At 47.1% G+C, this 70,976-nt stretch overlaps 1 protein-coding gene, 1 long non-coding RNA gene and 1 pseudogene across 5 annotated transcripts; 1 reads left to right on the top strand and 2 right to left on the bottom strand.

Annotated features, from left to right (window-relative positions):
• Positions 1 to 16,886: 16,886 nt before the first annotated feature.
• Positions 16,887 to 18,020, top strand: LOC140614238 (uncharacterized). The gene is made up of 2 exons (XR_012015147.1): positions 16,887 to 17,283; positions 17,719 to 18,020. It is a non-coding gene; the product is annotated as an uncharacterized lncRNA (long non-coding RNA).
• Positions 18,021 to 19,613: 1,593 nt separating this feature from the next.
• Positions 19,614 to 29,397, bottom strand: XIRP1 (xin actin binding repeat containing 1). 4 transcript variants are annotated; one of them, XM_072793288.1, is made up of 3 exons: positions 29,239 to 29,397; positions 22,412 to 25,766; positions 19,614 to 22,008 (listed from the first exon to the last, which is right to left on the bottom strand). In XM_072793288.1, exons 2-3 carry the CDS (start codon positions 25,760 to 25,762, stop codon positions 22,000 to 22,002), a joined length of 3,360 nt encoding a protein of 1,119 aa, XP_072649389.1. In that variant the 5' UTR covers positions 25,763 to 25,766; positions 29,239 to 29,397; the 3' UTR covers positions 19,614 to 21,999. The 4 variants fall into 4 exon arrangements, with proteins under 4 accessions (XP_072649389.1, XP_072649390.1, XP_072649387.1 ...); XM_072793289.1 differs by having other exon boundaries at positions 22,412 to 25,763; positions 29,239 to 29,395; XM_072793286.1 differs by having other exon boundaries at positions 19,614 to 25,766.
• Positions 28,044 to 53,555, bottom strand: LOC140613733 (syntaxin-6-like; annotated as a pseudogene).
• Between the last annotated feature and the right edge of the window lie 17,421 nt (positions 53,556 to 70,976).

Genomic DNA, 70,976 nt, shown 5'->3' with positions numbered 1-70,976 from the left:
CAGGTGGCCACCCACCCACCACAACCCCCTCAGACACTCAGCCCTGTCCTCCTCGTGGCTTCTGCTGGCTGCAGACCTTTTTGGTTCCAAGGAATCCTTTATTTTCTTCTGCTGCTGCCTCCTTCCTGCCTCTAAATCCTCTGATCAGGTCCCCAGGAGAAAGGGGTTTCTATGACCTACAGTGGAGTGAAGTTCTAGTCCTCTCTATCTCTCTGGACTTCAGTCTTCCAACTTGTAATATGGAGGCATTGGACCAGAGAACCCCACCAGCTTCAACATTCCTTGAGTTACTTTCTAGAAGATGCTGCCTGCTGATCATCTGGGCAGAGCTGAGCTGAGCCCTGGAGTTAATGGGGAGTCTCAGGCTGCCCAGGTTTGCATCCTGCTGGGCAGTGTATCGGAGAAACTGGACAAGACAGAGACCAGGGCAGGGAGTTGGCAAGGGCTGGAGTGGGGGCTTAGAGCAGGGAGACCAATGGGTCATAGGGTTTGAGGGGCAGGAAGGGAAGGACAGAATAAGAAAATATAGGAGAAAAAAAATAATCAAATAAGTGATGTGTTTTCTCCAGTAAAGTGTCTCCCTGTCCTGGGATGGGCTCACCAGATGTTCCCCAGATGTTGTTGGTGATGGGAAACATCTCCCTCTGGGATCCCAACTAAGCTCTTCCTGTTCATGGGGAAATGAAGGGTCTGTTCCAAGGCAAGGAGGGTGGGGTCTGGAGCAACATCCATTTGTGACTGTGGCACATACATAGGCAGGAACACACCCACACATCCTCAGGGAATTTCTGAATACTTACAAGAGTGCAGAAAATTTCTCAAACATTCAGCATCCCTGGACCACCCATTTTAGGTAAATAAAACAATTATTACTAGTTTTAAATAAATATTTTTCAAACTTAAAAAGGAATGATCCCATCAGAAAAACTAAAATTAAAGAGGATAATGTCAAATGTGGGAAAACTGAGAATTAACCAAATCTGTCATGCATTTTCCGTTGATGAATTGATGTAATCACTTTGGAATCACGTGGCTGTGCTTAGTAAGGCTGAATATAGGTAAGCTCTATGATCATCTACTTCTATTTCTCCGTGCTTTCCCAAGAGGGAAACAAAGTGCTTGCGCCCACCAGAAGCCACTTACAAAAATTGTATAGCATCTTTATCCCTGATAACTTAGAATTGGAAACAACTCAGATGTCCAACAGATGAATGGAAACAAACTGATTTATCTTGCGGTGGAATGTTACATAACAATAAAAAAGAACAAATGCTTGCCCCATGCCACCACAGGGTGAATCTTTAAAACATTATATTGACTAAAAGAGGGCGAGCTCAAAAGAGCAGTAACTGTAATTCCATTTATTTATATGAAGTTTAAGCAGTGGAACTAAACAGTGAGAGAGAGCATTACCTTTGGGGGATTTGACGGGGAAAGGCATAACAGAGCCTTCTGGGATGCTGGAGATGTTCTCTATATGGATCGGGGCAGTGGTTAGACAGATACACACATATGTAAAAATTCAAGTTCTACGCTTCAGATTTGTATACCTTGCTGTAAGTTTCACGTTGATAAAAGGAGGAGAGAGGGAGGGAGTGGCAATCAGGGAACAAGGATGCCGTTGTTCTCTGCCTTCCACCAGGAAGTCAGCCTGACCAGTGAGGGATACCTGGTGCTCACAGGTCATGTACAACTATTTAGATTCCTTAGATGGGTAAGAATTTTATTCCAACCCTGATCCTTAAGTGCAGGGAGCCTCATGTTATTTTGCACCTGCGAGTTTTACAGTTTTCGGTCTTGTGTTCAGGTCGTCAATCTGTTTAGAGTTAGTTTTTATATATGGTGTCAGGTCAGAGTCTAACTTCACCCTTTTGCTTGTGAATATCCAGTTTTCTCAGCACCATATTTTGAAAGATGTTATTTTTCAACATCAAATCAAAGCAGCTGAGTCCACCAGAGAACTTCTACCTCACTCGTTGGGGATGCTCTCCAGTATGCTACCCCAATCCCACCAACTCCGAGGCTTGACTGAGGAATGGGGGCACCTCAGGGATGGCCTGGCTCTCTGATTTTCAGTCCATGTTGTCTGCTCGTGGCTAATGTGCTCCTCGCCAAAGCCCATGGATTCACAGAGAGTAGCTGCTATCTCAGAAACAGCTGAGTTGGGGTGGGGGTGGAAGGAGTCTTTAGCGAGGCTGGGAATGGGAATTAAGCTGCCCAAAGGTCCCTCTCTGAGCAGCCCTCTCCACCACCTCCTCCTCTCCCCAGTCCTGGGCTGGGGAGTCCTGCTCAACTCCACCTTGCCTCATCCTCCTCCTCTCAAAGGAACTCACCCCTTTAGGCCCCAATCCTGCCACCCACTCTAGCCCCCACAACAAACTAAAGGGATGGCTCTCAGACCAGCAGCCTCAGCATTACCGGAGAACTTGTTAGAAATGCAGATTCTTGGGTCTCCCCAGACCCACTAAGTTAGGAACTCTGGCAGTGGGGCCAAGCAACCTGTCTTTCACCAGCCCTCGAGTGGATTTGGATTCACAAAGGGGCTTGGGACGCACGGAGCTAAGGTCTTGGGAAGCAAAACCCAAGAAAGGGGACTGTCTTCAAGTACAAGTCTTGAACACTCTTGTTTGTCCAAACTGGAAGACTTTTGAATGGAGATCTGTGGATTAAAAATCTGAGCAGTGAGTTCTGGGTCAAAGGATTTTGACAGATATTGCCAAATTACCCTCCCCAGAAGCTGCCCCAATTTCACTCTCCAGGGTATCCCAATGAGCCTCTTTCCCAACACTCTCCTTGGTGCTGGGTGTGATCAAACATACTAATCTCTGCCCTTCTGATACGAAACGGAGAAGATGCCTTAGTTTTTTCACTGGCATTTCTCTAGGTATGAGTAAAGTGGAGACTTTTATTTATTTATTTATTTATTTATTTATTTATTTATTTTTTAAGTGGAGACTTTTACAAGCCACTTACATTTCTCTCTAAATTGCTGGTTTATATTCTTTCATATTTCATATAGGGTTAAATCTTTGAGGATTAAGGAGATGAGCCCTTCTCTCTGTCACTCATGATGCATTCATTCTGGCTTTGTTTTCTACCTTGGTTTATAGTATGTTTTACCATATAGAAGTTTTAAATTTTTACATAGTCAAATTTCTTAAGTATTTAGGGACCCTGGGTTTTATGTGCTCCATCCCCTATCATAATGTTATAAGTTCATCTATTCTTTTCTCCAGAGTTTTATGGTCTATTTTTAATATGTAAATCCTTTATCCATTTGGAATTTATTTTGACTTCAGGAATGGAATAGCATTCCCACTTTATTTTTTACCAAAATGATTAATTTTTCAGCCACTTTTTTCTTCTAATTTAAACGTCACCTTACTTAAACAGATAAAATATCTGGTTTTCTATTCTGGTCCACTGGCTTCTCTATTTCATCACTGGGTACCAAATTGCTTTACAAATTATAATTTCATAATGTGTTCTGATACGTCTAGCCCCACCGTGTTACTCTTCTCTTGCAGGACATTACTGGCTCATATTTATTTGCCCTTTTGAGCTTCATTTCACTTTTTTTGGACAAGTTCCCCACCTGACAAACAAACAAAGAAACAAACAAACAAACAAAACTACAGTGAATATTTTAATTAAAATCAAATTGACCAAAAAAAAATCATATTGAATTAATAAATTAATGAAGCACTGACATTTTTACAATATTGTGTTCTTTCTATTCAAAAGCACAGGATAGAAGTTTCCCTAATTTTAGTATTAACTATGTAAAGACCCCAGATGTCTTTAAAATATCTTATCTTTGTTATTGTAATTGCAATTTCTTCCTATTATATTTTCTGATAAGTTGTATTTTTTTATGTAAAGGATGTTTTGCATATTAATCTTGGAAACTGCCATTATCCCGAATTCTCTTCTCGTCTCTAATAGTTGTACAATTTTCAATCATACATAATTTTGCTAGTCTGTTACAGTTTTGTTTGTTTTAATAAAGGATGGAGATGGGATATTTGTCAAATGTCTTCTCGGCATCTATTGAGATATAGTTCTCCTTTGATCTATTAATATGTTCTATTAGAGATTTTCTAATATTTTTTTAAATTTTATTTATTTATTCATGAGAGACACAGAGAGAGAGAGAGGCAGAGACACAGGCAGAGGGAGAAGCAGGCTCCATGCAGGGGGCCCAATGTGGAACTCCATCCCTGGACTCCAGGATCACACCCTGGGCTGAAAGCGACGCTAAACCACTGAGCCACCGGGGCTGCCTGAGATTTTCTAATATTACTGAACCATTTGCTTTACTGGGATGAACTTACTTGGATATGATGGATGATTCTTTTGAGATATTGTTATTTGTATTTGCTAGTATTTTGAAGTTTTTTTGTTTGTTTGGGGTTTTTTGGCCTCTCAAGTTCAATCACATTTAATTACTATTCAGATTCTCCACATTCCTTCTTACCATTTGTTTTCTTGATAAGTCATGAGCTGATAATGTCGATTAAACTGTCTTCTTGTGCTCGATCCAGTTTCTACCTGTATTATCTGTATATTGTTATTCTGAACTGTCATATCTTATTCTTGATTTTGAAGCATAGAGATTTTTTAAAAAGATTTCACTTATTTATTCATGAGAGACACAGAGAGAGGCAGAGACACAGGCAGAGGGAGAAGCAGGCTCCCTGCAGAAAGCCCGATGCAGGAATCGATCCCGGAACCCTGGGATCAGGACCTGAGCCAAAGGCAGATGTTCAACCACTGAGCCACCCAGGCATCCCTGAAGCTATTATAAAAGTGCATAGTGGTATCTAAAAACTAGATTCTTTTTTTTTTTTTAAGATTTTATTTTATTTATTCATAGAGACAGAGACACAGGCAGAGGGAGAAGCAGGCACCATACAGAGAGCCTTACGTGGGACTCGATCCCCAGTCTCCAGGATCACCCCCTGGGCCGCAGGCAGCGCTAAACCGCTGTGCCACCAGGGCTGCCCTAAAAACTAGATTCTTAATGTGGGTCCTGCTCTCTCTCCTGTTCAGCTTCCTTGTGTCTCATTTAACATTTTCATTTTCCATTTAACCCTGACTGATGGTATTTTCTTGTATAACTTGGTTTACATTATCTTCTTAAGTTTTCTAAGTTATTTTGGTAAAGATACATCTCTTCCATACAACATACAATAGGAGATTGTTTTACAATTCAATGTGAGAGTCTTTTTTTCTGTCGTAAGGATGGGTTTATCCTATTTACATTTGTTGATATAACTAATAGATTAGTCTTAATTCTGTCATCTTATCTCTGCTATGTTTTCCATTTTAATGCTTCCTCTGTTTTCTGTTTTACCATGTGTATTTCTCGGTCTTCTTTGATATGCATGTATGTGCGCACATGTGTTTGTATTTTTGTCTGATGATTTGAAAGTTTATAGTCTGTTTCTAATTTTTCTAGTGGTTGCCTTTGTATTGATTGATTTCTCTGCCAAGAGAAGAAAATTCTTCAAATGTAGGGAAGGAGTCATCTTCTCAAAGGCTGAGCCTTTGCCAGCCCAGTTCTGTCTTCAAATCCTTGATACCTTAGCCTCAACATGAAAAATGGCTCTAGTCCCACCCTGAAGCCAAAGGTTCAGAGCAATCAAGATATTGAACCTGCTGCTCAAACTAGCCATGGATAGCCAAGAGCTGCCAGTGCCACAAAAGGATGCTGTATGTCGTGTCTTATTTCAGAGCCTCATGTGAATCTCTCCCCACTAGCCAGCATGCTTAGTTCAACAGTGTCTTGTACTCGCTGTCCATTTCTCTGCACAGTATTTGAAGAGACACAGTCAGAGAGGCCATGAATTGAGTGCATTGACTCTTCTTGCTGCTTGTTTTCACACATATCGAGATCAGGAGCCAGATTGTTGCCTGACAGCTGGTCTTTGTGAATACCGTGGTGTGTGGTTTGTACTCTGATGCAAGTTGTGTGCGCGTGTTTTCTTTTAAAGCTATGGATGGATGCTGGTAGGTCAGTCAGCATACCAACAGATAAAGGCACACTCAGAGTAGTATGATTTGGGGAAGGCTTGTTTACAAGGACTATTTACAAACATGTAGGTGTAGGAGCACCTCGGGGGATGTTGCAATAGCTGGACGGTACCACAGAGCTGTTAGCATCAACAGGCCTGAAGGGAAAGGGCATGGTCACCAGAAAGAAGAGAACTGAGCACAGGAGGCTGGCTACCTTGGGAGGCCCAGCAGGCCCCACTGAAGAACTCATCCAACGCAGGGTGATTCACAGGCAGGGAACCAAGGGCCTGAATGCCCATTTTCACGCTTTTCTATCTCCTTTTCCTGCTAGGGTCCCCATAGCTAACCCCACCTGGAAGCCAGAAGCTCATTCATCTGATCTTGCAAGGGAATTTCATGATAAATAGAACAGAGTCATCAGGTACATTTCCCTCATGTTTTTCTGAAAATATGTGGAGAGCTGACACATCTGGGGTACACCCATTAGGAATGCTTTCAACTACCAGTACTAGAGAACCCAAATTACAGTGGCTTTAAACATACAGGGGTTTACTTCTTTCTGTACTGTAACAGGGAGGCTGGAAGTAGGCAGCCACTGACATTCAGTAATGCCAGTGCTGATGTCTTAGAATTCTCTCAGCCTTTACCTTGTGCTGGTTGCTTCATATTTGTAAGATGGCAGCCCATCACCAGACATCATGACCATGGTTAAGTTAGGAAGAGGGGGAAGAAGGGTACCAGCATGTATACCCATTTTATTAAAAACAAAAACAAAAGCTTTCATAGATGTACCCTCAGCAGACTTCCCATCGTATTTCATTGGCCAGAATTGGTTTTGTGGTCTCTTAAAGCAGCCAGGGAGACTGGGAAAGTGGGAAATGAGCTGGTTATGATTGATTTAGACTACTTGTAATTAACTGCCTGAGACTGGAGACGTTGGTGCATGGATCAAAATCAGGAATCTGTTATCAAGAAAGAAGGGATGGAATAAATTCTGGATCGACAATGAACAAGGCCACAAGTGGTTTTATTCAACAATAAAGCAATTGTCTGCCAGCACTCACTCAGGATAGAAATTGCTCTTTCACACTATGTGCTATTGATTTTATGTGACATCCGAAAGTGTTATTTGATCAAGTAATTTTGCCAAAAGCTTGCTCTGCTTTTCCCCAGTAGCCTATGACTCAATTTACAAGCCACAGTTTGAACTGTGTGTTGGTTTTCACTGTAAGTTAGACAACTTTAATGGTGCTTCTCTGGTTTTGATCTTTTCTCTGTCTTTAGTGGCAAGATGCATCATTATCACACAGACATGATTATTTCACCCATATTCTGGAAGGATTAGATGGGTGTTCTGACTTAGCTTGCAGGGCCTGATGTGAAGATGATGCAAAAGTCTCAGTGGGCCTCATGCCATTATTTAACAAAGTTTCATAATAGATGATGCCTCAGGGACTAGAGGAAATGCATTACCAGCTAAAAAATCCTATTTTCAGATATCCATTCTCACATCTCTTACTAATTTGTGCTTTTTTTCCTACTTGTGTAAAATCATCTCCTTCTACATACTCATCTATCCTGGTATATATATATATATATGGTTGCATTTGATATTGCACACTTTTGTTACTACTTCCAATACAGCTTTTTTGCTTTAATGAACGTCTTTGGAACTACTGTTCCGTCTTTATGATTTGGGGCCACACTACCATACAATAGTGACAATAAAATGGGAATATAACATGTAAACAATAACATGAACGTGGTTGAAAATATCTTACTTAGCAAGTTGAACTACAGTTAATGGCATTCTCTTCACTACATATGAGCTTGAACTAAACTAGCCACATAAGTTCTTGTAGCCCAGATGCACCTACAAAACCATGATAATTATTGCAAAGTAATGGATTTTTATGGAAATCATCATTTATCTCACATTTTTAAAAAAGATTTATTTATTCACAAAAAAAAGTAGTTTTATTAAAACATGGGGACAGGACCTGTTGGCAGAAAGAGCTGCACCAAGATTTATTTATTTTTCTGAGGGGGGAGCAGAGGGAGAGGGAGAGAATCTCAAGCAGACTTCACAATGAGTGTGGAGCCCTACGCGGGGCTTGATTCCCATGACTGTGAGGTCATGAGCCCAAGTCAAGAATCAGATGCTCAACCAACTGAGCCACCCAGACGCCCCACTTATCTCATTGTGAAATGTACAAGAACAAAATTGCTGTGTCTTGTACTAGTTGTGTCTTGTTGTACTCACAATTCCCACATACGCTGATGGCTTCTCACTGAAAACACATGCGACACTCAACTTGGGGTGTTTCTCTTGTCACAGGACCATGCTCAACTGGCACACAGGGCAGGCTAGAAGTGCCAGGGAGCTAATGCCCCAGATGTGGACCTTAAACTGAGTGGGCTAGAGTGGGGCTCTCTGAGCCATGTTGCTGACAGCAGCAAACACTCGTCAATGCACCCTGTGTTGATTTCCTTCCCTGTCTCCCCTTCTCTCCATTAGTACTTAATGGGATCACCTCCCAAGTGAAACACTTTTACTCAAATATTTGTCTCAGGGTCCACTTCTTCTTTTTTTAAAAAGATTTTATTTATTTATTCATGAGACACCCACAGAGAGAGGCAGAGACATTAGGTAGAGGGAGAAACAGGCTCCCTTTGGGGAGCCCGATGCAGAACTGGATCCCAAGACCCCTCGATCACACCCTGAGCCAAAGGCAGATGCTTAACCGTTGAGCCACCCAGGTGCCTTTCAGGGTCCACTTCTGGGGGAAATGAGCCCAAGATAGTTTTTTTTTTTTTTTTTTTCTGAAATTCCCTGCTGGCCATGAGATTCATGAACACACTTTAGGAAAGTGTTTTCTAGATGACTCTGCTGATTTTACAAATGCCTAAGGTCCAGAGCCAGTGGTCATTCTATGGTCACAGGCAGCCCAGTTCCCTGTGATGGAATCAGTGCAGGAGGCGGCCCCAATATGTTCAGGGGCTGTATTGAAGGGTCTGACCAGAACTCCTGACCCAGATGTGGCACACAGGGACCTTGAGGAATAAGGGATGGGGGTGGATGATGGGCTGGCCTGACTGCTCTGCACTTCTACATTACCCTGAGCCCCTCCAGCTTATTGTCCAGCCTCCTGCTTTCTGCCTCTACCATTTAAATGAAGGTTTTTCTGGGTCTTTCTTTCCTGAGTCTTTCCTGAAGAAGTCCTCCCCAAGCATCCCATACACACACACATGCTTCTCTCTTTGATCCTAGTTCCGTGGATCTCAAAGATACTGTGAGATGGATTCATGTCCATAGCAGAAGAGGAGAGATTTCTTTCTGCTTTTTTCCCCATTTGCTATGAGAGAAGCTTGCGACCCTGTCAACTATTTCCAGAAGAGGAAATTGGGTTCTAGGTCAGCTTTATAAATAATATGATCATCTATTCCAAATACCCAACCCACAGACCTTTTCTTACTTCAGTCGACAGACTGGGACACCTAACACCAAGACAGAAATGCTATCATGAGCCCATGATCTGACTCCCAGACAGTTATTTGCCATTCCATCTTCACAGCAGGCTTGTGAGAAAGTTTGCTTAAGCCACAAACTTACCGTTGTGGTCACCCACAACCCCAGGATGAATAGAGGCTCTCGGGGTCACGGTCCTGCTGGTAAAACCACCTGCCCTCCTGGCTGTGCCCTGCCCAGGTCTCTCACCTTGGTTTCTATGAGACCAACAGGGGTGTCATTCAGTAGAGCACAAATGTCCAGGGCCAGATCCTGCAAGAAGAAATAAACTTCTATAATATTTACTGAACTCTGCCCCAAACAGGGCCCTAGGTTCACCTGGGGAGCAGTGAGGGAGAAGGATCTTAATGAATCAATGGATCCCTGCCCTCCTGGAGAGAGCTAAGAAGTGGGATAATTCACTTATGAGAAGCTATAGTATCCTAAAGGTCACAATAATAACAGCTGTGATGGTTTAAAAACATGTCTATAAATTCTTTCACACTCTTCTTATCAAAAGAGGAATCTAATTCCTCTTCCCTGAAGTTTGGGCCAGCCTTGGTGACTTGCTTCTCACGAATACAACGTGGAAGAAGTGATAACTGTGTGATTTCCAAGGTAAATATAGCTATTGCCTGGCTGTTTCCTGGGACACTCACCCTTGAAACCCAGCCACTGGATTACTAGGAAGCCTGGGTTACAGGAAGAAGCCATATGTAGGTGTTCTGATCAAGCCCCAGCTAAGGGCCCCTGACAGCCAGCCTTAAATGCCACATATATGAGTGGACATGGCTTCAGATGATCCCAGCCTTTGTGCCTGTCCAGTTATGGGCTTTTACTAAGTCCTGACCATATTATAGATTCATGAGCAAAATAAGTGCATATTAAGCCACTAAGTTTTGAGGGTGGTTTGTTATGCAGCCAAAGATACCCGGAACCCGTACTAAAGTGTACTGTGTATTTACCAGAAGCTAAACATTGTGCTAAACACATTACAGAATGTTATTTATTTGCATTTAATCCTCCAGACAATCCTATTAGGTAGATACTATGGGATCTCCATATTCTGGAGAAGTGAAGCTCAGAGTGATCATGTGACTCCTCTGAATCACTGAGTTTGTAAGTGGCAGAAACAAGATCGGAGGCAGTAGTGTTCTGGTAAATGTTTAACTATCAGTTGGGGGTGGGGGTGGGGGAAATCATGATTTGCAGCGTTTGCCAATTTCCACAGTGTAAATTCTCCTACCTCGGTTGACTTCAAACTACTGGCACTGCAAGAGAAGTTGGGAAGAGATGGGCACACTCCAGGCAGCTCTCCAGGAGCTTGTGCCAGCTCTGGTATACCACTAAGTGGAGGCCGCCAACGTCAGGAACCAAGTTCTGACATGACAGAGATTGTAGTGAACGATGGTTAGTAGAGTCTTCTTGAAATGTAGGTAGTGCTGTGGACAAGTCCTTTTGGGCATTCATGCATGCTGTTTACCAACCTGTGCCAGACACTCCTGTAGTCACTGATTAGTAGTGGCATGTAACACACGCAAGGTCTCTCCTCCTACAGAAATTTCTTTTCAGCAGGACAGAGACGAAGAGACTCAAAGGCATAGGGCATATTGAGAAGTTTCAGTTATTCTAGGAGTGGGAAATGGAGAGGGAAGTGGAACCCAGATTAGCATGTCACAGTCAGTCCCCAGGATGGGGGAGAGAGGCTGGCGGCTCCCTTCCCTCTTTTGGCCTCTTTCTTGGGGAAACCCCAAATCAGAAAAGTCTCAAGTCTATCAGACTGGGAGTACCCCTTCCCAGCCCAAGGAGGGGGCTCCAGGAAAAGGAGGGGACATGGGCTTCCCAATGCGACTTCCAGTGGTTCAGAGAAGTTTCCTGAAGTTGGCCTGAGGCTCCTCAGGCTGGGTCCCTGTCCTCAGGATCCGCCATGGGGATAAGAATCAGCGCATGATCCTGAAGTAATATCCACTTGAAGCTGATTCTTAATCGGAAAACACACACACACACACACACACACACACACATACACGCTTCTATTCCAAAGGATTCTGTGCTCTGCAGGGAAGAAATACCTTGTCCAAGCACAGCTTCAGCAGAGAGAGAATTATGAGCAATCACTGTCTTCCAAGATGACTACATCCAAGCTTATGCGATTTCTTCCAAGGAAGGGGATTTATTTATTTTTTTAATATACAAGACTGAAAATACTTAAAGCATGACATGTACAATTACTAAAAAGTTACTAAAATGTGAAGGATTAAGTTTTCCTGAAGTCTTGGATTGTGCAAAGCAGGGGGGCAGGGCAAGTCACGGAGGGGATTACAGTGCAAACAGAACATAGTTCGAACCAGATTTCCGAGGTCACTGCTCCTAAAGGCACTGGCTGGACTGACACAGGGAGATTCTTCCAGCAACACTCCTCAGCCCCGCCTCTCCCAGGATCCCGTCCATTTGCTTCAAGTCCCAGTGCTACCCCAAGACTGTCTTCCAGTTATTATTAGGGAAAACTACGGATCTGCTCTTTCTGTAAAATTATATCTCTCTTGCCATGGGAGACTTTTTTTTTTTAAGATTTTATTTACTTATTTTATTTGTGAGAGACAGAGAGAGAGAGAGAGAGAGAGAGAAAGGCCGAGACATAGGCAGAGGGAGAGGCAGGCTCCCTGCAGGGAGCGCATTGAGGGTCTCAATACCAGGACCCAGGGATCATGCCTTGAGCTGAAGGCAGATGTTCAATCACTGAGGCACCCAGGCATCCATCATGGAAGACTCTTAAAAAAAGCAACAACAATTTTTTCTTCCCTTTGATAAAATTCATACATGTACTTTGTTAAAAATATCCAAAATGGAAGAAAATAAAAAATTGAGTCTCATTCTCTCTGCCTATCCTAGGTCTCTGCTAGAAGCATATTAACAGGGCTTTTTCTTTTTGCCTTTTTCTAGAAGCAATGTATGTACATTATTCATACCCTGCCCCCACAGACATATATATCGCTCGTCCTGCTTGACCTAAAGGGGTATATATATCCCAGCCCTCCTGCTCTTTCCCTCCCTCCCTCTTTCCGACTAGACACATTGTTGTCACTAGGCCTTGAGCATGGCTCTCCTTGTTCTCCTGTCTCAATCGATGCAGCTTTGGAGGACCCTCTCCTGGTTCTATTTTATCTCTCATTCCCCAAATATCAGAGGGCTCCAGGGCAGCGACCCTGGCGTCTTTTCTACCTGTGCTCACCTCCTAAGCAGCCTCTTCTCCGGCCGTGGCCTTGCAGAGCACCCTACCACTGACCCCTGTGCTGGGTTCTTCCATTCCTCCATTTGCTGGCCCAGACCAGTTCTCCACCCTCCTTCCAGCTCTGCACTGGGGGAGCTGAGCTGTCTGGCTTTCCATGGGCTTTGACCGCTGGCCAACACAGACATGAGTTCAGAGGGAGGTGAGAGAGGTCAGGATATATGTTTTCCATGTAGGGTTGCCAGGGACTAGCTACACTCCTCCACCAAAGCTCTCCACTCCGGTCAGTGTGCAACATCCAAACTTGTGTCTCAAAAGCAAGTCCCCTTCCCTGGAGGAAACCACACAAGTTTAGATACTGCCTTCTTCACTTCACTCTCTCTGTCCCCAGGTGCCAGCAACTCTCCCCTTTCCCCCATTAGAACTAAAGATGGTCAAGTCCCCATCGCTACTGGTCCAGGGGTCCTACTTTGTCCTGTTGGTTTCTCTACACCCTGCTACCCTTGTGTAAAAGGCTCTTTTATTAATCCCTCCTCAAATTTCTCAATCCAAGTGCATCAGCTGTTTCCCTCTGGAAACATCTCTGCTACAGATTCCAAATAACTCTGAGATCTCTATCACCCCTGAACTCCTGGCCCACATAAGTAGTTGAGACTACTGCTCCCTCACCCTGTTCACTAAAAGCCTGGCTCCTCCCCGTCCTCCCCATCCTGGTAAAGGACAACTTCAGGCTTGTAGGGCCGGTACTCTTGATTCTCTCCCAGTCACGTTCCGGTCTATCAACAAACAGTGCTGCCACGAGCCACCTTGGGAGTTTATCCTTGCAGTCTTGTCTGCAGGACAAATCCCCAGGCGCGCAACCGTCAGGTTCAAGGGTAGGTGCCTTTAAAGTTCTGTTGGAATAGGGAAGCTGTGCTCCAGCCTGGAAGGCCCCGCCTCACCCAGCCCGCCGGCCCTCCCCGCCCCCAGGGGGTCGCTCCCGTGTCCCCACCCACTCCCCTATCAGGCGGCATCAGACCGATCCTGGTTAACACGGCTCGGCCCGCGGGCGTCCACCCGGCAGTCCCCGCCGCGGGAGGAGCGGAGCCCTTGGTCCGGGACCACCCCTGCCGCGGGGTCGGGGGGAGCCGAGCGTGGGCACCTCCCTGCCTCCCCCAGGCTTGATTCCTGGAACCAGGCTCGGTGACCTCACGCCGGTGACTTCACATCCGGGACCTTCTGGGAATTCTCCGCGGCACTTTTCCGTCCGAACCCTCACGGGGGGAGGGGTGCGGCGGAAGGAGGAGTGAGCAGCTTTTGGGGAAGAAGAGGGCGCCGCCGGGGCCGCTCCCTTCCTCCGCCGGGGCGGGCGCACCGGGCCGCGGCCGAGCCCCCCGAGGCCCCGCCCCGCGCGCACCCTCCGGGGCCGCCCGGGTGCCCGCGGCGGTGGGGTCGGGCGCCGCTCCCCAGGGCCCCGAGCTCGAGCCTCGGCCTGAACTGTCTTCGGAAGTTGGGCGCGCGGCTGGGGTGGCAGCTCTGCCGCAGGTGGGGACCAGGTCCCCAGAAGGAGGAAGCGGAGGTGGGGGTGGTTGTTGGCTTGCAGGTACCCACAGTGCGGTGCGGAGAGGGAGGGACCGCTCCGAAAGTTACCGTCGAGTTTCCCAAACTCCCAGACCGCGCAGGGTTGAGAGAGGTCAGAGGAGGACACTCTAGATGGCTTTTGCTTCCTTGAAGAGGGTGCCTCGGAGCGGAGTCCTCCTCCATACAAGAAGTATTTAAAAATAGATTTTATGACTGTGGTGGTGTGAAGACTAATATGGCAATGATAAGTATTAAGACAGTTTGTTCCGCAGGCCCGGGTGGCTCAGTTGGTTGGGCTCTGCCTTCGGCTCAGGGCATCGGCCTGGAAGTCCCTAGGTCAAGTCCGCATCAGGCTCCCCACGCTTCTCCCTTTGTCTTTGCCCCTCCCAGTGTCTCTCATGAATAAATAAAATATCTTTAAAAAAAAAAAGTTTTTTTTTCTACCTAAAAATTCCCTTTTTTCCCTTTCTGATTGTAGAGGATGTTAAAACATTTTCATGGGCCCTTAAAAGTATTGTGGGCTCCAGGCCCCCTGGCTGCTGTGACCAGTGAGTAAGCTGGCTCTGGGCAAAACCAAGGTGACACACCCTGGATAGACTATTAGGAGGTTGGGGGTGGGGGTGGATGGAGAAAGGCTATAAACACAGGTAGCAGCTTTACCGGAAGAGCCCTGAATGACCTTAAGGAATGTGAATTTTGTGGTTAGAGCTGGTGAAGAATCCCTGCAGGGCTGGGCTGGAGGGCTGACAGTTTGGAGGGGTCACCGGAGGTGGGGAGGACATCGGGATGTTTGTTGCTGCAACAGGACATCCCAAGTCCCAGAGCGCCGGTGGAGATGGAACTGTGGGGAAAGGCAGAGAGAGATTTGGAAAGTGGGCTGAGTGATGTGAGGAGGTGGATCAAGAAGAGAAGTCTGGGCTAATTCTCAGGGAAAAGGGAGAAAACAAAGAGAAGAAACTGTATGGGGCTTCAGGACTGTGGGAAGATCAGATGGAAAGTTCTTCCCCAATAACAAAGCAGGGAAAATGTGCATACCACAACCGGCTTGTGGGTGGCTTCAGAGTCAGTCGCCTATTGCCCAGATCTCCGCAGTAGCTTCTACTAGGCATTCCAACCCCCACCCCCCTCTCTGCTGCCCCAGGCACCTCTCCAAAGCTCTATTTCCATTGGGTCACTTTCCTTCTCCCTGTGGCCCGCAGGACTAACTGCAGTCCTCTCTTGGGCACTTCCAGAGTTTAGAATGAGGAAAGTCAGATTGGGTTTTCAACAGCCTTTACAGTAGAATACTGTGCCAGAACTTCATTTGGCTTTCCCAATCTCCAATAACTCCCCCTTCCCGCCAAAGAAACAAACAACTGTACTTGACTCCCATCTTCCAATGCAAACACTGGGCTTCCTCCAGAGCAGACCAGGCTAAAATCAAGGACTGGAGCAGGAAATACGCTTATGGGGAGAAGAGCTGGGCTCCGATGCCTCCTGGAAAGAAAAACCTTCCTTCATTCACTCTAAAACATGGGTCAGGCACCTACTGAGTGCTCTGGTACCATTCTAGCACGCGCAGGGGATGTAACAATAAACGAATGAGAAATGATTTGTCATGGAGGTGATATTCCAGTGGGGGAAGATTCCATGTGGATGGACATGGCACCCTCCAAAAATGGCCACATGTTCTTCTAGATCTTTGCCTCTTTTCATTAAAAGGTAGTGTCTCATACCCCTTGCATTCAGTTGAGGCAGACTTGTGACTCATTTGTAACCAACAAAATGCAGCAGAAGTGATTTTGTGTGACTTCCAAGGCTGGGTGAGACAAGGCAGTGCAGCTTCTGCCTTGTTAGTTGGGACATGTGCCTTTGGATCCTTGAGATGAAATGTAGGAAATCCAACTACCCTGAGACTGCCATGCCATGGGGAAGCCCAGGCCACGTGTAGAGGCTGTGCACATGTGTTCTGGCTGACATCCCAGCCAAGAGCCAGCATCAACTGCCAGACACGAGTGGATGAGCTTTCAGATGTTTCCAGACACTAGCTGTTAAATTACCTCAACCTTCAAGTCTTCCCAGCTGAGGCGAGGCCCCATACATTATGGTACAGAGACAAGCCATTTCCACTGTGTTCTGTCCAAATTCATGACCCACAGAATTAATGACTATTATAAAATGGTTGTTGTTTAAACCACTACGTTTGAGGTGATTTGCTATACAGGAATAGTAGTGAGAACACTGACAATAAGCAAATACGTGAGCAAGATAATTTCCTATCGTGAGAGGTCTTCATAAAAACCTGAAATAACATGATAACTTGTTGGAGGGCCTCTTGATGGGGGCAGGTGTGTGTGTGTGTGTGTGTGTGTGTGCAATAGGAGAGGGGAGGGATGGCTCAAGAAAGCCTTTTTGGAGAGACATTTAAACGGGATCTGAGTGATAAGGAGCCCAGCCACTGAAGATCTGAGGGAAGAGACTTCCAAGCAGAGGGTACAGCAAGTGCAAAGGCCCTGAGGCAGGAATCAGTTTTGTAAAGATTCTGTGAGAATCAAGGCATGTAACTAGGGAGATGTGTGTGAGGAAGAGAGTAGGGGCAAAAAAGTCAGTCGGGAGAGGAAGGCAGAGACAAATCATTCTGGTCTTGAAGGCAGAGAAGAGTTAGATTTCAGACTGAGTGAGCTGGGAAGCCACTGGAGGATGTTTCCAGGGGAACAACTTGATCTAGTAAACTCTCAGAAGAGCTCTGGCTGCCAGGTGAACTGCAGATTGTTAGGACGGACCGGGGAGGCGAGGAAGACCACTTGGGAGGCTGTGGCAGCGGCCCAGGAGACAGGGAATGGGCGGAGGTCCGAGGCAGCGTGGCGGCAGTGGAGGTGGGGACCGGTGGACAACTCCGGACGCAGCAGCAGCAGCAGCCACGGGCAGTGACGGAAAGGGAGGAGGCGCCCTGCCCGGCAGGTCGGCCCCGGGTGGGGCCGCGACTTGGGTGAGGCCCGGAACCCGCACCCGCCCGGACCGCGGAGGGAGGCTCCGAGCCAGGGCCGGCCAGGACGGCGCGCACCGGCGTCCAGCGTCTGCCGCGCGGAGCCGGCCCCTGGCTGCGCGCCCGCCCGGCGTCTCCGGGCAACGGCTGCAGCCGCCCGAACGCCCCCACCCCGCGGCCCGGGTGACGTCACCGTCCCCTTGGAGACGGCGGGGGGGGGGGAACGCTGCCCGCCCGCCCCGCCCGCCCCGCCCCGCCCGCGGCCCGGCCCCTCCCAGCCCCGCCCACTCCGGGCGGGAGGTGGAGCCTGGGCCCGGACGGCAGGTGCGGCGGCAGGTGCGCGGCACGCGGCGAGGCCTCACCGAGCGGCGGCTGCTCCCCTGGGTGCACGCTGCCGCCCGCGTGCTCACCACCCGTCCACCTACCTCTTCCCCCTAGGGTGCCACCTCCAGTCGTCGGGACCGGCTCCGGCGTCCCCAGGCTCACCTCCTCAGACATGCTTTCCCTTGACCACACGACCTAAAGTAACGGCCAGTCCTCTTCTCATGGCCTGACCTGGTTTTGATTCCCCTCACAGGGTCGCTCCCTTCTAAAATTATCTGCTTTAATACACTGTCTTCTCTCTTTAAACCCAAGTTCCCTGGAGTCAGGGATAAATTCCGCCTTGTCCATCTCTATCCTCAGCCTCCTAAATGGAACCTGGCATGAAGCACGTGCTCAGTAAATGTTAGTCGGATGAATTACTGAATTCACGAATCATTTCTTTCATCCGTGCGTTCATTTATTTGACATTTGCACAGTGCCTTCCAGGCACTTTTGATAAGCACCGGTGATACTTAGATGAATAAGGCAGGAACTCCACCTGGAGGTGAGAAGGATATATTAAAACTAATAGTTACCAATAATACTAAGAAATTAACGTGTTTGAGTTCCAGATGCTAGACAGAGAGCTCCAAGCACTCTGCACATAGTAATTCATCTTCACAAGAGTAGGCCCTGTAATCGTGCCCATTGTATAGATGAGAACGAGAACAGTCATGCTGTAAGCTGCTGGGCCCTTAATTGAGTGAGATCACACAGAGGGCAGAGGAGGGAGGACAAGTGGCCAGGGGCCCAGAGAGATGTTAGATATTAGCCCCCAGGGGGTAGATTTGGTATCTTAATTGCTCCCACACACCACTGTCTTCCACAGGGAACCAGCTATTTCCGGTTCAGAGACCTGCTTCCCCAGGGGAGTTCACGCATGCGAGGAGCAGGCAATGAGGGCCTGGGACATGGTATACAGAAGGCTGATTCTGGGGCTGGCACTAGGATAGGAGCTTACCTGTTCAACTGAAGCAAACTGTGGACAAGCTCCCACATAACCCTGTGGGGGGGGGGCAGGATGGAGGAGGAGATAGGCAGATGGAGGGGTATCCAGGAAATTGAGGAGCTACACTTATTGCCCTCGTTGGATTTTTGCATGTGATCTTCTCTTTGCCTAGCACATGGCTCCCCTTGATTTTCACATAACTAGGTCTTTGTCATTCAGATCTCAGGGGAGGTTTATCAGAGAGGTTTGCTTTGGTCATATCCTCTAAGGCAATCACCTGTCATTGTCACATCACCGTATTTTAACACTCTCCTGCCCTAGAGTGGAAGATTGGCCTAGTCAGGCGCATTACCCTTACCATCTGGTGTTTCCTGTTTATTCATGGTCTCTCTGTCTCCTTTTTCTAGAAGGTCAGTTCCCTGAAATCATGACCCCATACGCCCTCACCTCTGTGTCCCTGCTGCCTAGAACAGGCCTAGCATGCAGCAGGCACTCAGTGCCTTTTGAAAGAGTGTAAAGGGCCCTGCACTAAATCATTCTGGCTTTGCCGGGCAAGCTCCATCCACTCCCCTTCTCAGAAGCTCTTGCTCTGCACACAGCACCTGGCCTGAGCAGGAGAGAGGGCCCAGCCATCTTAGCCACTGGAGTTCTCCTGGGTTGAGACCCTCCCTCCTTCCCAGGCCTGACGGCTACTCTCTCACTCTGGAGTAGGATTCTGGTCAGATTTCACTCCAGGATGATGTCACAAACAACCTCCAGGCGGGGAGGCCAGAGGTTGAGGGGCAGCTGTGCATGAGTGGGCTGGGGAAGGCAGGAAAAGGGAGCAAGAAGAGCAGGGGGATGTGCAGAGCCTCTTTGTTTCCCAGCCAAGGTGGTAAAAGAAGGGGTGGCTTTTTCAGAGTTTTGCAACACTGCTATTGCCAAGAAAAGGGGGAATCTGGAGGTCGTGGGTATCTTTTCTCCCACAGTGGGAACCCAGACTCTAGAACAGACGTGCAAACTGTCACACACACACACAGACGACAGACTAAAACTTGTGTTTATTCAGACTGTATCCTTTCCATTTGGGGTGCAGAGTGTAGGGCAGTATGGGTGGAGAGGCAGCATCTTTGGCTTTAGGGACATTTGCTGATTGCCGAGGTTTTCTGTGTGACCTTTGGGCTGCCAGGATGACCCGCTGAACGATGGAGTTAGTGATGAAGGGGCTTCTAGAGCCGTCGGACCAACCTTGAACAGAGAGACTGATCCCGTGGTCCAGTTGTCCCTGTCCTCTCCAAGAATTAAGGAGCAGATGGCTGAGAACATTTTGACTCATAATAGAAAAAACAAAGCTGAGAGGGGAGGATCACTCAGGGGGCTCCTTCTTAGGGTCGACCTGTGGGCCAGGCCTGTGTGAGGAACACACGTGTCTGTACATATTCCATCCTCCAAGCAGCAACCAGCACCCGTGCTACTCCCAGGCCCATGCTACTTGGCGGAGCTCTTCCCAACCTTTCTTCCCCACCTTTTGCAACAACTGAGCCTACTGATGGAACTGAGGAGAGGGAACCTGCCTGTACGTCCAGGAAGATGCCCTTTCTTCTTGGTCCTTGCTTCATGTGCACAGGAGGATGTGCCCACCTCGGTCCCAGGGCCCTGCAGGGTGATGCTGTGGTGCCAGTGGGAGGTTGTGGGAGGCTGTGGTGGAGGCAGAGGAGCTCACTGGGCCCCCGGCTGGGAGTAGCCACAGGGGGCATGCACTGTCTCAGCTTCTGCCAGTGCACTGCTGAGCCTGGCTGGGCTGCGCAGGAACTGCCGGAGCAGGGGTGAAGCGTGGAGCTCGAGGTGGGGACCTGGGCCCTTGGTCATCTCTGCCTGCTCCGTGACCGTGGTAGAGGACAGGAGGACCGGGCTCCTGCACTGGTCCACCCCATCACACTGCTGGGTAACCGTTCCTGTGGCTTCATAGCACCGGGAACCATCTAGTCCAGTCTGCAGCTCCAGAACGTTCTTCTGCTGCCCTGTGGGCAGAGGGCTGGCTAAGGCGGGGGCAGGCTCAGGCTGCCAAGGGCACTGGGTGACTTCCTTCTTTCCAGCATTGTCCTGGAGCCCTTTCTGGTGGAGTCCAGCCTGTGCCAGGTGTGTGCTTTTCACTGAGACCTCAAAGATGCCCCTGGGGCTGGGAGCCTCTGGAAGCTTCCTTACTGCTGACTCAATGGAGATGAAGGTTGGGGAACAAGATGGATCTCTGTTGGAAGGCAAGGCTCCAGGGAGGCTTGAGTCTTCTCTCAATGTCTCTGGCCTCCTGGGGGAAGGGATGACTGAGGCTGCCTGACCCCCGGCCTCTGTGTGATTTCTGACCTTGGCCTGACTCTGGACCTCAGTCTGGCTTGCAACTTGGGTTTGGTTCTTGACTGCAGTTTGCCCTCTGACCCCCTGGCTGGAGCAGTGAGGTCTGGCTTTACTCCCATCTGTGTCGCTGCTCTTGCAGGCACTGTGGTCCTTGGACGGTCCTTGGGAATGGCCGCTGGTGTTAGTCTCAGGCTGGAGGCTGGACATGGAGCTGAGCGCCTTGTGCACAGCCTCCTCAATGTCCAGCAGCCTGGCTAGTGTCTGTTGCTTCAGCAGGGCCACCTCTGTGCTGACCTTTGTCAGCTCCCCAAAGGCCTGCACCACAGAGGCCTTGGGTTTGTGGGGGGCCGCAGAAGCCGGGCGGGCCACTCCCAGCTGGGGCACAGTTTCAAAGAGCTTCCTCAGTGCCCGCACATCCACACTGCTTGTGGCCTCCCTCTCTAGGGCTTGCACCTGGCTCAGCAGGCCCTGGAGCTCTTGCTGGCTTCCCTGCAGAATCTCCGTGTTCTCAGGGGCCCCTTGCTGGGAACCAGCTGTGGGCCTCTCTCTTGGGGGATGGGGACCCTCCTGTGGTACGGGAGGGTGGCTGCTGAGAGCTGAGAACTTGGGGGACTTAGGGCTCTGGTCATGGCATCTGGCAGCCTGGCTCTCAGTAGGTCTGGAAGCCATGGTGCTGGGGCCGCTTTGGGGGCTGGGCTGGTTCTGTTCACTGGGGCCTCCAGACAGAGACACGCATCCCTGGCCTGCGGTGGTGGGAATGTTGGCTGGCCGAAGGGTGGTTGCGTCTCTCTCACCTGGCTTGTGTTCTCCTTGCCCTGACTCTTTGCAGGAGCTGGGAGATAGAGCTGAGGGCGTGGGCAGCCTCTGAGGAGGGCAGATCTGGCTTAGGTGGGCAGGTTTGGGAGGCAGCGGAGGCTTCTTCCTTGGGGGCATTTTTGGCTCCAGTATTGGGGTCCTTGTCTGTGCTTCCCCAGGCGTCCGCTGGCTGGCAGGGCTGCCGTGGGAGGGGAGAAGCTTGGAGTCCTGCCGGATAGAGTCCTCATCAAGGCGGGCTTGGGCTGGGAAGTCAGGTCCCGTCACAGCAGCTGGGAGAAGAGGAGGAGGGGGAACAGAGGCATTACGGGAGTGCAGACTGGCACCCGCAGGCAGAGGCCCAGAGGCCAGAGGGGGGTGGGCTAAAGAGGCAACCTTCAGGGTGGTCTCTGCAGCTTGGAGCCCTCCTGGGCCATCTCTTGCCATTGCCTTCTCTGGAGGTCCTGAGGCCGTCTGTGTGCCGCCCCCAGGCTCCTCCCGCCCAGGCCCCAGAGTCCGGCCTGGGCCTTCCTGGAGTGGGCTGGGAGCCTGCACTGAGAGGGGCTCTCTTTCAGAAGGCTGGACACCCCCAGGTGGCTCAAAGGTCCTCACAGGGTGAGCAGTGTAGATGCCATCCTGAATAGTCACCCACCCCCCAGGCAGCCCTCTGGGAGGTGCTTTCTGTTCCCCACTGACCTTTCTGGGGGCTGCCGGGATCCTGGGGTTGCCTCCAGCCATAGGCCTAGTGTGGCTCTGAGCAGCCACAGTGGCCACAGCCGGTGCTGGCCGAGGTGGCTCCAGGGGTGCCGAGGTGGCTCCAGGGTTAATGCCTTGCTTGTGTTTATTCAGAACTTGCTGGTGCAGGCTTTGGGCCTCGGCGGTGGCCATCCGCAGGTCTTGCATGGCAGCCTGGAGGTCCGGGGCCCCAGGCCCCAGGGGGGTAGTAGTGGTTTCTTCGGACTTTCCCCAAGCTGCCATCCCTTTCTGCCCAGTGTGACTATCTTCTTGCTTTTTCTCCCCAGCTAGAGGCACTGGCTTTTCCATGGTCTGTGGGAGGTGGGAGGTGCCCCCCGGGCCTCTGAGATGCCCCAGCCCCATACTGGGGTCCAGGGGGGGAACATGGATGATGTTCTCAGTTGGGGGCAGCTTCGGGGCCCCCTCACTGGCTGGCACTGGACTTGGATCGGCTGGTGGCTCCCATCTCAGACTATGCAGGCCACTCAGGTCTCCCTTGTCTATGCAGCTGGCCAGCAGCTGCACGCTGCCCCTCTCAGGGGCCCTGCTGTTCGGCTGGGGTTGCAGGGAGTAGGCAGTCAGCGAGACCAGGCCCTGCTCTGTCTCCTGCATCACCAGCCCAGTCCTTGCTACTGAGGTCCCCAGGCCGCAGGCCAGCAGCTGTTGGAACTCAGAGTCTGTGTCTTCAATATTCCCGCTGCCGCCTGGAGCTGGCAGCCTCAGTGGCTTAAGGCGGAGCTGGCCCGCTGGGTCCTCCTGAACCAGCAGCCCCTGCTGGTCCACATCTGGCCGGCGCAGCACTTGGCGGACGATCCTGGGAAGCTCGCCAGACACCAGCTCCTCCTTCCGGACGCGGGGCCCCCCCTCCCCCGGGCCTGGGAGCACATACTTGGCCAGGCAGAGCTCCCCCGGGCCTCGGACCTCCATGAGGATGCCCCCGTGGTGCAAGAGGCCGGGCAGAGTGTGCAGGGTCCGCAGGGTCCCCTCAGCCCCGGTCTCCTGCCTCTCGGGCACCCTGCTGCCCGAGGGGCCTGTGGGCTGCTCTTCTGGGAGGTTGCCCCCTCGGATGCTTTCGGCTGCCAGGGAGCCCATAGGGCAATTCTCAAAGAGCCAGGTGAACTTGTGCACGGAGCCCACAGAGATGGGCTCGGGGAGGACCCTGGGCCCCTGCTCTTCCCTCTTGCCTGCCTCCAGGGCCTGGAAAACCTCCTTCTGCCGAGATACCTGACCCGAAGGGATCTCTACTCGGCTGCAGTATCGCACAGGCCCTCTTCCGCAGGGACGGCCTGAGGCCTGCAGAGGCTCAGTTTCGAAGACATGTCTGTCTGTCTGTCTTTCCCCAGCCTGGATCTGGCTAACCTGTAGGTGCTGCTCCCTGGAGCCCTCTGGCCTCTCCAGGGGTTGGGGCGCAAACATCCAGGTGCAGGACCGGGGCTTGGCCTTAGCTGTGGGCTCTGTGACCTCTGGCCCCTGCTTCTCTGCCAACTCACTCATGGGGCATGTCTCAAACAACCACCGGATGGTCTGCACGTCACCTTTAGGGAGTGCCTCAGGCTGGGAACCTGCCTGACTCTTTCCTTCTTCTTCCTGGCGTCCCTGCCGTTCCCGCTGGTGGATCACCTCCAGTGGCTGGGTCTCAAAGAGCCACCGGGCAGTGCCTACGTCTCCGGCCACCACTTCCTGCCGGGTGATGCCCCGTACCACATCCACGGTACTGGGGCTTCGGCCCAGTTGGTCCAGAGGCTGTGTCTCAAACATCCATCTGTAGCCCTGCACATCGCCTCCAACTATCTGCTCTCTGCTGACAGAGGTCAGGGCATGGAGGTGGCCTTTGCCATCCTGCATGGCATATACTGGGGACCCTACGTCCTGGGACTGCCCAGTAGAATCAGTTCCTTCTGCTCTGTTCATACTCCTATGGGCTGAAGGCTCACCCTGCCCGATGCTGTCAAGGGGAAGGGTCTCGAAAAGGTTCTTGAAGGCCTTCACGTCCCCCTTCACCCCATCCCTCTGGGCGGCACTCTGAGAGTGGGATGCTGCTGAGGAGCCATCTCTGGATAGATGCTCAGATATGAGCCCCTCATGGTCCCGGGGACCCACTCGCTGCAGGTGACCCACTTGGACCTTGTCTCTAGGTGTGTCCAGGGGCTTCGTCTCAAATAACCACAGGGTAGAACGGACATCACCAGGGACTACTTCCTCTTTGGGTGGGTGCTGTGCTTCAGACTCCTCTTCCCCCTTGAGAGTATCTAGGGCTCGGGTCTCAAACAAATGCCGCTGCTGTTGAACATCTGGACCAGGAGGGATAAGGTCTGGGGATGGCTGGAAGTCTTTCTCATCCACCAAGATCTCCCGAATGGCGTCCAACGGCTGAGTCTCAAAGATCCAGCGAGTTGCACTGACATCGGGCCGGGCCCCCTCCTCCAGGGAGATCCCCCGGATCACCCGCACCTGGCTGGGGTCCCTGTTGATAGCATCCAGAGGTTGGGTCTCAAATAGCCAGCGGGCAGACCTCACTGCATTGCTTTGGATTTCTTCCCGGCATGCAGCCTTGACCTCGTGGATGGCACCCTCTGCATCCTGGATGGCACACAGTGGCTCTGTTTGGAACAGCTTCACTGTCTTCTTCACATCGCCCTTCAGCTCCTGGATCTCCGAGCGCAGCTCCAAGGGGCTCTGCTCCTGGATGGAGGGGCGGGAGCCCAGGCGGTCCAGCGGCCGCGTCTCAAAGAGCATCCTGGTACCCTGGACATCGCCGCTGGCTTCGGGCTCCTTCACCGCCGCCTCCAGCGCCTCGGCCTGGCCAGTCAGCTCATCCAGCGGCTTTGTCTCAAACAGCTGGCGGGCTGCACGAACGTCGCCTCCGGATGGCGGAGGTCCGGCTGGCTCCTGCTCTGTGCTGTTGGCAAAGGAGCCTTCCTCAAACTTGCGGGAGGTGGCCTGGACATTGCCACCGGGCACGGGCTCCCTGGCAGGCGGCCTCTCACGGTCCCCAATGGCATCGAGCCGCCAGTTCTCAAAGATCCAGCGCATACACTGGACGTCACCCTCAGTGGGCTCCTCGGAATCCAGGACGTCAGCCAGGTCTTCAGCCACGGCCTCGGCCAGATTCTTGCGGAGCTCAGGGTGGATGTGCCTGTAGAGGCGGCGGAGCTCGCTGGCTTGTCTCTGCTGGTGGAACTTGGAGAAGGACTCCTTGGGCGGTGGCAGCGGCAGATCGTCCAGGGCTGGGGGGGGCGGGAGGGGCAGGTCCTCTGCAGCGGCCGTCGGGAGGGTCGGCATGGGGGCTGCCTGCGTCTGGGCTTTGGCCATCCTTCTGAGGAGAAGGGGCAGAGATGAGGATGGTGCTGGTAGCTGGGAGAAATGACAGGGGGCCGGGCCCGGGGGCAGAGTGGTCCTGCGGTGACCTGTGTTTAGAGACTCCCTCCCTCTCCAGACCTCACCTGGGTATCACTCTGCCACCTGCATGGTTGGTATGTGAAAAGTCTTGAACTTAGGGCATATGGAGGGAGCCATCCATTAAAGTGGGTCCTGCATCCCCAGAATTACCCGGTTGCTAGAGAGCAAGCAGCGTACAGTGTACATGCAACTCTGTCCTTTAGCCCTACAGGGGTGTCCAAACCTCCAAGAGGCAAGCTGGACATGCTCCATCCTCACCTTTGTGTACTAAAGTCAGTTTCTCCTAGTGAACCCCCCGGACGGAATCCTGCCTTATGGGGTTCCAGCACCAGGAGAGGCAGGGCCCTAAACTGGTGACGATTTCCCATGGAGGAGAAATTCCCTCTCTTAACACCAGAGGGCGAACTTGCCACTTTGCCGGGAGACCTGTCTGGCCTTTAACCTCTTGCCTCTCAACTCCTCTCCATCCCTCTGGTCAGGGGGAGCTTTAGCAGGGGCCGCAGCCTATGCCAGTAGAAGCGGCCGAGGCTCTGTGAGGGGCAGTTGTTTGCCAGCCATCTCACGGGTCTGCAGAGCCAGATTCTGAATCCCGGATGGGAGTTTTCTGTGCCATACCCCAAGATTCAGAAAGTGGGAGCCAGGGAGATCTCAAGGACCTTCTAGTCCAACCATTCACAATTAAAGACAAGGAAACCGAAGTGTAAAAGGAATCAGATCTGGGCGGGTGAGGGACAGGCTGGGCTGGCTCTAGCTCCTAGACCCTACTGGGGGCCTTGCTTGCAAGAAATACAAGGGAAGGGGGTGTGAAACTTTCTTACTGGCTGTGGTGCCCCTCTGTTCCCCAGCAGCCACCCCTCGCAGAGTGTGAGGGTGACACCCACAGGGAGGGCAGTGGACAGAGACCTTACTGCAGAGCCTGCCTTGCCCTCGCTCATGGAGAATCTTCCCCAGTATAGGCGACCAGTCCCAAACTCCTATGCTTCTCTTTCTCCCTCTTCATGTCAATCAGCTTCCATCAAGGCACTGCTTCTCCTCAGCTCCCCCACCCCTCCATGGCCTCTCACCCCTCAAGCCCTTCTCTGGTCTCTGTCCTCTCTGTGTCTTATCTGTCTTGTGACAGGTGTACTGACAGTCCCCAGAGGACAGTAGGGAAGGAATGGGAAGCATGTCCCCCCTCTCGCTGCCCCTGACCCACTGCTCTGCTCCACACTCATGCTAAATATAGCTGAGGTCCTGGCCTCGGCCCAGCAGCCCAGGGCTCAGCAGGGAGGCCCAGGCCCAGTCACTGGGACCTGGGCTCCTTCACCCAGCTCATCTCCTTCTCTGTCCTGGGCTCCCTGATCCTGCCCCCTGCCTCCTGAGCTGCTATCAGGTGCCTGGCCTGCAGGACAACCAGAGCTGGGGCCTGGTGGTGGGGGGAGGTTTAGGGACACGGGGCACAGGTGGGGGGCAGAACTTCCTCCTCTTCCACCTCAGAAGTGGGGTGAATTGAGACCTGTTTGCCACCCCCTTCCTATGTTTTATTTAAGATTTACTTATCAATATCAGAAAGAGAGTGTGTGAGAACGAGCAGGAGCAGGGGCAGAGGGAGAGAGAGAAAATCCTGCAGCAGACGCCCTGCTGAGCACAGAGCCAGACTCGGGGCTGGATCCCAGGACCCTGAGATCATTACCTGAGCGAAATCAAGAGTCAGCTCCTTAACTGACTGAGCTCCCAGGAGCCCCTGCCACCCCCCTTCTGAGATAGCCATCCAGTCTGCACACCAGACACCAGAGCCCTGAAGAGGGAAAACTAAAACCTGTAGCCCAAGTCTCCTCACATGCTCTGGGGGGTTCTTTTCCTCTCTGGGCTCTGAGAGGAACAAAGTTAAACCATGCCTCCCTGTCCTGTCACAACCATGTGGCCCGAGCAGATGGCATGTGTAGGCCACAGCTCCACCCAACCCACTGACCCCAGGAATCTCCACAATCCCTGCTATCGTCACAAAGTATTAGAATCATGGAGCCCCGGGAAAGTTGGAACTATACACCCTCAGAGGTCAAGGAACCTAACCCCCTCCTTGTTTAGACAGGGGAACTAAGACCCAGAGACAGGAAAGGAGCTGTTCCAGGGCACTCTGTAAGGTAGTAGCAAGACCCAAAGGTTTTCTGACGCCTGGCCCTCCCGCCCTTGCCCCTGCCTGGCCTGAAACTCCTTAGGGCTTCAGTTTCTAAAGGGCAAGGACAGAGATGGGGTGTGGGCGGAATTGGAACTGGGACAACCAGACTTAGGGTCAGGCTTGAACCCCAAGAAGTGTGCCAGAACTTGGCCTCTGAGGGCTGAGCCGGCCTCTCAGGGTGACCCCAGGTCTGCTTCTCCTCCTCCACAGGTCTCTACATCTGGGAAGGCTCAGACCTGGTCTCCTACCTTGGGGCTCCAGATTTGCCCCAAGAGCTTTCTTACTGGGCAAGACTGTGGCCTGGGGCAAAGTCTGCCTTCTACTCCAGGCCTTCGGCCATGATAGGTGGGGAGCTGGGCTCAGGCCAGCCCTGGGGAGATATTCCTAGTGCCAGATATGCCAAGACTTTCGCTTGTAACAGCTGGGCATGGGGTTTGTCCTAGCAATGCCAAGTTGGGCCTACACCCTAACCTCTAGCCCCATTCCCTCCCACCTCTCTTGTGTTCCTCTTTCTTTCTTTCTTTCTTTCTTTCTTTCTTTCTTTCTTTCTTTCTTTCTTTCTTTCTTTCTTTCTTTCTTTCTTTCTTTCTTTCTTTCTTTCTTTCTTTCTTTCTTTCTTTCTTTCTTTCTTTTTCTCTCTTTTTTAAAAGATTTTATTTAATTATTCATGAGAGACATACGGAGAGAGGCAGAGACACAGGCAGAGGGAGAAGCAGGCTCTCTGTGGGGAGCCCAATGTGGGACTCAATCCCAGGGCCCAGGAATCACAACAAGGCAGACACTCAACCTTTGAGCCACTCAGGTCCCCTGTGTCCCTCTTTCTTCTGGGGATTGGGCCTGCCTAGGGCTTCCCTGAGAGGATGCCCTGAAGCCTGAAGAGATCTGTACCTGAATTTTAAAAATGGCAATCCCAGGCCACCTACTCTTGAAAGCCTTTCTGAATGATGCCAGACTGGTCAGAACCTGTCTCTTCTGTGGGACTCAGGCCTGTGGCAGCCACTCTGAAAGCTCCCATGGAGCTCATGCTAAGGCTCCTTTAACTTTTTTAACTTACTCACGGGATCTTGGTATCAGGGACCCCTCTACTCACCTACATCCAGTTGCGACCCCCTTCCTCCACCCAGAGCTGATCTGCTACACACCACCCTGAGAGGCATCCACATTGCCCATGGGGGGATCCCAGCCCACAGAGCCAGCCTGCCCTGGAAAGACAAAAGGGCGGGCTACTCACCTGGAGGTCCCACTTGGCGGAGGGGTGCTCTTTATCTGTGGCAGGTGTGATTTAATGGTCTGTCTTTCCTCTTGGACTTCTTGTGCAGGGTTTGTCTTGCTCTGCTGGCCTCGTTAGACGCCTTCTTGCTGCCCTGGCTCGGGTCTCTGTCGTCTGCCAGCCCTAGCAGCTGCCTTTATCTTGCTGGCGAGGGGGTGGGCCAGGTGGGGGCAGGGGGGCGGGAGGCTAAGTTCAGAGTATGAAGTGGCTTAGTTATTTTTAGGGCTTGTGGAAGTTCCCCTTCCATCCCAGGGAATCAGTTACATGTCCTTTCTGCTGTGAGGGGAAGAGGAGTGGGGACAGCTTCATTCAAGTCTCATCTGGGGATTGGGGTCAGTGACTCAGCCATGGTGTGGGGTGTAGGTGTCCCAGACTATTTTGAGGGAGTGAATCAAGATCTGACACCTGGATACCCTACCCCCTTATCCTACCCCCCCACCCACCACTCTGGACTGGCCTCTGACTATTCCCGATATGTATATCCACTGTGCCAGGAGACTGGAGGCCCCCAGAGGGCAGGCCTGGGCCCTCTCCTCTGCTCCTGGCCTGGACAAGGGTAAGCCCAGCTCTCCTCCCCCATCCCCTCTCTTGTCCTTCCTGTTCATGTACCATAGCACTGGTCTATGTAGTCCAGAGTACAACTGGAGTGCGGGAAAGACATCTGAATTTCTAGGCCTCAGCTCTTCATCGACTTATCAAAGAATTCCACAGAATGGTCCTGTGGTTTTCATGGCAGATTATCTGGGTTCTTGTTTACTTTTGGACTCTCCTCTCTGACTCAGGGCCCAGACCTTCTGGGAATGGAGGGGAAGGGAGGAGTGGCCTGCCACAAGCTGACTGTGGGGTTATTTCTGATCCTGGAGTCATCAGCATCCCAGTCACAGACGACTGCGGGGGGTCATGCCTCCCCCTTTTTGGCTTCCCTGAACCCAAGGTGCTTAGCAGAGTCCAGAGATCCTGGCACCCTGACCAGGAAGGGTGAGGGGCATCAGGGAGCATCCAGTGCGCTCATGAAGGAGGCGTTTCACCCAGGCTCTGGGTCCAAGGCCATACAGGTGCATTCTGTTACCTGGCACAACAGGGTCTTCTTCTGACAGCCTGGCAGTGATACCAGGCACTGCCCACTTTTTCCACTGAGTCAGCATGAGTCATGCTGCACTAACGTGGGGCCAGAGAGAGGGGCATCTGGGGACCCCTTCTCCTGCATCCATTCTCTCTTTTGGCTTCCCTTGTGCTTTTCCACCTGCCTGCCTGCTCCCCAGACTTTTCCTGATCATCTGGTTTGTTCTTAGCCAGTACCACTGTCCTTTTCAATACAGATGACTATATTTACTATAATAAATTCATTCATTGAAACTGAGTTCCTCTCGGGCATCTGGGTGGCTCAGTGTTTTCAGTGTCTGCCTTTGGCTCAGGTAGTGCTCCTGGGGTCCTGGGATCAAGTCCTACACCAGATTCCCGTGCATGGAGGCTGCTTCTCCCTTTGCCTGTGTTTCTGCCTCTCTCTTTGTCTCTCGTGAATAAATGAATAAAATCTTTATTTATTTTTTATTATTTTTATTATTTTTATGAATAAAATCTTTAAAAAAAATTCACACCAGCCACCTTTTGAGTGCTCCATAGAGACGTGCCTAGTAACTACCATGCTGGACACATTCTTGTGGAAAGTTCTGTTGCACTGCTACTGCTATCAACACCAAAAATCTCACAACAAAGGTTATTTCCCTCTCTGCCTTGGCTGTCAGGTAGCTCTGAGCTGCATTCATAGTCTAGCCAGCAGGCTTTGCAGGCTGTATCCTGTGCAATGAGGGTGACCAACTGCTGCCTGTCTCTGAGGGGTTCCCAGAATAAAGGACTTTCAGTTTTAAAGCTGGAAAACTCAAAGAAAACCAGAATAAGTTAGTCATCCTATGTGTAATGATCCAACAGTGCCACATCACGAGAATGTCGATTACGAGACATGATTTATCAGAGTATTTTTTTTTAAAGATTTTAATTTATTTGAGAGACAGAGATCATGAGCAAGGTGAGGGGCAGAAGGAGAGGGAGAGGGAGAAGCAAACTCCCCACTGAGTGTGGAGCCAGATCCCAGGACCCCAAGATCTTGACCTGAGCTCAAGGCAGACACTTAATGAACTGTACCACCCAGGCGCCCCATCAGAGTATCTTTGGTGGAGACATTGCACATCTCTTTTTTTCAGCTCCCTTGAAGCATCTTGGGAATGAGGCTGGGAATACATAAATCCGCCGAGGTTGAATGGCTGTGCTGATTAATCAATCTTTGTCCAAAGGCAGAAGGGCCTTGGGGGAGGGGTGGTGGTTTCCAGGGCCGCCAGTCTCTCCTTCTGGAACCCACACCTCCTCCGTCTTGAGGGCGCCTTCCTCTGTCAGCTCCTCCCTCCAAGTGGGGCTCCGCCAAAGTTGGGGATTGGTCAGAAGTTCCTAGTCTCCCTGCAGAGCTGGCACGCGATGGCAGAGCTCAGAGTCAGTAGCTGGAGGCAGATTCACCGGAAGTTTCAGGAGAGACACAGGGTCTAGGGATGATTATGGGCCAGTCTGCCTGAGTGTGAATCCCACCTGTGACACTCACTAGCTGTGTGACCTTGGCAAGTCCTTACCCCTCTATTCTTCAAATTTCCTTATCTAAAATGGGCGTAATAATTGTGCATGCCTCAAAGGGTTGCTGTGAAGAACATACCTCTCTCTCTCTCTCTCTCTCTCTCAATCTCTCTCACACACACACACACACACACACACACACACACGGTGAATTTAGAGCTGTGCCTGGCACACTAGAAGCTCAATAAATGACTAAGCTCTTTAAGTTTTTCCTGGATTCCTGCCACCCCCAGCTTCTCCAGGTCCCAGATCCCAGTCTGTCCTCTTGGTCTGAAAGCAAGTGCCCTTCAAGGCTCTGGCTGGCAGTCCTGACTTCCCTCTAGCTGGGAAGCAGACATAGGTGCCAAGGGACAGCTCTGAGAGCCAGACTGGGTCTGTCCCAGGCCTGCAGGAGACAGATCTGCTCTGCCTCTTGATAAAACCATCTGAACCCAGAATAGGGATTTTCTACTCTGGGGTCAGCTCTGAGGGTGGGCACTCTGGAGGGCAGAGCCTCCTCCCTCCTGCCAGAGGAATGTGGCTACCACGTGAGAGGCAGCAGAGCGGGTTCTGAGAGCATGGGATCTGGTGTCAGTCTGCTGGGATCAGATCACCAGCCTGTCTCTATTTGTATGACCTCTGAAGGTCTTTCAGTTCTCTGCTCCCTAGCGACCTAGCTTGGGATCCTCCAAGAGTTGACCCCCAAGAGGAGCATTTGGGAGCAAGTGACTTAACTGGGAGGGAGGAAGGTAATGAGGCGGGTATAGAAGTGAACTGGGGGCAGGAGGAAGGCAGGTTACTCCTGTGGACAAGCTGAGGCCTGATCCCACCGGGGGGCCTCTGGGAGCTGGTGCAGATACATGTGTCACCAGGACAAGGAGCCTGGGCTACTCCTCCAGCCATCCTCACCCCGGCTGCTTGAGGGATGATCTGGGAAGCCCCAGCTCTCCTATACTTCCGGCCTGCCCCTCAGACAAGAGACACAAGGGTTTGAGGTGGGAAGCTGTGACAGAGACTGTCCACTGAAGTGGAGTGAAGAGGGTATGGGGGAGAGGTGCAGGGACCAGTCTGTGTGTGTCCATTTTACAGGCGAGGAAATGAAGGCTCTGAGAAGTGACAGGCTCAGCAAGGACCAGAGGTCAGGTTTCCTGCCCCCAGGGGTCAGGGTGGTCTGGCCCCTGGGAATGCTCTGTGAGGACGGATGTGATGGCAATGAGACAGACCTGGGTCTCACACGGCCACCACCAAGATGCCCAGCCCTGCCTGATAGAATAGCTGAAGCCTGAAGGTGGCTGCCCCTTAATCCCTGGGCTTGGAGAACTGTTGTTGGTCCTGCATAGATTCTGGGGACCCCAGAACACCTGTGGCCAGGGAGGGGAGCAGTTGGCAGCCTCCTGAGACGGGGCCCTGCCCTTTGACCCTGTTAGCATACTGCTGGAGAATTTCCCCTCCCCCTTTCCTTCCCCAGTCCTTACTGATCCCTCACTGGGAGCCACACCCTATGCTGGCTGATTCCCAGGACGCGGCAGCCTGTAAAGCCTGCCCCGGGAGCCCATAGTTCAGTAGGAGATGGACCTGGTGAGGACAGAGGTACCCGCTTGGTGCTGAGGCTCCCTGGGGCAGGAGAAGCAAACTCCAAGTCGGGGCACTCGGGGTGATTTCAAGGAGGAGGTAGCCTGTGATCTGAGTCCTCCAAAGGAAGAGGTACTTGATGACAGGAGATGATGGGCATCAGGAACTGAACTGTGTCCCCCTCAAATTCATATGTTGAAGCCTTAACTCCCAGACCTCAGAATGTAACTGTATTTGGAGAGAGGGCCTTTAAAGTAATAATTAAGGTAAAATGAGGCTAAAAGGGTAGGGTCCTAACCCAACTGGACTGATGTCCCTTATAAGAAGAGAAAGAGATGCTGGAAATGGGTGTGCAAAGAGGAAAGGCCACGTGAGGACACAGGGAGAGAAACCTCAGGAGGAACCAAACTGGCCAGCATCTTGATTGGACTTCTAACCTTCAGAACAGTGAGAAAATTAATTTCTGGGATGCCTGGGTGGCTCCGTGGTTGAGCATCTGCCTTTGGCTCAGGGCGTCATCCCAGGGTCCTGGGATTGAGTCCTGCGTTGGGCTTCCTGTGGGAGCCTGCTTCTCCCTCTGCCTGTGTCTCTGCCTCTCTGTGTGTGTCTCATGAATAAATAAATAAAATCTAAAAAAAAAAGAATGATGGTCCCCCTAGATTCCTGCTCCCTGGTGATTCATCAAACACTACTTAGGCACTGCTGGGAAGGGATTTTGCATGTGCGATTAAAGTCCCGAGTCAGCTGATTTTACAATAAAGAGATTATCTGGGTGGGCCTGACCCAATCAGGGAAGGCTCTTTGAAGTGGAGAGCTTTCTTCTGCGGGTGGCAGGAGAGGACGTCGCTGAGACTGCAGGCCTGGGGGGATTTGGCACACCTTCCCTGACTTGAAGATAGAGGGAGCACGTGAGCAGCAATGTGGTGCCTTAAGGAACAGAGAGGCTCCAGGGGGACAGCAAGGAAATGGGGACCTGTGTCTTAACAATGGCAGGAACTGGATTCCGGCAGCATCTTGCATGAACTTGGAAGAGGAGTTTTCTTCAGGGTCCAGATGAGGCTCAGCCTCATTCCAGTCTGATTCCTTGAGCAGAGCCCAGAGCCCCACCCTGCCATGCCAGACTTCTGGATTAGCTGCAGAACTGTGACCAATAAAGTTTGTGGTACTTTGCCTCACAGGAATAGAAACCTCACAGAGTGGAACCCGGAGCAGCGGAGGGCGGGCGGGAGGCCACGCCTGCCCACTTGCAACGGGCAGCCAGCCAGCCTGGAGCTCGGCCTAAGCAGTCTCCCCTGTGCGGCGGGCTGGGGTCTCAGGCAGCTATGTGCGGCACCCTCAGGTCACCAGAGAGCCTCAGAGCATCTCAGACTCCAGAAATCCTGGTTAGGGGCAGTCAGACAAGGAAGAGCCCAGTCTTTCATCCTCCTATTTCACACATGGGGAGCCAGAGGCTTGAGCAGAGCCGGGACCCTGTGGAGTAGTGAAGGAGCTGGTTTAGGAGGCCCTCCCCTGAAGCCCCAGCTCCTCACTTGCCAGCTCACATCTTGGACAGGTCGTATCAGCTCTCCAAGCCTCTGTTTCCCTGTCTGGACAGTAGGGGTGGGCTAAGAGGGAAGGGCTTCTGGGCAGAGGGAAGAGAGTGGGCATCGATGCAGGTGGGGATGGGGTGACACATGCTGTGTGACTTGAGTGCATGGGGAGTGGTCTTGCACAGTGGGCATGGGGCCAAGTTGTGAGTGCCAGGCAAAGAGTTTGGGCCCCATTCCGAAGGGTTTATTTCAGGAGCAGTCTGGGTCATAGGAGACAGGTGATGAGAGCAGGTCCCAGCAGCCTAAGTCCCAAGTGATGAAGATTGGTGGTGGCAGAGAGGAGGGATGGAAGGGCTGAGGGCCTGAGTCTGCGGGGTTCTCAGGAGGTAGAACAGACGAAACGTGAAAGAGCTTACAGGACAGGATCCCTGGGTGGCGCAGCGGTTTGGCGCCTGCCTTTGGCCCAGGGCGTGATCCTGGAGACCCGGGATCGAGTCCTGCATCGGGCTCCCGGTGCATGGAGCCTGCTTCTCCCTCTGCCTATGTCTCTGCCTCTCTCTCTCTCTCTGTATGACTATCATAAATAAATAAAAATTAAAAAAAAAAGAAAAAAAAAAGAAAGAGCTTACAGGTGCCTGAGTGCCTGCTGAGCTGTCTGAGGTGGCAGACTGTCCAGTGTACTTGACTGTGAGGAGGGGCGGTCCCCAGCTGTCCCTGAGGCAGCAAGGGGGGTTAGGCGGAGGGCAGGGGGGCTGGCAGATGGGGTGACAGGCTGACTTTGAACAAGATGAGGGTAAGGTGGCAGAGCCAGTCTTCAGGGTCCAGATAATGGTATTTGGACCTCTGGACCTCTGGACAGGGGACAGACACCGGGCAGCCTTTTGTGGGCAAGGGGGGTGCAGCAGCCAGGAGAGGCGCTCTCCCAGAGCTCTGCCAGGAAGGGCAGGCTCAGGGACAGACGGGGGAGATGGTGGACTGCAGCAGAGTAGCAGAAGGAAGTAGCAGCCAGGGAGACAGGAGAAAACCACAAGAGGATTTGGTCTGGGAAGATGCCAAGGGAGGAATGCACTTCAAGGAGGGAAGGGGGCGTCCCTGTTCAGTGCCCCATAGAGCAAGAGAAGGAGCAAGAAGGGGCTGCCAGATTCACCAAGGACACCCTTGGAGACTTGGCCCAAAAGCCACCTCCAGGCTGCAGAGGGCTGTGGAGGGCGAGGGGTGAACATGTTGGAGGCACCCAGGAGAGATGCTCCTGGTATGTAACTCTTCTGGTCCTCACAATTCTCGGTGGTCAAGTGGAAACCAATATAGGCGTCAGGGTTGTTGTCAAAAACTAAATAAAGGTCAGGAAAGCACCTCTGGCAAGAGAGATGCAGAGCTCCAAAGGCAGGTGGGCAAGTGGAAGGTTGGAAATAGCTGGCATGACCCCTAGTGCCCAGCAGGTGGCAGCACGTCCTCGAGTGACACTTCACCTCTACAGACCCGAGACTGCATTTAATTAATTTAATTTAATTTATTATTTTTAAAAACGACTTTATTTATTTATTCATAAGAGACACAGAGAAGCAGAGACATAGGCAGAGGGAGAAGCAGGCTCCCTGCGGGGATCCTGATGCAGGACTCGATCCCAGGACTCAGGATCACAACCTGAGCTGAAGGCAGATGCTCAAGCACTGAGCCACCCAGGTGGCTACAAGACTACATCTTATCATCTCATTTATTTATTCTGCAAGATGCTTTGCACTGCTACTATGTGCTGGGCTCTAGTCTAAGCACTGGAGATTTTATATATAGATCTCTCTCTCTCTCTCTCTCTCTCTCTTTCTAGCTATATATATCCGCACGGAGCCTACATTTTGGTTAGAAGCAGATAGAACACGCAAGTGAATTATCATCATAACTGCCAATTCACCCTCTAGACTTCAAAGTTTTATCTTCTTTCAGTTACAGGGGAACCTTTCTAGAAAATTCCATACATCCCTTCCCCCTTGAGCCAAACAAGACTTTGTTCATGGGACAGACTGAATGCATTTTCCAAAGATGGCCACTCCAGTATGTCCTATTCCATCCCATGTCCCTTATAATGCAACTCTGACACTCCTTCAGTTGGTAGAAAGGAGTCTATATTTCATCCTCTTGCATCCAGGCAGAGTTGGGACTAGTGGAAGGGCACTTTATGACTTCTGAGGTTGGGCCATAGAAGGCAACACAGCTTCCACCTGCTTCTCTGGGGACATTGGAACCCAGTCGCTACACTGTGTGGAAGCCCAAGCAGCTTATAGAGAGATTACATGGAGACGAGCTGAGGCCCCAGCCCACGGCACTGGCTGAGTTTCTAGCCAACAGCCAGCATCAATTGCCAGCCACAAGAGCAAGCCATCTTACAAGTGGGTATTCCAGTCCCCAGGCGAGTTGTTCCAGCTGACGCTTTGCTTAGCAGAGAGGAACTATCTCGGATTGCAGAACTGTGGACAAAATGATTGGTATTGTTTTTTTTTTTAAGGTTTTATTTATTTATTTATGAGAGACACAGAGAGAGGCAGAGACATAGGCAGAGAGAGAAGCAAGCTCCTCAGGGAGCCAGATGTGGGACTTGATCCCGGGACCCCGGGATCACGACCTGAGCCAAAGGCAGATGCTCAACCACTGAGCCACCCAGGTGCCCCATGATTGTAACTGTTTAAGCCACTTAAAATTTGAGGAAGTTCGTCATGCAGGAATAGATACAATTCATGAAATTAATAGTTATGAGAGCCTCTCCGTCGGGCTCTTTGCTAGGAGCTGGGGATACAGGGTAAACAGGACAGGCTCTGTCTGTGCTGTCATGGCATTTACTGTCCAGCTGGGAAAACAGAGTGTGATCAAAGCACTATAATTCTGGGAAAAATTAGAGAGGGAGACAGACCACGAGAGACTCCTAACTCTGGGAAACAAAGGGTTTCAGAAGGGGAGGTGGGCGGGGGATGGGGTAACTGGGTGACAGGCACTAGGAGGGCACTTGATGGGATGAGCACTGGGTGTTATACTATATGTTGGCAAATTGAATTTAAATTAAGAAAAAGTAAAATAAATAAATGAATAAAAAAGCACTATAATTCACTGGCTGAATTTGAAGCACGACAAGGTTCCCTGGCTCCAGGCACCTCACCTTTCCACCTTACCTCCAAGTATGGAAATATCTTATCTCCAGTGTGGCTGGACTGTGAGCATCCGCAGTCACACCACCTCCAGAGCCCCTGCTGCAGCCCAGGCCACCCTTTCCTACCTTTCATTCCCAGCAAGGCTTCCCATTGCGCTGGGGATGAGATCAAAGTCCGCCAGGGCTCCCAGGGCTCTGAGCGAAGCGGCCCCATCTGTGTCCCTAACCCTGCGTCACAGCACCCTCTCCTTCACTCCCTGTCCTGTCCTCAGATGCACAAAGCTCTCTCCCACTTGAGGATCTTAGCACCTGTTGTTCTCTCTGCCGAGCTGCTGGGGACACATCAGCCTCCTCCCCTCCCCTAACATTTGCACCAGCAGCATGAATACAAATGGACTCTGGCCTCACCCGTCTTTTCCTCCTGTCCTTGTTCTGTTCCGCACTGTGAGGGGACCATGTATATGTGAGGATGCCCCAGGCTGCAGGTCCATGTGGAATCCATAAACTCCCCTCCCCATGGCCACTCCCAGGCCTTGAGAGGTGGGCCCTGGTAGAGCAAGCCTGTTGTCAGGTGGATGGATCTAGAAAGGAGACTAGGATGTCTGAATAGAAAATACTAGGGTCCCAGGTAGAGAGAGACCTCTTCAAAGTCCTTGCCCAGGGGGGCTGCCTGGAGCCCAATGGGAACTCCAAAGAGAGAATATTTGTTGGAGTAAACTTCTAGTCCAGTGGCTAAATGGGAATTCTCAGGAGTGAGCTGGGAGGTCCATCTACCATGTCAGTAATAGGGGGATGGGGTTTGGGAAGGGGTCCTCAAAGAACCTTCAAAACACCCCATGATAGAAAGATCCAGCCTTGAACATCTGCCAAGCTCAGGAATCAATGCTTTAGGAAAGTACCAGTCCTGTGATCTCTCTCCTGCCCTTTCCCTCTCTCCCTGCCCTGTCCCCTGAACTTGGACTCTGGAAGGTAAGAACACAACAGGCAAGCTGGGCAGGCGGGAGAGGTGAACAAGGTGGGATGATGGGAAGCTGCCCTGGTTCAGCTTGGAAACTCGGTAGGGAAGGAGGGTATAGCCAGTTACCTCACTCTTTCCCCTCCGGACGTGGTTCCCTTTACCCCTTACCCATCCACTGTAGCTCCAGACTCAGGGTGTAGGAAGGAGAGGGAGGAGAGACACAGGGCAGGAAAAATGTTGGTGGTGGCCTCTGGAACGGTCCTATGCCCAAACGTTGGCTCTTCCTCATTTGGACTGCCCTGTGGGTATGCTACAGATGCCACCCATGGGAAGGCCATTCCCTAAACAGGGCGACATGACCCCAAGACGCCTGCTTACGCCATCTCCCCACCTGCATACGCATCTCGAGTGTGCTGCAGGACACCTTCAGCCCTCTTGCCTCCTACTCTCCACTCAGCCCAGGGGCCAGGCTCCCCAGGGGTGCTCTTAAAGGCCCCTATCAGACCTGAGGTGGGAGCAGGACAACACTTTCCTTCAAGAAACCCTCTTTCCAGGGGCAGCTGGGTGGCTTAGTGGTGAGCATCTGCCTTTAGCTCAGGTCATGATCCTGGGATCCTGGGATCGAGTCCCACATCAGGCTCCCCACAAGGAGCCTGCTTCTCCCTCTGCCTATGTCTCTGCCTCTTTCTGTGTCTCTCATGAATAAATAAAATCTTTTTTGAAAAAGCATATTAAAAGAAAACCTCTTTCCAGTTTCACTTCTAGTCTGAAACTTCTGCCTGCTGGCACGTGTTGGACTAAAGGTCAAAAACCAATTTAGTGGCCAACTTTCTGTAAGTCTTGTGCTTTGTTTCACACGGCGAGGGGTGGGGGTTGGGGGTGGGGTGGCTCCTGGGTACATTTTTCTTACCCAGGAAGCTTTGACTAAAATCTCTGAGATAGGAAATGCCCTTTGAAAAGGTCTCATTACATGAATGGTTTTGCACCTGGAGGGGTTAAAAATGGACCTCAGTAGCATCAGGATGATTTTAAGCTCAAAACATCTGAATGCACAGCAGCCACAGAAAAACCTCATCTAAGCTTCTTTGGCAGATGAAAGCAGGACCTCCTGAAAAATCCAGTTGCCATAGATCCTCCCTCTCTGGGAGGTTTACAGCAAGAAAGGAGACTAACCATTATCACCAGGATAAGTAATTGCTTAAGTAAACTTTATCTAAAACTATGTAAACTAGTAAACTATGGAAGCATTTATTCCATAGAAGTTCTTTCTCCTTACCAAGAGGGCTTATAAACCTCTGTCCCTGGATATCTGGGGAGCCAATACACAAAAGGGTCCCTGGTAAAGCTTTGGCTTCTTCCCTCTTACTGTGTCTGCTGTTGATTAATTCACAGACCCCCAGTACTGAACCTAACTCGGTAGAAGAAAATTTTTTTATTCCAACACATTCTCCTCTTGACAGCAAGAGTATGAATAGCCTTCTAAGATTTTCTAGCTGGTACTGGATTATATCTTCTTGCTCTGCCAGTGTTACTGCACAGCAGAGTTCACTCGTTCTCTCACTTTCATGCATGCTAATCAGATTAGAAGAAGAGATGGGAGAAAGAACATATGAGAGATTATACTGCTAAATGTATTATTCATTTATAGAAACCATTATCCCTCCAGTTTAGCCACAAATAAGGAAGGGGAATATTTCTGGGGAACAGCCGTATAGAAGGAATGCTTTCTCAGGTCTAAAGCGATCATGGCCAGGAGAGTGGATGAATTATGTTTGTTTTTATTCAGTCTGGTCTAATTGCTCTTGAGTGGAATATAGAATGTCACCAGGTGGCTGATTACAAAGTGGGCAAAAAAAAAAAAAAAATCAATAGCTTGTCTATTAGTGTGGGCTGCCATAATAAAATACCAGGGACCGGGCGGCTTAAACAACAGGAATTTATTTCTCACAGTTCTGGAGACTGGGAAATCCAAGGTCAAGTTTTGGTTTTTTGGTGAGAGCCTCTTCCTAGCTTGCAGATGCCAACCTTCTTGCTGTGTCCTCTCAGGGCAGTGGAGGGGAGGGGTGCAAGGAGAGCTCCTTCTTATAGAGACACTAACCCTGTCAATTGGGCCCCACCCTCATGACCTCATCTAACCCTAATTACCTTCCAAAGGCCACCTCTGCAAATACCATCACATTGGGGGTTTGGACTTCCACATACAAATTTGGGGTTAGAGACACAAATACTCAGTTCATACCTTTCTCTCAAAGACTAACCAGTTAAGAAATACTGTAAATAAATACAACACAAATGGGGCACCTGGGTTGTTCAGTTGGGCGTCTGTCTGCCTTTGGCTCAGGTCATGATCTCAGGGTCCTAGGATCCCACTCCCTGTTGAGTGGGGAGTCTGCTTGTTCCTCTCCTTCTGCCCCTCCCCCCACTCTTGTGCACACATGTGCTGTCTCTCAAATAAAATCTTTAAAAACAATAAAAACGGGGCGCCTGGGTGGCTCAGTGGTTGAGCGTCTGCCTTTGGTTCAGGTCATGATCCCAGGGTCCTGGGATAGAGCCCCGCATCGGGCTCCCTGCTCAGTGGGGAAACTGCTTCTTCCTCTCTCTCTCCTTCTGCTGTTTCCCCTGCTTGTGCTCACGCTCTCTCTCTGTCAAAATAAATAAATAAATAAATGGTCTTAAAAAAAAGAAAAATAAATAAAACACAAAATAATTGTATTACAATGTCATTTTTGTTTCTCTTTCTGCCTATCACATTTTATCACTATCCTGCTTAGAGCCTTCCAATGGCATAAAATATAATCCACATGCGATTGGCCCTACATTCTTCGACACAAGCTAACCAGGCTGCCTCTGGCTCACCATGCTCTGTCGTATTAGCCTTCTTTTTATCCATTTACTCAATATTTGCTGAATATTTACTATGGACTACACAATATTCTAGATCACAGATCACAAACTATGCTCATAGGCCAAATTGTGAGGCTGCTTGTTTTGATAAATAAGGTTTTATTGGAATAGAGCCATACCTGTTTGTTTAAATATTGTCTATGGCTGCTCTCATGCCTCAACGGCAGGGCTGAACAGAGATCATATGGCCCATGAAACCTAAAGTATTTACTGTTTAATCCTTTACAGAAAAAAGTTTGCTAACGTCTCTTCAGTTCAGTGCTGATATATATTGCAAGTCTCCAATTTGAGTCACATATATAATTTTATTTTATTTTATTTTTTAAATATTTTATTTATTTGAGAGAGAGAGAGAGATAGAGAGCAGGAGCCAAGGAGGAAAGAGAGAAGTAGACTCCCCACTGAGCAGGGAGCCTGATGTGACTCAATCCTGGGACCCTAAGATCATGACCTGTGCTGAAGGCAGACTTAACTGACTGAGCCACCCAGGCACCCTGCCATATATGTAATTTTAATTTTCTAACAGCCACATTAAAGAAGTTTATAAAAAAGAAACAGTTGAAATATATTTCAATAATATATTTTATACAACCCAGTACGTCCCAAATATCATTTCAACATATAACCAATACTATAAATTATTAATGAGATATTTTGCATTTTTTAAAATATGAAGTCTTTAAAATTCAGTGTCTATTTCACCCTTATTGCATATGTCAATTTGGGGATAGCCACTATTCTGGTGCTCATGAGCCACAAGTGGCTAGTGGCTCTGGTACTGGATGGTGCAGTTCTAGAAGCAGGTGATGCAGGGATGAATAAAGAAGAGAAAATTTCCTGCTCTCATGAGGCTTACATTCTTAATGGAGGGAAGAAACAATAAGCAAAAGCATAAACAGATAAAAATAAGAGATAACATAGATTTTATTATTTAAAAGCTTTTTAAAAAAAGATTTGCTTGGGGATGCTTGGGTGGCTCAGCAGTTGAGCGTCTGCCTTCGGCTCAGGGTGTCATCCTGGGTCCTGGGATCGAGTCCCACATTGGGGTCCCTGCATGGAGCCTGCTTCTCCCTCTGCCTGTGTCTCTGTCTCTGTCTCTCTCTCTCTCTGTGTCTCTCATGAATAAATAAATAAAATCTTTAAAAAAAGATTTATTTATTTACTTATTTGACAGAGAGAGAGATTGAGAGCACAAGCAGGGGGAACAACAGAAGGAGAGGGAGAGGGAGGGGAAGAAGCAGAGGTTTTAGGCTTGATGGTGGGTAATAAGTGGTGGTGTGAATGTTGGGGCAAGAGTTGTGTGTTTAACCCAGGGAAGGCCATGCAAAGAAATCACTTACTGGTCTCTGTAAGTAAGATATATAGTGAGGATTAACTTCACCCAGAGAGAGGTCTGGGAGGTGTATCCAGGCCCCCACAATGTCCTGCCTGTAGAAATGTCTCTCTTTGCCTGGGGACTTTGGCCACAAGGCAATCTAACAATGAGACTTAAGACAGGGGCTGTGGGCCATGCTGTCAGATAAACTGGAGACCACAGTCTTCATCCACACCCGGCAGGGACTGGGGATGAAAGGTCGATCACCTGTGCAGTGCAGTGTGTGACCGAGCTCCCATAAGTACCCTGGACACTGAAGACTTGGGGGGACTTTCCTACTGGTCTCATCACTTACTCTCTGCATACCGTCATATTCTGTGGCTGGTAGGAGATAATGCCATTGTCTGTGGTTCCACAGAAGAGGACAGCCTGAAGCTTCATGATTGGACTCTGCCCTATGCACCCCTTCTCTTAGTTAACCTTATCTGTATCCTTTCCCTGTAATAAACCACAACTAAAACAGCGTTCAGTGAATTTTTCTAGCAAATTATCCAAGCTGAGGGTGGTTTTTTTTTTACATATTCTTTTTTTAATCGGAGTTCAATTTGCCAACATATAGCATAACACCCAGTGCTCATCCCATCAAGTGCCCCCCTCAGTGCCCGTCACCCAGTCACCCCCATCCCCCGCCCACCTCCCTTTCCACCACCGCTTGTTTGTTTCCTGAGGGTGGTTTTAGGAAGACTTCTGGACTTGTAGTTTGTGTCAGAAATCATGTGGTCTCTTGTGGGTACTGATTCCCATAACAAATAACCTTGCCCGAAATAATCAGCAAGACCAAAGGCCAGGGGAGTTCAGTAGTTTGGACAAGTTTCAAAATGTTAAGCTTGAGGATCCCATTAGTTGTCTCGACATCACCCGCTGACTGAGGGTGACAGGGTCAGTGATAATTCTGAGATGTTTGCAAGACTTTTGTTAAGGCTCGTGTGATTTGCCTGCTGAATTGGTGTCTTGGTTACTGGAGATTGCAGAAGGTGTGAAAAATTGACATGATTGGAACCATTTTGGAATAGAGCCAGAGTGGCCCTAACAGAGAGACCGCCTCTCCTGTCTGTTTAAACTGGGCCAGAATCTCTGGACTGGGCAAAGCAGCAACTGTTTCACAAGCAAATGTTTGAGAAGTCAACAGGACAACAGTCATCCTGATCATGAACCTGGGTCATGTCATGGACTTTCTGAACGCAGAATAGCTAACTCAGGCAGGCCAGGGATGGTTTCGTTCGCTAACACTGATAGAATTGACCATGAATGTGTGTTAGCGGCTCAGCCCCTTGACCATTTCATTTTCTCTTATCCAACTCTTCGCTCCATGTCCTCTTTCTCATCCAAACCCCTGGTTTCATCCCACAGGTACGGCACTTTTCTGATTATCACTGGAGTCTCTGCTTCCCAAACTGCAATTTTTTAATCCCAAATAAGTATTTCCTCTGACTTTGGTTCTTTGCTTTCATGTTGACAAAGGTATATCCCAAGTGGGAAACACACTCTCGAACAGATTTTTTGCCACTGGGAGGGCAGGGCAGGGGAAGGCTTCAACACATCGGGAAAGCATTCAGATAGTAACGAGGACTATTTGCTAGTCCTATACTAGGACTATTGTTAACCTATACTGAGTGTGAGATGAATGAAGTCTGGTCACAGATGTTCAGAGGGCCCAGAGGGAGGAGTTCTGAGGCCTCTGGGGACAAACATAGTTCATTCAGGATCGTGGACCTGACAGGCCAGACATTACTGGTAGATCGGTTTTGCAATTTTATGGAAGTCTCCATACCAAATTCATAATTTGAGTCATTAGATGCACTCTAGTGGACGAATGAATGCAAAAACCGAAGAATGTTTTGGTTCTTCCCTTGTCTGCTAGGGAGCTGGGAAGAACCAAGCAGCTGTCTTGGTTTTCCCAAAGTCTTGACTGTTTGTCTAATTTACAGCCATTGTTTACCTATCTTAATTTCTCTGGTTCAGGAGCAGATCATTGCCATGTTACAAGGACAAACCAGGATGGCAAAAGTCTGGCAAAGAGGGGTCATTTTTCTACGGAAGCAGAATGGATGTCATGCAAATGTGCCACAACTTTTAGAATTTGTAGCTGCTGCTTTTGTATAGAAGTCATCTGGGGCATTTTCCTGATGCTCAGGTTCAGTCGTTTCAGTGTGAGTCTCAATTGTGAGGATAGCAATTTCAGAAAGGGAATAGCAGGAAGAAGATCATTTACTTATTGCCCATTTTTAATTGGAGTCCCAGAGGATGTGAGAAAATCTCCTTTGTTTCTAATACATCTCCAAATTATGAATGACCCCAAAGGCATATGGTTGTCAGTATAAATATTAACAGTTTGTCCTTCTGGTAGCTGGCACACTTGGATCAAGGCATGGAGCTCTGCTCATTGGGTTGGTCGGGTTCGTAGGAGCTCTCCCCTTCTGAGTAGGTCATGCTGGGTAGTCACAGCACAAACAGCAGAGCAATTCCCTTTTTCATTTCTACAGCAATGAACGAGATTCGATGAGGATTCATTTAAGGGGTGTCTTGTAAATCAGGACTTACTGTTAAAATTGGACGTTACTCCCTCAGTCATGAGGCTCACCATCAGGTAAAGGTAGTAATGTTGCAACATTTAAGTAGATTAGGAGGTAAAAGCAGAGGGATCTCATAGGAAGTTACTTGCAAAGAGATGTTGAGTGCATCAACTTCTTAACGTTGAAGAAGACTTTGGACAATGTGTGAAGTTTGCAAATAAATGTCATCTTCTAAGGTTAAATCTGCTGAGCTTGCACTAACTCGTAGCTGAGGCTGGAGCCTTAAGACAACTAGGATACACGGGCAACAGAATCAAGTATGCTGTAAAGGTCTTTGTCTATTACTGCTTTCTTGCCTGAGCATTCCCAAAGCTTGATTATCCCTTTCATGGACAAATAAAGTAAAAGATTTTGAATACTTAGGTAGCTTTAAAGCAGGCAGTTCTTACAGAGTTTATTTTAGTCTTATAAAGCTCATGTTTATCTTCCCAAGGAAGCGATTCAGGGATGGAAATTTTAGGTAGGCCAGAGTACAGAAGTTGATAGAGAAAAATCAGAAACCCACAGTCTACAACATCCAGCCAGGCCTAGGAATCTACAAAGCTGTGGTTTTGTTGTAGGTGTAGACAATTCCTGGATTACTTGGATTCTTTTTAGAGACAGCTGGCTTAGACTCTGACCTAGGTAATGAATAATATCTAGAAATAATTGTGATTTTTCCTCAGAGACTCTGCATCCTTTTCAGCTAACTGTTGCAGCAAATACATGGACGCCTCTTTGGCAAAGGACCACAGCAAGAAGGTATCTACATATCGTAAATGGGTGGATTTCTTAGAGAACAGGAGTACTTAAATCTTGAAGTTGCAGGGATCAAGGGCAGGCCACCCTAAAATGAGCCACTTTGGCATATTGATTATTTTATTTTTTAAAGACTTTATTTATCTATTCATGAGAGACACACTGAGAGAGGCAGAGACACAGGCAGAGGGAGAAGCAGGCTCCCTGCGGGGGGTCTGATGTAGAACTTGATCCCAGGACCCCGGGTTCAACCACTGAGCAACCCAGGTGTCCCAGTATATTGGTTATTTTAAATGAAAGTTACTTAGGAAACAACTGGTGTAAGAACACTTGGAGCCTCCTCTGTTCCCTCCAAACAAGAAACAAATCTCTCGGATAAAAAATATCATCTTTGTACTAAGAAATACAAAGACATCCCTATCACCAGAGACAAGAACTTTAAAGTTGTGAAAACTGTAGAAGCAAATCGTTACCTTTCCCCTAATTTATTACCTCAACTGTTGCTTAAAATTCTCTCCTAATTAAAGCAGCCAAACACCTGCTTTCTTTATCCTGTAAATTCCTCACAAATTTATTGCCTCTTTGTCTAAAATGTATGAACACTGCCTGCCTTGGTCATTTCTTTGGGCCTCAATTTCATCATTGGTCCTCCCTGAGCATGTAATAAAACCTTGCATTTTTTTCTCTTGCTAATCTGTCTCCTGTAAATTCAATTAGTTCAGCTGGGAGATCTTAGAGGGTAGAGGAAGACTTTCTCCTTCCCTACAAAGTACTTGGGAGAAATAAGAATGGGCTTCAGTGAATGCTTGAGGCATGATTGTCCATTTATATTGTTGGTTGTTCCAAATAAAGTAACAAAAACTTGATTGGGTGACAGGTGCACGGAGGATTAATCAGATTAAAATAGCCCACCAATAAGCCCATAAAACCCCCTAGATCTAAATGCCAAATCAGCAACCCTTTTGGGTTCCCTCCCTCTTTGGGGACTTTGTACTATCACTCAATAAACTTTACTATCACTTAATAAACTGCTCTGCTGCCCACCACCCTTTGTCTGGTCTACCTCTTCATCCTTTGAAGTAGCATGACTGAGAACCATGGGCACTGAAGGAAAAGAAATCCTGTAACAGTAGAACTAACAATAGGGACCTTGGGTGCAGAATAACTGGGAAATGGGAAATAACTGTCTTATTAATTGATCTTAAGTCCTGGACACACGGTTATCCTTGTGCATTGGATTTATGATCCAGCAAGATCAGGAATGTTGCAGGGACAGGTACAGGGAATGACAAGCCCCTGGGCGATTAGGCCTTCTTCTCTGGATGTGAGGCTTTGTGTGGCCTCAGGTCTGAATTGATGTAATGTAGGGGGAGGTTTGGTTATATCTATCTGAATCTGTATAGGTTCTGCACTTTTTATTCTTCCAATGTCAGCAGTAGAAGTAGGCCACAGGGGTTTCTGAGTGGTGCAATGAGTTAAGCATCTGACTACTGACTTCAGCTCAGGTCATGATCTCAGGATCATGGGATGTAGCCCTGCATCCAGCTCCATGCTGAACACAGAGTCTGCTTGAGATTCTCTCTCTCTACCTCTGACCCTTCCACTTGTGCTGTCTCTGTCTCTGTCTCTGAAATAAATCTCTAAAAAAAGAAGTAGCCCACAGGTTTTTAGGCACCTCAATTAAATTAGTGGACTGTTTTTGAATTCTTCTTCTGTGTCAAGGACAGACTGTAAGGAACATAGAAGATCAGGTTAAACTTGATCAGGAATTCTAATATGAAGTCTTCATTGGAGGCAAAATATAATAGTCCTTTTATTTTTTATTTTTTTAAAGATTTATTTATTTATTTATTAGAGAGATTGAGAGAGAGTACACACACAAAAGTGGGCAGAGAGGGGAGGGGCAGAGGGAGAGGGAAAGAGACTCTGCTGAGAGAGGAACCCCAAGCAGGCCTCAATTCCACAATCCTGAGATCGCCACCTGAGCTGAAATCAAGAGTTGAACACTTACCCAAATGAGCCACCCAGGTGCCCAACATATGCCCTTTTTTTTCCCCCTTTTAATTTAGCAGAAAATCTCTGCCTGGGGACTGGGGCTGTATCATATAGTAAGTGTTTTTCAGGAAAAGGTCCCAGAGCCATTTGTACTGATGGTGATGATTCTCTCTGGACTTTGTTAGATGACTCTACCATGGAAACTTCCTCTTTACTCTGAGGGATTTGGGATCCCTGGGTGGCGCAGCAGTTTAGTGCCTGCCTTTGGTCCAGGGCACGATCCTGGAGACCCGAGATCGAGTCGCACGTCGGGTTCCCGGTGCATGGAACCTGCTTCTCCCTCTGCCTGTGTCTCTGCCTCTCTTTCTCTCTCTGTGACTATCATAAATAAATTAAAAAAAAAAAAAGTCTGTTTACTCTGAGGGATTTGTTGTTTTATGAGGGGGGGGTTCAAAGTAGAAAGCATCTCTCAACTAGAATTTGACAAGGTATCCCATTAATTTTGATTTTAGTTTCCCCTAGGCTATTCAAGAGAATTATTGGCAATAATTTACTGGAGAACCCCTTAGAGCCGTCATCTGTGGTGGGGCCCCTATGGGGTCCCTCCTTTGAAGGTAGACATGAGGACATTTGAGAATTCACATAGGACCTTTGAAGGCAATCTCTTTTCCAGTGTCCCAGTGTCTTATACCTGAGGCATTACTCTTTGGACCAGCGTTTTTCTGATGATGGAGCCCTAGGAGAGTGCAGTGGGAGAGGTGTTATTTTGAGTTTGTGGCCTTGAAGATGTTATAGCCATGGAGCCATTAGCTTGATGGATTTTTGTGATTTTGCTCAGGGTCCTTTCAAATTGTTCATCTATGGTTACAGTTCAATCAGGCAGTGGCCTCCTGCCTTATTTTCAACTACTGATTTCAGGAGATGGTTCATTTACAGAAAGGGCAGGCTGGGTGACCTGATTTATTGTATGGAACCCCACATGCCATAGAAAAAGGCCTTCCAAAAGGGCTCTAAAACCTGCCACAGATTTATCTTTATTTTGTCTGCATGTTTGTTTTACACACCAATCAGTGCAAGCAGTTAAGACTCTAGGAATAGCCTATAAAAAGATTCTGCCAGCCACTTCTGGTTGAGGATCTCTAATTCATCACTCGAATTCATTTGCCATCTTGCTTTCTGAATCCACCTGGGCTTCCCAAGGACCTGCCAACAAGTGCACAAGCTGATAGAGATCTGGCAGCCCAGAGTCACAGGCCTGGGTGGCGACTCCACACTCTTCAAAAGCTTTTGAGTTTCCTCTATAGGTGTAGGAAATTCTGTAACTTTGTTTTGGTTTGAAAGATTATTTATTCATGAGAGACACAGAGAGGCAGAGACACAGGCAGAGGGAGAAGCAGGCTCCATGCAGGGAGCCCGATGTGGGACTTGATCCCGGGACTCCAGGATCACACCCTGAGCCAAAGGCAGATGCTTAACCACTGAGCCACCCCGGCACCCCTGCAATTCTGTAACTTTGAATGAGGATACCTGGGTTTGTCTAGGGGTGTTTGAGTGGCTAAGTCAGTTAATCGCTGACTCTTTTTTTTTTTTTTTTAATTGCTGACTCTTAATTTCAGCTCAGGTCATGATCCAACCCAGCATGGGGCTCCCCATTCAGCAAGGAGTCTGCTTGAGTGTTTCTCTCCCTCTCCCTCTGCCCCTCCTCTGTGCCGCTCACATGCTCTCCCTCTCTCTCTAAAATGAATACATAAATCTTAAAAGGTAACTGTTTAGTAGCCTCTTAAGGGGTGAAAGGCAGTTCAGACAGAGAACTTAGTAAAATGTGAGCACTCAGGTGAAAAGAGATTGCACGGAAGTGGTAGGAATCACATTGGCTATCCTCACCTTGCATTTTTGGTACTTCTTGCCTTTTTTTTTTTATAATAATAAATTTATTTTTTATTGGTGTTCAATTTGTCAACATACAGAATAACACCCAGTGCTCATCCCGTCAAATGCCCCCCTCAGTGCCCGTCACCCATTCACCCCCACCCCCCGCCTTCCTCCCCTTCCACCACCCCTAGTTCATTTCCCAGAGTTAGGAGTCTTCATGTTCTGTCTCCCTTTCTGATATTTCCTACCCATTTCTTCTCCCTTCCCTTGCCTTTTTAATCTTTCATTAGCCTTTTGTGATGAGTCTTTTAGTGAGGCTATTTTGGAATCTTGAAGCCTTTAGGAAGTTTCTGCATATCAATTAAAGTAGGTATTCTATTTTGTTTATTCAGCTTGGAATCTCTTGTGCATCTCTCAAGTGCCAGTTTCTTTTTTTTGTTTGTTTTGTTTTTTTGTTTTGTTTTGTTTTTTGTTTTTAATTTATTTTTTATTGGTGTTCAATTTACCAACATACAGAATAACCCCCAGTGCCTGTTACCCACTCACCCCCACCCCCCGCCCTCCTCCCCTTCCACCACCCCTAGTTCGTTTCCCAGAGTTAGGAGTCTTTATGTTCTGTCTCCCTTTCTGATATTTCCCACACATTTCTTCTCCCTTCCCTTCTATTCCCTTTCACTATTATTTATATTCCCCAAATGAATGAGACCATATAATGTTTGTCCTTCTCCGATTGACTTACTTCACTCAGCATCATACCCTCCAGTTCCATCCACGTTGAAGCAAATGGTGGGTATTTGTCGTTTCTAATGGCTGAGTAATATTCCATTGTATACACAGACCACATCTTCTTTATCCGCTCATCTTTCGATGGACACCGAGGCTCCTTCCACAGTTTGGCTATTGTGGACATTGCTGCTAGAAACATCGGGGTGCAGGTGTCCCGGCGTTTCATTGCATCTGTATCTTTGGGGTAAATCCCAACAATGCAATTGCTGGGTCGTAGGGCAGGTCTATTTTTAACTCTTTGAGGAACCTCCACACAGTTTTCCAGAGTGGCTGCACCAGTTCACATTCCCACCAACAGTGTAAGAGGGTTCCCTTTTCTCCGCATCCTCTCCAACATTTGTGGTTTCCTGCCTTGTTAATTTTCCCCATTCTCACCGGTGTGAGGTGGGATCTCATTGTGGTTTTGATTTGTATTTCCCTGATGGCAAGTGATGTAGAGCATTTTCTCATGTGCGTGTTGGCCATGTCTATGTCTTCCTCTGTGAGATTTCTCTTCATGTCTTTTGCCCATTTCATGATTGGGTTGTTTGTTTCTTTGCTGTTGAGTTTAGATCTTGGATACTAGCCCTTTATCTGATAGGTCATTTGCAAATATCTTCTCCCATTCTGTAGGTTGTCTTTGAGTTTTGGTGACTGTATCCTTTGCTGTGCAAAAGCTTCTTATCTTGATGAAGTCCCAATAGTTCATTTTTGCTTTTGTTTCTTTTGCCTTCGTGGATGTATCTTGCAAGAAGTTACTATGGCCGAGTTCAAAAAGGGTGTTGCCCGTGTTCTCCTCTAGGATTTTGATGGAATCTTGTCTCACATTTAGATCTTTCATCCATTTTGAGTTTATCTTTGTGTATGGTGCAAGAGAGTGGTCTAGTTTCATTCTTCTGCATGTGGATGTCCAATTTTCTCAGCACCATTTATTGAAGAGACTGTCTTTCTTCCAATGGATAGTCTTTCCTGCTTTATCGAATATTAGTTGACCATAAAGTTCAGGGTCCACTTCTGGGTTCTCTATTCTGTTCCATTCATCTATGTGTCTGTTTTTGTGCCAGTACCACACTGTTCAAGTGCCAGTTTCTTAAATGAGCAGTCTTGTTTAAGTGGAATGTTGCTCATAATGGCTCTTGCAGTGCTACATCACTTTCAGTAAAATTTTGCCATTCTTCCAAAATGGAAGTTTTTTTTTTTTTATTAATTGAAGTTAAATTTACACACTTTTAAAAATTAAGTTAAAGTTTAAGATGCAGAGCAAGAAGTTCTGTTTGATGGAGCAGAGGAGTCATGGGATGATAAAATGAAGGCAGTTTATGGCCTACCCTCTTCGGTGCCCAAATCTCCAGGGAGTTTACAGAACCCTATCTGTCTCAGGTTCCCATTCTCAGCAACACTCCAGGAATCCGCTCAAGGAATCTATATACAGGGGATCCCTGGGTGGCTCAGCGGTTTAGCGCCTGCCTTTGGCCCAGGGCGCGATCCTGGAGTCCCGGGATCGAGTCCCACATCAGGCTCCTGGCATGGAGCCTGCTTCTCCCTCCTCCTGTGTCTCTGCCTCTCTCTCTTTCTATGTCTATCATAAATAAATAAATCTTAAAAAAAAAAAAAAAAAAAAAGGAATCTATATACAGCCTGTTCCTCCAGCTCCCCTCCAATGTGCTGGGACTTCAGCACCCCTACGCTGCCAGAGACCCGCTCCAACTGCTCATCCTGCTGTTCCAGACCCACTGTTGCTGTGCTTGCTGCTCCTCAGTGAAATGGGAGCTGGCCAACTGGAGCTCAGAGTTGAGGCATCTGTATTTCTCTGTTGTTCCAGCTCAAGTTCGGGCCACCACTGTCCCCTAGCAGTGCCTGTCTAGTTTTTCTTCAGCTAATGCCTGCACAGATGAAGCTCACATCTGATCCTTCATGTCCCTGACAACTGGCTGAGTACTTGGATAAAGGTTTTTCTTATACTCAATTCAGTCATGTTGAGGTTGAATTTTCGAGGATTTGCTTCAACCATGCTGATGATCTCAAGGTCCTCTCGATCCCACTCCATGCTCGAGAGGTTGTTTCTCAGCTTGATGGCGATCCAGCTGATTTCTTGCCTCCTAGCTGTGAAGGGGTGCTGGAAGAGCTCTGTCCATTTGTCAAATAATCCCTGAGCAGTGTGGACTGCCTTCTGTACCTCTCCTTTCACCATAAAGTAGAGGTCTTCTGTAGACACAGGGTCCCAGCTTCTAGCTGCCTCATGCCTACTCTGTGCACAGGGCATCTGCGGCCTCTGATCCTCCTTCTGCTGACCTCACCAGCCTTCCCCAGCCACTGCCTCCTCAGCCTGGGTATCCCAGAGCAGCTGGCGTGCACAGGCCTGGGCGTATGGGTACACGGGCCCACCGTGGGTCCAGCACTCTGTCACCCTGCAGATGGTCCCCTACTCTGATGCTGGTCCCCTCGCCTGCCTCCCACCCTGCCAGGACTATGGTAAGCACAGGTGCCAGAAGATGGCATGCTCAGTTCTTTAGATACAAAGCATCCCATTGAAACAAATTTTATTCACCTGAGGCCTCCTGCTGAACCCAGTTGGGTTTTTTTTTTTTTTTAAAAGATTTTATTTATTTATTCATGAGAGATACAGAGAGAGAGAGAGAGAGGCAGAGACACAGGCAGAGGGAGAAACAGGCTCCATGCACTGGGAGCCCGATGTGGGATTCGATCCCAGGTCTCCAGGATCGCACCCTGGGCTAAAGGCAGGCGCTAAACCGCTGCGCCACCCAGGGATCCCCCAGTTGGGTTTTTAAACTGGACCCAGACAACTCCAGCCATAACCACGAATGATTCCTAACATGGCAAAGGTTGAGATTTCCCACTGAAAAACCTGGGAATTGCGATCCGAAGGGCTATGAGCCTGGCTCCAACCAGAACCACCTGGTAGCTCACTTGGCTCTGGGAGGAACCTGCTGCCAGCTCAATCTGACCTGCCCTGGGGAGGAGAGCCAATTAGATGGGGAGCTCGGTGCAGGGCACAGAGCTCAGGACTGAGAGCCAAATGGCCCTCAGAAATGGCAAGAAAGACCATGAACTCAAAAGGCCTCGAGGGATACCATGCCTGTGTTTCTCACTGACCCCCAACCACCCCCAGAAGTCCACCTCAGATCTTGTCACTGTATCAAGTCTGTTGAAGAACAAAAATCTGGTGTCACCTGGAGCTCAAGTTGCTGCAAGAGGGTCTCGAAGATAGTCACCAATGAAAAGCTATGAGGGCAGAATTCCAGGAATGTATTTCATTTAGGCAGCCATAAAAGCTTTGAGATTAAAGACAAAACAAAACCAGTCACCACTACTAAGAAGATAAACATTGTGAATGATGGAAGTGTTGACAGACTGAATACAGCTGTTGTAGGAACGTGCACATTTCTCAACAGCTGATTCCTCAGCAGTGTCATGAGAATGTAGATGAAACAATTAATGGCTCAGTTGTGATACACTGGTGATATATCAAATATCCCCAAAGACAATAAATTAAATGTTTTATGCAGTTTTATGTTTAAAAAACTTGTTAATGTATAGGCATTGGCACATTTAAAAAAATATTTATTTGAGGCAGGGAGGAGCAGAGGATGAGGAAGAGGAGAGAATCTCAAGCAGATTCCCCATGAGCTCAGAGCCCAACTTGGGGCTCCATTCCCATGACCCTGACATCATGACCTGATATGAAATCAAGAGTCAGAAACTTAACCAACTGAGCCACCCATGTGCCCCAGCATTAGCACATTTTTATTTATTTATTTAGGCAAATGAAACCTTTTATTTTTTAAAAAAATTTTTTATTGGAGTTCAGTTTGCCAACATATAGCATAACACCCAGTGCTCATCCCGCCGAGTGCCCCCCTCATTGCCCATCACCCAGTCACCCCAAACCCCCCCCCACTCCCCTTCCACTACCCCTTGTTCGTTTCCCAGAGTTAGGTGTCTCATGTTTTGTCACCCTCACTGATATTTTCGCTCATTTTCTCTCCTTTCCCTTTATTCCCTTTCACTAATTCTTATATTCCCCAAATGAATGAGACCATATAATGTTTGTCCTTCTCCAATTGACTTACTTCACTCAGCATCATACCCTCCAGGTCCATCCACGTTGAAGCAAATGGTGGGTATTTGTCATTTCTAATGGCTGAGGAATATTCCATTGTATTCATAGACCACATCTTCTTTATCCATTCATCTTTCAGTGGACACTGAGGCTCCTTCCACAGTTTGGCTATTGTGGACATTGCTGCTAGAAACATCGGGGTGCAGGTGTCCTGCCATTTCACTGCATCTGTATCTTTGGGGTAAATCCCCAACAGTGCAATTGCTGGGTCGTAGGGCAGGTCTATTTTTAACTCTGTGAGGAACCTCCACAGGGTTTCCAGAGTGGCTGCACCAGTTCACATTCCCACCAACAGTGTAAGAGGGTTCCCCTTTCTCCACATCCTCTCCAACATTTGTTGTTTCCTATCTTGTTAGTTGTCCCCATTCTCACTGGTGTGAGGTGGGATCTCATTGTGGTTTTGATTTGTATTTCCCTGATGGCAAGTGATGCGGAGCATATTCTCATGTGCGTGTTGGCCATGTCTATGTCTTCCTCTGTGAAATTTCTGTCCATGTCTTTTGCCCATTTCATGATTGGATTGTTTGTTTCTTTGCTGTTGATTTTAAGTTCTTTATAGATCTTGGATAGTAGCCCTTTATCTGATAGGTCATTTGCAAATATCTTCTCCCATTCTATAGGTTGTCTTTTAGTTTTGTTGAGTATTTCTTTTGCTGTGTAGAAGCTTTTTATCTTGATGAAGTCCCAATAATTCATTTTTGCTTTTGTTTCTCTTGCTTTCATGGATGTGTCTTGCAAGAAGTTGCTGTGGCCAAATTCAAAAAGGGTGTTACCTGTGTTCTTCTCTAGGATTTTGATGGAATCCTGTCTCACATTTAGATCTTTCATCCATTTTGAGTTTATCTTTGTGTATGGTGTAAGAGAATTGTCTAGTTTCACTCTTCTGCATGTGGATGTCCAACTTTCCCAGCACCATTTATTGAAGAGACTGTCTTTTTTCCAGTGGATAGTCTTTCCTGCTTTGTCGAATATTAGTTGACCATAAAGTTGAGGGTCCACTTCTATATTCCTCAGCATCTTAAAAGCCATCTACAAAAAGCCCACAGCAAATATCATTCTCAATGGGGAAAAAACTGGGAGCCTTTCCCCTAAGATCAGGAACACGACAGGGATGTCTACTCTCACCACTGCTATTCAACATAGTACTAGAAGTCCTAGCCTCAGCAATCAGGCAACAAAAAGAAATAAAAGGCATTCAAATTGGCAAAAAAGAAGTTAAACTCTCCCTCTTTGCAGATGACATGATGCCGTACATAGAAAACCCAAAAGACTCCACCCCAAGATTGCTAGAACTCATACAGCAATTCAGCAGTGTGGCAGGATGCAAAATCAATGCCCAGACATCAGTGGCATTTCTATGCACTAGCAATGAGACTGAAGAAAGAGAAATTAAGGAGTCAATCCCATTTATAATTGCACCCAAAAGCATAAGATACCTAGAAATAAAGCTAACCAAAGATGTAAAGGATCTATACCCTAAAAACTATAGAACACTTCTGAAAGAAATTGAGGAAGACACAAAGAGATGGAAAAATATTCCATGCTCATGGATTGGAAGAATTAATATTGTGAAAATGTCAATGTTACCCAGGGCAATTTACACGTTTAATGCAATCCCTATCAAAATACCATGGACTTTCTTCAGAGAGTTGGAACAAATCATCTTAAGATTTGTGTGGAATCAGAAAAGACCCCGGATAGCCAGGGGAATATTAAAAAAGAAAACCATAGCTGGGGGCATCACAATGCCAGATTTCAGGTTGTACTACAAAGCTGTGGTCATCAAGACAGTGTGGTACTGGCACAAAAACAGACACATAGATTAATGGAACAGAATAGAGCATTGGCACATTTTTAAATCAAATTGCATACACAGGGCTTTTTATAATCTAGGAAAGTAGAATGCCAGGAGTCAACAAAATGTAATAAACTTAAAGCATTAAAACAGAAGGCACTTCACAAAATCTATTCACTATAGCAGCTGATATACCCTCATTTATATCCTTCACTTTATAAGTGGCAGTGAACATGTACCTGGATTGGAGACCACACAGAAATATGATGGAGTTTCGTGGCCGCAAAAAATCTAAGACAAACAAGTAATGAGCCCTTGGCCAATGTTTTTTTGTTTTTGATGACCTTAAGTCTACTTTGACTTTTCTCTCGTAAGAGGAAAAAACCAGAAGGATTCAGAACTGGAAGAAAAAGTGAAAGCCCGGAATGTAATTACTTGAGGGTGGGGGGGGATTGGTGGGTATTAACTCACTAGCCCCCCCACCACCCACCCCTGCCCCAGAAAAAAAAACCCACAAAAATTCAGCTGAGTTACCTTGAGACCTAATTGGCCTTATCCAACAATTTGTGAATACAGTAGACTCCTAGTCATAGGACAGGCTAATTTAAGACACCTAATAGACAGGCTCTCCAAGGAGCTGTACAAAATGGGGCACCTGGGTAGCTCAGTCAGTTAAGCGTCTGCCTTTGACTCAGGTCATGATCCCAGGGTCCTTGCTCAGTGGAGAGCCTGCTTCTTCCTCTCCTTCTGCCCCTCTCCCCTGCTCCTGTGTGTGTGTGTGTGTTTGCATGCTCTCTCTCTCTCTCAAATAAATAAATATCTTAAAAAAAACAAAATGCAAAAAATGGAAGGCTTTTATAGGAAGGAGGGTAGAACAAGGAGATTATTAGCAAAAGAAAAAAAAAAGGATTATTTAAAGCATGATTACCTTCTCTTGGGGGAAGTTTGGGGTCTTATCAGGCAGATGACCTCATTCATGCTGACCAGGAAATGCCAGACTGATTGGTTTAAAATTCCACTCCTGGGAGAGGTTGAAACTACAATTAAGTCTTGATTTGCTACCCTGGGGGCAAATGACTACCTTGGGCCTATTATTTCTTTTGTTTTTAACAGTTGTAAGAGTGATAAATGCACAAGGTTGACATTCAAATCTAAGGAAAGGTATGCAAGCAGGAGTAACTAAAAGTAAACCTCTCCTAGAATTTCCCTTCATTGCTCTCCTGAGAGGGATTCCTTATTTCTTACCCTTTTCTGCCTCTGTTTATTCCCTTATTTTGTTGGGATACATCCCAATACTGTGAAAAGTGTGTTTACACTACTCGCCAGTTGTATTGGTAATGGAGCTGGGTCTAGACCTCTAGAATTTTGAAGGCTTGGTGTTTGGCTTCTAGCCTCCTGGGTTGCTGATAACGGTCTGATACTCCTTTCTTTGCAGGTGACATTTACTGCTGTTACAATATATAATCTATCTATCTATCTATCTATCTATCTATCTATCTATCTATCATCTATCTATCTATTATCTAACTACCAGAGGCTGTTTAGATTGAGTTTGAATACCTTATTCTGAGGCCTGACCACTTGTGTCTAGTTGCAGGTCTACTTCCATTTAGTCTATGCAGCACTTGGAGGGTCTTTCCAACAAGATTGTATCTCAGTCACCTACATGAATTAACCTAGCCCTTTGTTTCAATCGTGAATAGGCAATGACTAACCACCAGACGTCTCTGCAAAATCAACAACAAAATTGATGAAGGACCAAGATGAACAAACAGAAAAAAAAAAAAACAAACAAAAATAATTCAGGGAACTGAAAGTTTTAAATTGCTGACTGGTCTCTAAGTTCGTGCCTACCAAAACCTCAAGTGACCCAGCGTGCTATTCAGTAACTCACTCCCTTCCTCCTATAAACAATGTTTGTATATCTCTATCTCTCTTTTCTGACCTCCAGTATGGCCTCCCTCATCCTCACCCACAGCAGGCCACCTTGATTTCCCTGAGAATTAGAAGAGTTAGAAGAGAATTCGCATGAGCTCCCAACACCATATCTACCCAATCACCTGATCCTCTGTCTTCCTCTTACCATGAAGTCATTGTCCCTGCTCTTAGAGCAGCCCAGCTCCTTCCCCTATGCCCTAGATCCCATCTTTTCTCTCCATCCTAGGGATGTGGCTTCACCTCTGCCTCCCCTCTGTCCTGTATCATCTTCCCCTCTCTACTGTATCATTCCCATCAGCATGCAAACAGGCAGGTATTTTCATGTCTTGAAACACAACAAACAATCCTCTGCCTTTCCCCTCCAGGTACTGCCTTTCTCTCATCCTCCCTTTGCAGATGAACTTGAAAAACTTGTCTAAACTAGTTGCCTCTGATTCTTCATCTCCATTCTGTCTTAATCAAAGATTTTGCCCTCACCATTTTGCCAAGATAAATCTTGTCAAGATCAACAATGATCTCCTTATAACTAAATCCAATGCTTGATTCTCAGATCCCATCTTAAGTCAGATGCAGGCAATCACTCCTCTTTGAACACTGTCATCACTTGGCTTCAAGCCCTCACATTCCCCTGGTTGACCTCCAATCTTACTGGCAACTCCTCTTCACTCTCCATAGCTCGTTCACCCTCCACTGTCCACCCTCTTAATGCTGGAGTCTCTAGGACTAAGTTCTTGAACTCTTATCTACACTCTTCATGAACTTCTTTTTGAAGACCATCTATATATAATATCTACAGCCCCAACTTGTCTCCTCTGATCTCAAGACTTCGTGAATATAACTGCCTATTTCATATTTCCTTTTGGATGTCAAAAGACATCACATGTTTAATAGGTTCAACATTGAGCTCCTCATCTCAACATCCCTCTTCCCAAATGGCTCCTCCCATAGTCCTTGGTTCTGTTACAGAAAACAGTAATGAGCTTTCCTAGCATTCTACCTAAGAACATGAGAAGCCTCTCTTTTTCTCATATGACACATCTCATGCATTATACATTATATAATATACTCATTTTATATCCAGAATATGACACCTTGTAGTCACCTATGCCATACAACAATCATTTCACACCTGGGCCTTCTGTAATAACATCCTTACTAGAATGATCACTTCTTTCCAGTTTGCCTGATTTTCTCATTCGAAGTTCAGTCTCAGGAAACCCCCTCAGCCCCACAGAAAACTAGGATAATTTTTCATCCTACTTCTACCTGAGCTCTGCTTCTTCCATGGCGTCCTTACAGTCTATTCTCAATGGAGATAGATAGGCTGATTTTTATGAAAAGCAAATTTAATCATGTCACTTCTCTACTCAAAACCCTTCATTGGCTCCCCATGGCACTCAGAGAGGAAGCTGTTGTTTTCAGTGGCCTCTGAGACTGCAGGATCTACAGACTTGAAAGCATGAAGATGGAGAGTTCCTTTTTGATCAGGCTGATATTGAGGTACTTGTGGCATGTGCAATTGGCAGTGTCCAGAACTAGAGGGAGAATTGAGAACATATTCTATTTGTAAAACAAAAACAGATGGTTATGGAAAAAGTGGCAAGTAGGAATTCCAAGAAATTAGATATATTTGTTAAACTGGAAAAAAAAAATAAACTGGAAAAAATAGTAGATAGGACTGAAAAGTAGATAGGACTGAAAGACAAAATTATATAATCTGTATTTAGGTATTATAATGATAAATGTCATATACATGTAATTTGTTTATATAGTATCTCAATTACAAAATGAAAACCACATAAATCTATATCTTTGTAACATGATGCCCTAAACTCCCAGAATCTTCAGTGTGACCCTTCCTAAATATGACCCTCAAGATCAGGAAATCTGAAATCAGCATTGATATAACACTGACATCCTATCCAAAGACCATTCAAATTTCACCAACTATTCAATGATGTCTCTTTCCTGTTTGGTTCGTGCTTTTCACCTAATAATCACGTTTTTTGTCTCCTTCAACTTAGAACAGTTCTTTAGTCTCTTCCTGTCCTTACAACCTTAAAAGTTTTGAAGAGTATAGACCTTTCATTCTGTAGGATGTAGCTTGGCCTGGTTTCCTCAGGACAGGACTCAGACATGCATTCTTGGGAGGAATATAATGAAGGGATGCTCTTCCCACTACATCACATAAGGAAGCTCTTGATATTGACCTATTCGACTACTGGTGATGTTAATCTTGATCACTTGGTAAATTTGTTGTCCTCTAGGTTTTTCCACATTAAGTCATCACTTTTCTCTTTGAACTTGATAAGTATTTTGTGAAAAGGTACTCTTAAACCATGTCAGTATTCTCATCTCATTAAACTTCCATTTATTTGACTTAGTATCCATTGATGATTCTTGCCTGAATTAATCACCACCATTGTGCTAGTTGTTAGTTTTTCTCTCTCATTCATGATTTTATTTATTTAGGTACTTTCTCTTTTCTTTTTGATAAATCTGGCTAGGGTTTATCAATTTTACTAATTTTTTCAAAGAAGCATTTCCTGATTTCATTGATCTGTTCTATTGTTTTTTAGTTTCTATATCATTTATTTCTGCTCTAATCTTTTTTTATTTTCTTCCTTCTGATGGCTTCAAGCTTAATTTATTGTTCTTTTTTAGCTCCTTTACATATAGGCTAGGTCATTTGAGATTTATCTTTCTTCTTGAGATAGGCCTATATTGCTATATACCAGCCTCTTAGGACAGCTTTTGCTGCATCTCAAAGGTTTTGGACCATTGTGTTTTCATTTTCACTTGTTTCCATGTATTTAAAAAAATTACTTCTTTGATTTCCTTTTTTTTTCCTTTTTTTTTTTTTAAAGATTTTATTTATTTATTCATGAGAGGCAGAGAGAGAGACAGAGACATAGGCAGAGGGAGAAGCAGGCTCCTCTAGGTGAGCCCAGTGAGGGGCTCAGTCCCAGCACTCTAGGATCATGACCTGAGCCAAAAGCAGATGCTCAACCACTGAGCCACCCAGGCATCCCTCTTCTTTGATTTCCTGGTGGACCCATTCATTGTTTATTTAGTAGCATGTTGTTTAACCTCCATGTGTTTGTGGTGTTTCCAGATTTTTCTTGTGGTTGACTTCAAGTTTAATAGTGTTGTGGTCAGAAAATACACATAGTATGATCTCAATCTTTTTGTATTTGTTGAGGCCTGATTTGTAACCTAGTATGTGATCTATTCTGGAGAATTCCCATGTACACTTGAAAAGAATGTGTATTCTGCTGCTTTAGGATGGAATGCTCTGAATATATCTCTTTAAGTCCATTTGGCCCAGTGTGTCATTGAAAGCCATTGTTTCCTTATTGATTTTCTGTTTGATGATCTGCGCATTGATATAACTGGGATATTAAACTCCCCTACTATTATTGTATTATTATCAATGAACTCAAACAAACATCATGTTTGTTATTGGTTGCTTTATATATTTGGGTACTCCTATGTTGGAGGCATAAATACTTACAATTTTTAGGTCTTTTTGTTGGATAGACCCCTTAATTATCATATAGGGTCCTTCTTCATCCCTTGTTACAGTCTGGCTTAAAGTCTAGTTTGTCTGGCAGAAGAATGTCAACTCCAGGTTTGTTTTGACATCCTTTTGCATAATAAATATTTCTCATCCCCTCACTTTCTTTCTTTTTTTATAAGGATTTTATTTATTTATTCATGGGAGACACAGAGAGGGAGGCAGAGGGAGAAGCAGGCTCTTCACAGGGAGCCCGATGCAGGACTCGATCCCCAGATCGAGATGACACCCTGAGCTGAAGGCAGATGCTCAACTGCTGAGCCATCCAGGCGTCCCACTCCATCCCCTCACTTTCAATCTGTGGGTGTCTTTAGGTCCAAAATGAGTCTTTTGTAGGCAGTATAGAAATGAGTGTTGTTTGGGAATACACATTTTTAAAATTCTCTTCTTTAACATTATTTTTTAATCCCTCTGGAATTTTTTCTTTACATATGAGGCAGGAATCCTATCTTTTCCCAAGTATAGCAATCAATTATATTGTTGAAGAGTTTATCCTTTCCTCCACTTTAATTACAATTTCTTTGGCTGTAGTTTGTGTAAGGGACTCATATCAAGAATGGGAGGATAGTTCATGACTCATGTTGGTGCTAGAACAGGAAAGTTGGGAACTGAGGATCCTCTACATCTTTCAAAAGCTAAGTAGTTTGTTATCTTTCATGGACTATAGGACTTACTCATCATGCTTCTCTCTGCCTCCTCCTTCTTGTAAACAGCTTCCCCTGCTTGCACATGTGCCCCATAGCCACCAACTTCTATCTGTCTGATTTGACCACTGGACTGCACACCATTATTGACTATAGGGGCTCTACAATGCCCGTGGCTTGAAAGGAATAATCTACTTGGCTCCATCCAGGCTATAGATTGGTTCATCTTTCAGTGGTCTACCTCTGGTTTGATCACCTTTGGTCAGGGCAGGGAGCCAAAGTTAGAATAGTTCCTGGGGAAACCCCTACAAAGCTGTACATAAGATAAAGCAGTTTCTTGGGATCCCTGGGTGGAGCAGCGGTTTGGCGCCCGCCTTTGGCCCAGGGCACGATCCTGGAGACCCGGGATCGAATCCCACATTGGGCTCCCGGTGCATGGAGCCTGCTTCTCCCTCTGCCTGTGTCTCTGCGCCTCTCTCTCTCTGTGACTATCATAAATAAATAAAAATTAAAAAAAAAAAAGCAGTTTCTTTAAGAAGGCTGAGTCATATGGAGAATACTGAACATATCTACTAATTCTATAGTCATACATTAAGTTCTCATGAGGCAGGTTTAAAAAAAAATCAATTTGTAGGGGCACCTGGGTAGCACAGATGTTTAAGAGTCCAACTCTTGGTTTCAGCTCAGGTCGTGATCTCAGGGTCCTGGGATCCAGCACCGAATAAGGCTCCGTGCTCAGCATGGAGTCTGCTTAAGAATTTCTCTCCCCTCTTCCTCTTCACCTTCCCCCCTCAAATAAATAAATAAAATCTTTTTTCAAAAATCAGTTTATACATTTTAAGAAGTTAGGATATTTGGTAAAGGTTCTATGAATCTGACAATTAAGGATTAGTTTAGGTTCATGGGTCACTATTGAGAAACACTGATTTAAGTCCTCCACTTCAACTTCTCAGATGAATAAACTGAGGCCCAAAGAGGATGATGGATTAGTCCTGGTCCACATGGCCTGTCAGTAGTAGACCTGGCATGTGAACCAGGGTTGGCAGTACAGTGAGGCAAAAGCAAAGCACCCAGGATATGCAATTTAATGAGGCCATCACTCTCAGAGTCATGCTAGTGTTAGAGTGCCTTCCTGGCCTCACCTTAGGCCCCCAGGCCCTATTAGAATGCTAGAGTCCTGCCTACCATGAGGGACAGATCAATCACATCTGATTTGAAGGGCTTATGTGAGGGGGACTTATGGAGAATTTTCCTGCATTTCTGTCTTCAGGGAGAAGTTCCTGAGAGACTGGTTCAGCTGGTTTTCCCAAAGTGAAGGATCTGATCATTTGAGATAATTTGAGATGGCTTCTTCAGTGATGGAGAAGCCTGAAATATCCTCTATACCCAGAGTATTGAGGGCCCCTCTGTGCACAGAGTTCCTTTCCTGGGCTATCTTTAGCTGGTTGCTGAGGGTTGCAGCATTTCTGAGACCTGGTGATGGATACTTCTCTTTTCTCCCTTTCATAAAAATAGGTCTTCCAGTCCAACTAGTCTTGTAGGATCTGTTCTTGCAGAATTGGAACATGTAGGGTTTGAGTTTCTCTTGTCTTCTGTCTGGTATCTGCTTCCTTCGTGCAGAACTGCTTACTAAGAATTTTACCACAGGAGGATTTTAAGAAATTTAGTGCTGGCTTTGTTTTTGGTCAAGGTGAAAAATCTTCAAGATGATCAGTAAAACAAAGAGGAAATAAGAGAAGAACCAAAGAGAAATGCCCTGAACCACTTTGTGACTTTTCTGCTCCCATCTACTCCTGCCTGCTCCTGCCTTTTCCCATGCACAATCTTTTCCCACCTGGACTTTTACTTTTCTCTCATCCTGATTTGGTGTATTCTCAACATGGCAGCCAGAGGCATTTGTCAAAATATGAATCTGGCAAGAAAATGAACAAAAGACATTCAGATTGAAAATGAAATGAAACTATCTCTATTTGTGGATGACATAATCTTATATTCTGAAAAATCCGAAGATATACACTAAAAAAACTATTAGAACTAATTAATGAGCTGACTGAAATGATAAGATACCAGTTATAAAATCAGTTGGATTTCTATATACTTGTAATAAGCAATCCAAAAATGAAATTAAGAAAACAATTTCATTTATAAGAGCAATCACAAGAATAAAACACTTAGGAATAGATTTAACAAAAGAAATGCAAAACATATTCTGAAAACTACAAAAGTTGAAAGAAATTAAAGAAAATCTACATAAATGGAAACATCTCATGCTCATAATTTAAAAGACTGAATATTAGTAAGATAGCAATTCTCCAAATTCATCTATAGATTCAATGCCATCCCCTATCAAAATCCCAATAGGTTTCTTTGTAAAAATTGACAATTGATCCTAAAATTCATGTGGGAATTCAAGAGACCTAAAATACCCAACACAATCTTGAAAAAAGAAGAAAAAGTTGGAGGACCCACACTTCCCAATTTCAAAACTACAAAGAAATAACAATCAAGACAGTGTGGTACTAGGGTAAGGATATACACATATATATAGAATAGAAGTGGAAATTCAGAAATAAATACATACATCTATGGTTCATTAATTAAGGATATCAAGATCATTCAATGAGGCAAATGAATAGTTCTTTCAACAAATGGTGTTGGGACAACCTGATAGCTACGTGCCAAAGAATGAAGCTGGACCCCCTACCTTGCACAATGCACAGAAATCAAATCAAAATGAATTAAAGAGTTAAATGTAAAAGCCCAAATTCTTTGTATTTTTTTTCATAGCCTCGATAAGACAAGGCCTCAAAAAATTGGTTTAAGACTGATTTAAGGGCACTTGGGTGGCTCAGTTGGTTAAGTGACCCACTTCGACTCAGGTCATGATCTCAGGGTCCTAGGATTGAACCCTGCATCAGGTCCTATATTGGGCTTCATACTCAGCAGGGAATCTGACCCCTTCCCTTCTGAACGCTTGTGTTCTCTCTATGTCTCTCAAAGATTTTATTTATTCATGAGAGACACACAGGGAGGCAAAGACATAGGCAGAAGGAGAGGCAGGCTCCCTGCAGGGAGCCTGATATGGGACTCGATCCCTAGACTCCAGGATCATGCCCTGAGCCAAAGGCAGATGCTCAACCGCTGAGCCACCCAGGCATCCCTTGGCAACATATTCTTTGCTGTGACACCAAGGCATAAGCAACAAAAGAAAAAGATAGATAAATTGCACTTCATCAAAATTAAAAATTTTGTGTTTCAAAGGATACCGTCAAGAAAGCAAAAAGGCAACCCACAGAATGGGAGGAAATATTTGACAATCCAGGATATATGAAGAATACTTGCAACTCAATAAAAAGACAAATAACCCAATTAAAAAATACATGAAGGATCTGAATAGACATTTCTCCGAAGAAAAATAAATGGCCACTAAGCGCATGAAAAAATGCTTAACATCATCAGTCATCAGGAAAATGTAAATCGAAACCACAGTGCTGTAACATTTTCACACCTACTATGACAATTAGTATAAAAATAAGATGAGTGTTAGCAACAATGTGAAGAAAGAACCCTCATACTTTGCTGGTGGGTGTGTAAAATGCAGCCACTTTAGGAAACAGTTTGGCATTTTCATAAAAAGTTAAACATAGTTACCAGTTGACCTAACAGTTTCACTCCTAGGTATACACCAAACAGAAATGAAAACATAAGCCCAAACAAAAATAAAAGCTTGTACATGAATGTTCAAAGCACCATTATTCATAATAGCCAAAAGGTAGGAACAACCCTGAACTCTATTAACAGAGGAAGAGATAAACAAGATCTAGTATATACAGACAATGGAATATTATTTGGTCATACAAAGGAATGAAGTACTGAAATGTGCCGCAGCATGGATAAATCTTGAAAATACGATACTAAGTGAAGGAAGCCAGTCATACAAGAGCACATATTATACAATCCCATTTATACAAAATGTCCAGAATAAGTAAGTATATATAGAGACAGAAAGTAGGCTGGTGATTACTATGGTCTGGGGTGAGGAGGTGACATCCAAAGGGAAGGGGTTGCTTTTTGGAGTGATGAAGATATTCTAAAATTGACCTTGATGATGGCTACATAACCCTGTGAATATACTATAACGCAGTGAACTGCGTGTTTTACTGAATGAATTATATGGTATATAAATTATATTTCATTAAAGCCATCCATGCCTACAGCCATATCTATATATCTATGATCACATCCTGCCTCTGCCGAGCACCCTCCAGGGCTCCCATGTCACTCAGAGTCAGTGTCAAAGCCCTTACAATGACCTAGAAGCTCCACCAGGATCTGACACCCCACTACTTCACTGCTTTCATCTCTTGCCCTTCTGCCCCCTTTGCTGTTCCTCTAACAAGACTGTTTTCTCCCAGATGAACTGCAAAGCTCATTCCCTTCCTTCCTACAGATCTCTGCTCAAATGCCACCTTCTTGATCATTCGATTAAAAATCACTGTTCTTATCCCATTGTCTTGCTCTATTTGTCATTTCTATAGCACTTACCATCTTCCTAGCAGGGATGATATACAAAATATTTAACAACCCACACTATAGGTATAGAAATATAGAGTGTGGAATAAGGTATAGATCCTACAGACCCCTGCTGTGCTGAGTATCAATCCTTTAGGATCTTAGGGAGATGGAGGCAGATGGTGTTCCTGGGAAGAGTCAGGGAAGCCAGGGGCACTTAGGCTTTAGGGCAGATGTACAGAAATGTTTCAACTGCTCTGCCTTACAACTACATACCTGATGAATAACAGCTCTGTTTGCATCATATCATGCCCGTTTCTTATATTTATCATCAATCTCTCATGTGAGGGCCCAGGGCAGGCCACCCTAAAATGTACCACTTTGTCATATTGATTATTTTGAATTAAGAGGGATGCCTTGGTGGCTCAGTCGGTTAACCATCCAACTCTTGATTTTGGCTCAGGTGGAGATCCCAGGGTTGTGGGATTGAGCCTCAGGTTGGGCTCTGCATTCAATAGGAAGTCCGCTTGAGGATTCTTTCTCTTCCTCTCCCTCTGCCCCCATCCCCACTTGCATGCACTCTCCCTCTCTCAAAACAAAAAACAAAACAATAACAACAACAACAAAAACAAATTAAAAAAACTTCAAAATAGAGTCACTTAAATGGCAAGGTAGGAAGAACACTTTGACCCCTGCTTTGTCTCTAGAAAGCAGAAAATTTATCTCCCACATGAAAGGTACCTTGCCTTCACCAGCAGGGGGAGAGACATCCTTATCATCAGAGACAGGGAATTGAGGGCCAAAGAAGCCTATATAAACAAACCTTGTTACATTTACTAATTTATTACCCCAGCCCAAATTCTCCTTAAAATTCCTTGCTAACTGAAGTTCCCAAACGTAAGTTTTCTTTGTCCTGTCAATTCCAATCTAAATTTATGTTTCTTTGTCTAAAAACTATGAAAGCTGCCTACCTCGGTCATTTCTTTGGGTCTCAATTTCATGATTGGGCCTTTGTGTGCGCATAATTAAACTTTGCTCTTTTTTCCTGTTAATCAGTCTCATATTAATTTAATTCTTAGACCAGCTAGAAGAAGCTTGAAAGGTGGAGTAAATGAACTTGGTCAGAGCTATTTCGGTGAAACCATGTGGACAGAAGTTTGATTGGAGTGCATTTAAAAGAGAATGGAAAGAGAGAAATAGGAGTCAAGAAATAGACAAGAAACCTTTTTTTTTTTTTTTTTAAGAAAGAGTTTTTCTGTGAAGGAGAATACAGGGTAATTCGGCTTTCCATCTTCCTGCTAAGCTAAATTCCAGGCCCCAATGAGGTCTGTTTCTTGCTCCTAGATCCTTGGTGGCTTTGGTCTGCTGGTGCCAGGACCTGCCTACCTGGCTGTCTACCTCCCTCTGCTCCCCTCCCTCTTCTTCTAGTTTTAGAAATGGGTTGTAGTAGAGAAGGGGAAATGATTTCAGGAGGTGTTTTTAGAATCAATGCTTTATAATTTTTTTCTGTCAGTTTAAGATTTTTTATTTTTATTTTTTTATTTTTTAAAGATTTTACTTATTTATTCATGAGAGACACATAGAGAAGCATAGACACAGGCAGAGGGAGAAGCAGGCTCCCTGTGGGGAGCTCGATGTGGGACTCGATCCCAGGACCCCGGGATCATGACCCGAGTCAAAGGCAGATGCTCAACCACTGAGCCACCCAGGTCCCCAAATTTTTTATTTTTTGATTTAAGTTTTGATTTGGAGGTAATAGTAGAATAACACAGGAAGACTCCATGTACACCCAGTTTCACCAAATGGTAACATCTTACATACTTATGGAGCTTATGGAACAGTATCTCAACCAGGAGGTTGACATTGACCATCAGGAAACAAAGTATTTTTGCAACCACAATGATCCCCTCTGTTGCCCATTAAGAGTAACACCGCATCCTTAACCTCTGGTAGCCACCAATCTGTTAATGCATTTCTAGAATCTTGTACTTTTGAGAATGTTATATAAATGGAATCCTATGATTCCAAAGGTATGTAAACCTTTGGGATTGGCTTTTTTCCACTCAGTATAATTCTCTGCAGCTACATCCAGGTTGTTGCTTATATCAATAGCTCATTTCTTTTTATTGCTGAGTAGGACTCCATGGTATTGATATACCACAATTTTTTTTTAACCATTTGTCTGTTGAAGAATGTCTGGGCTATTTCTAGTTTTTGACTTTTACAAATAAAGCTGTTATAAACATTTGTGCACAGATTTTTTATGCATGTGTGAACATAAGTTTTCATTTCTCCAGGATAAATTCCTAGGAGTACGATTGTTGGGCCATATGGTAGCTGTACATTTAGTTTTTAAAGAACTTGCAAACTATTTTCTAGAGTGTCTACACCACTGGCAATGCATGGGTGATTTAGTTTCTCCACATTTGATGTGTCACTGTTTTTATTTTCACTATTCTGAGAGATATATGATAGTATCTTATTGTGGTTTTAATTTGCATTATCCCAATGGTGAACCATGTAGAATGTCTTTTCGCTTGTTCATTTGTCATCTGTACATATTCTTTTTTTTTCATAAGGATTTTATTTATTCATGAGAGACACAGATATAGACATAGGCAGAGGTAGAGGCAGAGGGAGAAGCAGGCTCCCTGTGGGGAGCCTGATGTGGCACTCGATCTCAGGACCCTGGGATGACACCCTGAGCCAAAGGCAGATGCTCAACCACTGAGTCACCCAGGCATCCCTTCTGTATATCTTCTTTAGTGAAATGTCCTTCACATGACTTTCCCACTTTCTAATGGGATTGTTTGCATTTTTTACCATTAATCTTGAGAGCTGAAAAAATATATTATTGCTCTTAGTCTCTTGTTGGCTGTGTAGTTTGCAAAGATTTTTCTCCCACCATATATCTTGCCATTTGCTGACACGAGCAGGGGTGGGGCCAGTGTTTCCTCTGGTGTGGTGCTAAAGTAGAATGGTTATCATTTAAAGGTTTCTGTCTTGCTGGGCTACTCCTTTCCTGGTCCTTTAGATTAGACAGAGAAGCCTTTTCTTGGTGGTTTTGTTTTTGTTTT

This window comes from Canis lupus, chromosome 22, assembly GCF_048164855.1.
Source record: "Canis lupus baileyi chromosome 22, mCanLup2.hap1, whole genome shotgun sequence".
In the NCBI taxonomy this organism is placed as follows: Eukaryota; Metazoa; Chordata; class Mammalia; order Carnivora; family Canidae; genus Canis; species Canis lupus.
This window is presented reverse-complemented; position numbering and strand designations above follow the sequence as displayed.

Excerpts from the sequence above, each read along its gene's own strand:
- XIRP1 (XM_072793286.1), bottom strand. The coding sequence starts at position 25,762 with ATGGCCAAAGCCCAGACGCAGGCAGCCCCCATGCCGACCCTCCCGACG.